Raw genomic sequence first — 71545 nt, 5'->3', positions numbered from 1 at the left:
AGGCCGCTATCTTTCATGGCATTAGGATTAGGAATTCAGACTTCTATATGCAAATGAGCTCTGTATGACTTGCAGTTGTTGGTCTATGACAACTGTCGTTTCATTCAATCATACATTATATAGATAATCATGCTTCACTGTGTGATAACAGTGTGACATAGGAAAAACTCAGAAGTTCCTTTATATTCACAAGACGTTGATTGAAAACATGTTAATGTTCACTGGAACTGATAATTCTAGCTTTCCTTTTTCATTCTACTCCAGTCCAGAACACATGATGTGGTTGCCCTAAAGCCAAATAAGGCAGATGTCGGATCTGCTTCGCTTGGTCAAGGTGTACTTTATCGCTTAAAGGTACACTTATGTCATCTAATGCTTCTGGGAACTTAGCTGATGCCTGGTGCCACATCTTCACGATGGCGAGACAAGGACAAGGCTGAAACTTAGCCCTCCACTGTAACTTAGCTTGCCGATCACCTCTTCGTGATCATATTGCTGCTGTAACTGCTTTAGAAGTGTATACCTTCTATAAACATCAGCTTGGGCCGCTTTGGGGCAAAGCAAAGTAATATAATATAAAATCAGGTGGGGATCGTCTCCCCCCCTTTGACAGTAAAAAGAGTCTGAGTTATGAGGAGCCTTTCTGAACTTGTTGCAGTGAAGAAAATTTTCATGAATTAATGTGGTGAAGAAAAACTACAGAGGTGAAGTTTAGCAAAGGTGAACTCATCTTTTAATTAATTAATTTATTCAATGCCTTGTCGTATTAGCAAAACATTGAACTTTCGGTATGTCAAAACATCCTTTGAAAAAATTGCCCTGGGTACAATTTTACTGCATGGTTATGCTTCTTATTTTTATACTAACTGACCTGCAACTTTGTGCATGCTACCTTCGAGACATAGGCCAAGTCATAATTATTCAGGTATAAAATTATTACTTCACTACTCTCGATAAAACCGTATTAGTATCTCTCATCATATCCACATGATAGGGAGAAAATGAGCATGTGATTTTTGTTCTAACAAGGTCTATCCTCCCTTGATTTTCAGTCCTACAGAAGCATATTGGCGCCGACACAGGAAATTTTTTTGTGTCATTATGAAACTGCATGTATGGCAAGGGGGCAAGAGTAGAGAGGGCAGATGGTTAATGCGAGAAATAACTTTATTATGCTTTATGCAAAAGTGTTCCTCGGATTGTATACATGTTCAAAATACAATTGTGTAAAAGTTGAACTATGGATAAAATTATTGTTTGATTGTTTTCATGTGCATCCCAAGATAAAACCATAGCGTTAGCATAGGCATTATACTAGTTGGTGTTAAAACCACTAACATCGACGAGGGAGGCCAGTACAGTTACTAAGACGGTAATCAAGGCACATCAGTTTTATAGGGATAAAACTCCTTTCTCATATCATAAAACTCTTTCATTTAATAACTTTGTCAAGTCAGCAATTTTGCTTATATGGCACTTTATTTAATGTATATGACACTCTTATGAAATAAGCATTGAGACTAGCCTAAGACCAAGGCTAACGTGGCATATAAGATTGTTGGTCCGTGGAAAACGTTAACATACACGAAGAAAAATATATATGATCAGAGGCCACGCTCTCTCCAACGCAAGGTAACATGTCTGTTGGTACTAGTACACCACAGAGGTACTATGCAGGCGGTTCGTAACCCCTTAGTATAGGTGGATTGACGAACCGCTAGTGGCTATTCCACAGGCGGGTATTCAGAACCGCCCGTGGAAATGCATTTCTACAGGCGGTTCCGTTATGCCAACCGTCTGTAGAAATCTTTTTCTAAAAATCGGTTTTTAAAAATAAGAAAAAAAATTTCAATATCAAGGAAGGCACACTGGCTAATTATCCGCCCCCGTCGAAGTCGCAAGTCACATATTTTTTCGCGTAAAATCGCGTGCTAGCCCGCCCCCGTCGAAGTCGCAAGTCACGTATTTTTTCGCGTAAAATCACGTGCTTTTAAAAATAAGAAAAAGAAGATTTTAATATCAAGGAAGGCACACTGGCTAATCGCCCGCCCCCGTCGAAGTCGCAAGTCACGTATTTTTTCGCGTAAAATCGCGTGCTAGCCCGCCCCCGTCGAAGTCGCAAGTCACGTATTTTTTCGCGTAAAATCACGTGCTACGCGGCCGATGGGATTCGATCCTGAGACCTTGCCCTCGTGCGTAGCCTCCTCTACCACTCCACCTATCACTCGCTTGTGTCTATATTAGAGTTTAGTCCCCACATACTATCCTAAACCAAGCATAAATTGATTATTTGAGGCCCTAAACAGATTCAAATGGAAAAGTCGTCAACTACAAAGTTTTACAACTTTTTAAGATCTACAACTTTTATATTGGTAGTTCCTTCATCCGAGGTCATTTACAAAATTGGAATTTCAAATTTGAGAAATTCAAACATAGTTTTCGATGACAAGATGATTTCAAATAAAAAAATTATCAACTACAAAGTTTCATAACTTTTCAAAATCTACAACTTTCATTTTAACGGTTTTTTCAAATGAGGTCATTTGAAAAGCTCAAAAAATTCAATTTCAAATTATTTCTATAGACGGATTTCTTAAGAAACTGCCTGTAGAAATGTGATTTCTACAGGCGGTTTCTTAAGAGAACCGCCTGTAGAAATACATGATTTCTACAGGCGGTTTTGTTAGGAAAACCGTGTGTAAAAATTGATTTTCACGGGCGGTTTTTTAGTCGGATAAGCCAATTTCTTTCCACAGGCGTTCTTTAATTAAAACCGTCTGTAAAAATTGTTGACACCGTTTTTGGACACGTATCTTTGGAATATGCACCTGGAGTTAATAGGGTGTAGATCGGCAGGAGGGGCAATGGTGATTAGTCTACAGGGAAGTTGCCGATGAAGGTTGGTGCCGATGGGAAAGCAACCGAATATGACCAAGTCCAGAAGAGGTGGTATGTTCGTGCCGATGGTTGCCGATGGCTGTAACAAGCGGTCTGCCGATGCTTATGAAGAAAGATGCAGGGGTTGCCGATTGGCTCATAACAGTGTACCGATCGGTTGTGGAGGATAGTTTAATGTTTTCCTTAGTTATTAGAGTTCGTCTTGTATACAGATTCCGTTTAATTTGGAATTCGAGTCCTGGTCGTGTCTGGTTGTAACTCTTTGGATAGGGTATAAATGTAGACCCTAGGGCAATGTAATGAATCATCTATCAATCAATCAAACACAAGTTTTTACACATATTCCAACATCTACTTTTTGATGACTTCATCATATTTTCCTTTTACCACGAGTTCTTAGGAATTCGTCGAGTCAAACTTGGCGTGTTCTCAAGTTCCGCGTGAGCACCTCTTGGCCGTGACATCCGGGCGCATCGCTGTTGTCGGGACCAAAGTGTTCGAGTTACCACCTTTGTCGATTGCAAGGTCAAATCAGCTGGCACGCCTTAACGTTTGAATCGGGTATTAGCCCTTTGTGTTTGCAGATCAGCTTTTGCATCAACACATCTTTTGGCACGCCCAGTGGGACCTAGATTCAAAGATCAAGATCAACATGTCGAACACCGATTTCGACTTGGAGAACGTCATCCCCGTGACGGAAGCCAATCTCAGAGATGAGCAGAAGCAAGCTATGGCAAAAGCCATGGAGGACTACAAGCAGCTATGCTTGAAATCCTTCAGTATCAACAGGAGTGGTGAGGTGATCCAAAAGGAAGCATTGCCGATGCCTCGACAAATTACTTTTGAGGCCAATCCTGGTAAACTTCAAGACATGGTTGACAGTGCTATTAACCGTGCCTTGATCAATCAATCTGGTGTGCTGTCCAACATGGTTTTCAATGCTGTGGCTAGAACTTTCAAAGAAGGACAAGTACCACCATCTTATGTGGGTCCTGCCTATCATCAGCCAGGGTCATCATTGGTTACGGCTCCATCGGCTACAACAGCCGTTGCGGGTACTGAAGCTACTTCTCCTCCAAGCACATTAGGGATCACTAATGCGCAGTCTACACCAATGACGACTAATCCATCAACATCAGACGGGCAAATCAAACTTGCTACAGATCTATTGGCGTCGGCAATGTCAGGGTCTGTTCCTCCCAACTGGTGGGGTTATGGTATGCCCCCAGAATTGATGGCAAAAAGTCCTGGAACATCTCAAGTGGCTGACGTGACAGGCAAGGCTCCTATGGCATCGGCACCTCCAAATCTGCCGATGAATCAGAATCCCCAGTATTCTACAACTACTACTGCAGGACCTCACACTGGGAATTCTCAAGCTCCAACGTTCTAGATGCCTAATGCATCGGCAGATCCAATGCCGATGCAGCAGAGGTTTATGACACAGCCAAGGTATGTCAACTCAATGATGATGCCCAATTACCAGTCATCAGCGGGGCCTACACTGATGAATGTTAATAATGGATGGACAGGGCAGTTTGTATTTCCACAGATGCCTCAGCAGAATCATCAAGCTGTAGGGTTTCAACAAGGATCAGTCCAACCTGGATTTCAGAATCAAGGGTTGATCAACTAGCCGATGAATCTTGGTCAGCAAATTGGTGGTCAGATGGTTAATCCAATGTTCCATGGAGATCGTGCGCCTCAAAGGCACGTGGAAGCTTATCAGCAGGTGCTAGATCCACAACCACCTCATCAGCAAGATACCAATGCTTATTGGGCCGATAAGATAGCTGAAGTAATGAGAGACCAATTTGGGATAAAACCCAAAGTCAACACTTACTCTTATTGTGGGGGTATAAACCCCTATACCCTTACGGCTAGACTTGGGCCAGGAGGCTTGGCCCATTACGAGACAAGCTCAAGGTTTGATCCGATAGCTCGGAGTTTCGTGCAAGGAAACAAGACGTGGAGATCAAACAGGATTCTAGTCGGTTAGAATAGGAATTGATATCGAACTATCTATGGCAATTGTAACCGACTAGGATTAGTTTCCAGATCTGTAACCCTGCCCTCCGGACTATATAAGGAGAGGCAAGGGACCCCCCTAGGATATACGATTCTCTCAACACAAATCAATACAATCAGACGCAGGACGTAGGTATTACGCCAACTCGGCGGCCGAACCTGGATAAAAAGCTTGTCTGTGTCTTGCGTCACCATCGAGTTCGTAGTTTGCGCACCGTCTACCGATAAACTACTACCGTGGGTATACCCCAGGGTAGACTGCCGACTAGCTTTCGTCGACAGTGGCGCGCCAGGTAGGGGGTGTGCGTGCAACTTCTCCGGCGAACAAGATGGTTACGATCCCAGCTTCCGCGACCGTGCTTGAAGGCCTCACGTTCACCGTCGGCCAGATCACGTGGACGACGTGCAGCGGCGGCCTCACGACCACGGTTTCGAAAGAAACTCAGATCCGATCTGAGATCACGCCGTCTCCGACCACTCGCGTGGCGACACCGAGCGCCCGACCACCGTTCCCGCTCTACAAGGGAAAGAAGATTGACTGCTCGGACCTCCTCCAAGCGCTTGATCGCGCTGACTCCAAGCTACTTGAAGCCTCCCAACTAGTAGACGGAGTCCTGCGTCAGCCTGATCAAGCTGCCCCAACGGATTTTTTCAAATCCCGCCGGCCAACTCGTGTCGTTACACACGAACGGCTGGGAACGTCTCTGACGATAACTGTTGACGGTCCTTAAGTATCAAATTTAATTATCAAATAAACAAAGAAAAGGATCCAAATGAAATCAACATCTAGACTTAGGGTTTTATCTGACAGAATTCCACGAGTTTTGGTGTTTGTCTATTTCTGCAAGGGGTTATCAGGAAATAAGGAAGAAAGGCCCACATGTCGGGATTACATAGAGATATCAACGCACCGCACGATTTTACATCATCTAGAAGACTCCAGAAGCCAAGAGACCGAAGCGGAGGCGAAACTGGGCCAGGCCCAGGGCGCCCGCCCTGGTAGCCTGGGCGCCCGCCCCCCTGTTGGAGCCAAATCAGGACTCTTTCGCTCGGGATGTTCCACCGACCTATTGGATCAAGAAAAACATAGTACCACCTCGCCTATCGACCCAAAAACGCATAGAAGGGGAGGACTATATAAGCAAGGCCCCCCTGGCCCTGGAGAAGACAAGAAATTATCATAGAGACTGAGGGGTGCCCTCGAAGGAAAACCTCTTCTCTAAATAATATTTCTTTTTAGGCTTAGCAACCAATGTAAAGTAGAAATAGATCTTCTAGTTTCTACTAGATTGAGAGAGATAGAGTGGAGGTGTGGATCGGAGGAAGGCCGGCCTGTCGGTGTCTACTCCGAGTTGTACCTGCGGGATCAAGTCTCCTAACCCGAGGCTTGCTTCTAAGATTCTTCAGTAATTCGACTTCTAATACTAGTAAGTTCTTGTTTTATTGTTCTTTGGTTTATGAGTTTACTTTAATCCTCTTCCGGTTGAGTATTAGAGTAATCACTTGTTAGCGTAAACGTGGTGTTTAGGCTAGGGTACTCATAGATATCCCCTGACTAGCTGGACCGTGGTAGTAGCGAGGAACGTGACATTTCCGAGTTACCTTTGCAGATCACATCTCGTTAGCAGGACGGGTAGGTTTATAGGTGCGGGTCGAACATCCTTTGTGTTGTCTAGATTCCGTGAGCCTCCCCAATAGAACAGTAGATCATCCTTACCAAGGTTAGAACGAGACTACGGTTGCAGTCTTCTCTATACATCACTCACATCGAGAGACATTCTTTGTAGCCTAAAGGGATAGTAGCAATAGTTTTGGTTAGTCAGATGCACCCTTTCTCCCAGTGGTAAAAATATAAATACGATACTCTGGAAAACCTCCCGGGTGAAATGCTCACCGATATCCGTGCTCTTGCGGATCATTTTCTAATTGCGTTACCAAATATCAACAAGCATTTCTGGCGCCGTTGCCGGGGAGAAAGACGGTTTGCTGAGATAACTTTGAATCTTGCTATTATCTTGTATTATACTTTTATACTTTTATTCTTTTATCTTTTTATTTTTATCTTTATGGATAACTCAAATTCCATACCTATTATTAAATTCTTTGCACCTTCGGAGACCAGCCATAGACCATGGGAGTCAACACGTTCTGCCCCTAATTATGATCTGTGTCCGGAGTTGATTGCAATAGGTCAAAACCAACCCTTTTCTATAGCTGAGGTCCTATCTTTTAATCAAAAAGATAATGCACTTTTAGCTACACCTAGGGAATATGTTAATCTTCCTATAAATTCTGGTTTAGACCTAGCCCTACAAGACCATGTTTTTCCTAGATATTTTCACATTGGTCTTAATCATATAACCTTTGGTAGAGTCTTTCTTTCTTTATCTATTAGTAAAGGAAGGTATGTCTTCATACGTGGACATCCTTCTTATACTAGTCTTCATAGAAAAATCTTAGAGATAGAGAAGGAATCATCTCCCAAATGAGGAAAGGAAGTTTCAATAGCCAATTTCCAAATATTTCAATCCCATGATTCGGCTATCCATCCCATCCTTGAGCTTAATAAATTCTACTATGCTCTTGAACCTCCCGATAATCCTATGAATCTCTCTAGACATCCCATGCATAAGAGGCATCAAGACCACAAGGAGGATCGAGAAGAGCAACATCAATGGCTAAAGGGCATTAAAAATCCATGTGCTATCACCATTGAATGGATAGATAAAACAAACTTGAGAGACAATCCTAGAGGAATTTTAAGCATTCATGAAGAATCATCCTTGGAGTTTGAGAATGAGAGAAACAACAGTGAGCATGGAAGTTATTTCATAAATACCTCACCAAGTCCATGCTCATATGCAACATCTCCCCAATCAATTGGTCTCTCCATCCTTACCACATTTGAGATCTCCAACCCCCTCTTCCTTTCTATTTATAAAAACTTTAAAAGGGCGGTTGTCGATGCATATGTCTATAATAAATATTGCAGATCTCGTTGAGTTGATTGATGGTTTCCCAAGGACAAGCTTAGTGTCCTAAAACAAGCACCTATCAGATCGTGACATGAACTTCTAATTATTTACAACATTGCCTTGTGTATTGAGCATATTGAGATAATTGTAGAAATATTCCTTCGGGTATTCTTGCCACTAACCTTTCTAGGATTGGAGCAAGAAGATCCGAGGAATGACAAGCACAAGGTATGTCCAACCAATCATCATGCAACATTGAATTAAATTCATCCAAACTTGAATTTTGCAAAATTCAAGCTTGGGGGAGTACTTCACATAAAAATATCATTTGCCATGTTGCTTTGTTGGTTGTCCTTACCTTTGAGACATGCTCAATTTGTTAAATACTAATTACACTACTTCACCTCCACTTGAGTAGATCGCTATAAATGCTCTCATGCTACCTTTATTTGCTTTAGTATATGTCTAGGTTTGGAGTAGTTTCATTTATCTCTTAAATCAAGCATGGTGCTTAGTTTAGGAATGATGATCTTACTTCCAAAGGATTTTTTAAATTAAGCATGGTGCTTAGGTTAAAATGCCCTCCTAAATCAAATTAGACATGGTGTCTAGGTTGATTTTTGAGCCGATAGTATGCTATAGTAGATATGGGATATTTTGTTGGACTAACCCCTGCAGGAAAACTTTCAATATCAACCTGGGAAGTTCTGAGATACAAACTCATTGGAGATAAAGGAGACACATGAAGTTTAACAATTTGCACAAGAAGGACATAGCTCATTCATCATAAAGAGATGATTTATGGAGGGTGCCACAAACACGATGCACAACCGCTAAGAAAGGAAAGCTTCCACAAGGTGATACTGTACCATCACTCTTCAAGTAAGGTAACATCTTAAAGTACTCGATTATCACTTTTATAAGCTTCTCCTTGGTTCTAGCATTCACATAAATAAAGAGGCAAAACATGTATGATTTATAACTCCAAATTAACCAACTCAATTAATTTAGCATGTTTAGTCCTTTAATCTTTGTTCTTAGTACTACCTTCGTGATCCCACGCTCCTAATCATATAAGCTAAAATATTGCACATTCAATCTTTGGAAGATATAAACAAAACATAAATATAGATATATTATCTTTCCATTAGGTTGAGCCATCTGATCTAACAAATGTTTTAAATGCTACACTCATAATCTATCAACTTTGTCTTGCTCACTATGCTTAAGGTTAGAGAAGAACAAATACACTTTTGGTTCTGTTGGTGTTTTCCACCAACAGAGCCCATGCACTTGATCTCTGCCTTGTCTCTATGAGCAGGACACATTTTGAGAAACGTGAAGGCGTTTTACAACTCCCAGACCCCATCAAGTGAAGAACCAGGATCTACGAGCACAAACACAATGGAGATCAGACACTTAGTTTCCCAAAGGAAATATTGAAGAACCTCTGTGTCCGAGTTGGTACCTTGTACGCTTCAGCAAATTTCGTGGTGCTAGAGACTGGTACTGAGGAGAGGGCACCCATCATCTTAGGGAGGCCATTCCTAAACACCAGAGCTGTCATCTACGCTAATGCTGCCAAGATTAGTCTCTACATCAAGGGGAAGAAGGAGACTTTCCTTCAAGAACAAGACTACACAAGCTTCAGAGCAAACCCGACATGAACCAAGGAAGAGGACCAACAGGAGGAACAAGAACAAGCAAATGTGGACTGAGTCAGCTCAGATGGTCACTGCAGCTCAAGGAGGTCAAGATCGTCGACGCAAGTCACCTTTCTTGATCAAGAAGGACGACCCTGGTGTTCCAAGAATCGAATGCACAATCAATAGATACTCTTTTCAGAAGACACTCTACGACACCAGATCTGACGACAACATAATGGCCGCAGTCACTTATCAGCTCCTGCATGGAACCATGCCCCTACAACCAACATATATTCAGCTCCAGATGATTTCCAAGTCATTGACATGGGAGAAGACGAGTATGATCCATCCACCATCCTTGGAAGACCGTTCCTCAGCACTATCAAAGCCATTATCTATATTGGAACCGGAGAAGTCCACATGCACTTCCCCTCTGAGAAGGTACACCACTACTTTAATGATTCTAACTATATAGTTGAAGATTCTAAGCTGGACAGGACAAGAAGAAGACAACACAACTGCAACCAGAGGAGGCAAATCATCAAGGACGGATGGGTAGACTACGAAGGGGAAGTGATAAGGACTGAAGACATACAACTTGAACAGAACTGCCCTGAGGAGACCGTAACACCGAGTCAGGTATGAAAAATGAAGATAACTATAAATGAAGAGGAGGCGCTGCCGGAAGTACCGACTACGCCACCCAACGAACCTCAGGATGATTAAGAAAATAGAGAGTCCCGTTCGGAGGACTTAAAAACACCGAACGCCTTGCCAAGAGGTAAACTTGGTAGTTATCCTTTCCCTTTCAATTATTTCAAATAGTTTACTTAGTTAATCATGTTCGTATTATCCTAAAAAGAAAATAAAAATGTGAAAAACAGTAAGCCCCATGTGAGTACACGAGTGGCATAAAACCCATAAGTACATTCACTGTGGTGGCATAAAAATAAAATAAATATTTTTCTACTTTATGAAAACAAAAATATAAAAACAGGGAGTAATGATTATTAAGGAGTCTCAAGATAATAAAGGCTAGATATTTATGCTAACACTTAATCAGTTCCACAAGCTTTGTTGTCTATTTGAGCTCCATAGAATTTAAGAATCACGAAGACTAGCAGACGGAGGACATTCTAATTGCTGTCACAATGTTGCTGACTTTCAAATACACCTCTGCCACCTGCTAGCTACATCAAGAGAAATTACGTCAAAATTCAGCTTGGGGGAGAGCACCCCCATTTACCTCGATAAGTATTTCTATCTATCTTCATACTTATATTATACACATAACTATGAAAAACCAAATAAAGATTTTATGCTTATATATATTTTGCTTAGTGTGTTTAATAAATAAATAAAGTGGCTATGCTAATCTGTATTTAACTCAAGCATGGATATGATGAATAGTTGCTCTGCCTAATTTGCACATTTTAAGTTCTCTCTCAAGTTTAGACATAACTGTTATAATTTAAGGCTTGCTCTAGACCTAAACTTGTGGGATGAAAACTTGATCTGAAGTCTAAGTTGTTAACGGATACGATATGGGAAGGTTGAGCTGCTGTTTATCTGTTCCTAGAGATGCTAGAATTCTGGAGAATTTTATCTTTGAAAATCTTTAAAATGTTGCATGATGAGTTCCTGTATGATGAGAGTTTAAATTCCTACCACAGCCATATATACATAGACCTTGAGCCACACATTTATTATTTACTGCTTATGAACATTGAGTGTGGTCAAGCTGTGTAGACCCTTAGGAGCTTGTCATGTGGTTAAATCAAGATTTCACTTGCACGTCCACTCATATATGCTACTTCCACTCCGGAAGTACCATCCACATATATCCACTCATTTCCATCTCCAGAATCACCTAAAAATATTCTACTCCTAATCCGGGAGAGAATAACCAAAAATATTTCTGTTTCCCTTTGTGAAATAAATGCTCAAGTTATCTTGTTACTACCACTTGCTATATTATCTCAAGAGATGAATGCTCTAAAAAAAAGAGAGAAAAAGAAAATAAAAGAAACGAGGAAATAAAAAGGGGCAAGTGCCCGGAACCTCGAAAAAAAAAGAAAAAGTGAGACGAGAGGTAAAAATGGACAAGTGTCCGATAGTAGAATTAGGGGTACAAGATACCCACCTGAGAGGAAAGAAAAAGAAGAGCATCTCATTCTCCTCATAAAGTTTCAAAAGCAAGGAAGGTATGTATCCCCTCAAAGAGCAAAGTAGAATTAGACTTCCACCACCATTGTTTTCACCATTGTTATCACCATCATCACCATACACCATTCATTCGCCACACATACACATCTTGATTTGGCTTATTGATTTGTTTCTTTGGATCCATGGTTTGACTATGCAATAAATGTCTTGTAAGTATGTATATTTTATCTCCCACCTATGAGCTCCAGATATTAAAGCCTTATTAGAGTAGGGTGAGAGAGTAGGCAATGTCACTATGCCTCATACCACAAATACCACATATATTGAGAGAAGGCATATACCATCACTGCCTTGGTAAGGATCCAAAAATACCACAAAAGAGAGACCTGAGAGAATCATACAAGGAATCTCTGAGTTTTATTTGAAAATCTGCAAAAACCCCAGAGCTATAGCTGATCAAGAATAAGAGACATGGCACTTGACTAGACTGTTCTATCTTTTAACCTCTCAAGACAGAGGTGACAGTTACAAGTCCCATGGTGAAAGGTAAAGTAAGTAAGTTTTAAGTCTTGACAGTTTACTCTAACCCAGAGATGAGATCTTATTTAAAAGCTTGCGTACCGTCAAATTTTTAAAGATATTGCAACTACTTCTAATCCATTGCTGAGTCTATCCTTGCTCAGGGACGAGCAAGAGGTAAGCTTGGGGGAGCTTGTTGACGGTCCTTAAGTATCAAATTTAATTATCAAATAAACAAAGAAAAGGATCCAAATGAAATCAACATCTAGACTTAGGGTTTTATCTGACAGAATTCCACGAGTTTTGGTGTTTGTCTATTTCTGCAGGGGGTTATCAGGAAATAAGGAAGAAAGGCCCACATGTCGGGATTACATAGAGATATCAACGCACCGCACGATTTTACATCATCTAGAAGACTCCAGAAGCCAAGAGACCGAAGCGGAGGCGAAACTGGGCCAGGCCCAGGGCGCCCGCCCTGGTAGCCTGGGCGCCCGCCCCCCTGTTGGAGCCAAATCAGGACTCTTTCGCTCGGGATGTTCCACCGACCTATTGGATCAAGGAAAACATAGTACCACCTCGCCTATCGACCCAAAAACGCATAGAAGGACCGTTTCGCTAGGGTACTCATAGATATCCCCTGACTAGCTGGACCGTGGTAGTAGCGAGGAACGTGACATTTCCGAGTTACCTTTGCAGATCACATCTCGTTAGCAGGACGGGTAGGTTTATAGGTGCGGGTCGAACATCCTTTGTTTTGTCTAGATTCTGTGAGCCTCCCCAATAGAACAGTAGATCATCCTTACTAAGGTTAGAACGAGACTACGGTTGCAGTCTTCTCTATACATCACTCACATCGAGAGACATTCTTTGTAGCCTAAAGGGATAGTAGCAATAGTTTTGGTTAGTCAGATGCACCCTTTCTCCCAGTGGTAAAAATATAAATACGATACTCTGGAAAACCTCCCGGGTGAAATGCTCACCGATATCCGTGCGCTTGCGGATCATTTTCTAATTGCGTTACCAAATATCAACAATAACCTCAACCCCCTCAGGACGATCCGTCAAGCTCAAGAAGGGAGATCATCCTTGCGGCCTGAACAACTCGGCCTCTCTTTACTCACGGCACATCCAATCCGTTTTCAGCAAGGCGGGTTGGCCGCCGAAAAGGAACGGTCGTCACTACGTCAACATGGTGACAATCCGAGAACTACGGGATGGCCAGGCTTCCAGCACCAACTCGAGCACCGGTTCCGTCCCCACCGAAGTTATAAACACCGAAGACGAGGACTACGACCTAGATTTGCCTTCACACCCTCCGGGTTTCCCTCGTTTCCCGGTATTCCCCCCTCGGCGAGGAGATATTGTCTTCAACGTCAGCGCCGATGAACCGGTCGTCGATGGAGAAACGGATGAGCAGAGGCAACTCCGCGAGCAGCGCAATGCCGATCGCGCCCGACGACGTGCAGACGAGCAACAACAAATTCCACCGCATAATCTCAACGACGCTTTTGACATGGTCGGGGACCAGCCAGTCTACAAGACGCCAAGCGCCAACGTGGCTGTCGCCATGGCTAATCTAGATCGGCTCCCTGATACCCCTGGGTGCCAAGGAGTCCGGACCAGCATCCGAGCACACCTGATCGCCGCAATGGGACAGACAGCCACTCTGCTCAAGAGAGTCCAGGACGTCTCTTACACGGAAGCCACCTCCGACCAGACTAATCGTAGCCGGACCTCACCGCCTCCCAGCAGGCGTCGCCGTAGCCGCTCTCCCGACAACCATCGAAAAGATTCACGGCGCGACGATGGTGGTCAGGACACTGACGGTCACCGCGAGCAGAACCGCAGACGCGGTCAAGAAGTAAACCAACACAGGGATCTCCGGCACAACATCCCTCCCAAAGATGCCCGGGACCGCATCAACAGGCGTGCCACAGAGAGAGCAGTCCACGAAAACCTGCGTCGTATCGAGTACGATGCAACACACGGCCCCCCGGGCCTAAGACAATTCTCCTCACACCTCCGCCAGGTCGTGTGGCCCCGCAATTTCAAGCTCGAAAAACTTAAAAAATACGATGGCAAGGAAAATCCAGAGAACTGGATCACTCTCTATGAAATCGCCGTCCGATCAGCAGCGGGAGATGAGCACGTCATGGCCAACTACTTCCCCGTAGTCCTCGATCAAGCTGGTCATCAGTGGCTCCTTGGCTTGCCCGAGGACTCCTTCGACTCTTGGGAAGAGCTACGCCAGGCTTTCATCGACAACTTCATCACCACATGCGAGCAGCCTGGAAACAAGTATGACCTCGAAAGGATAAGGGACAGGAAGAACGAACCTCTGCGCGACTACATCCGACGATTCTCGGATATGCGCCTTAAGATCCCAAAGATTTCCCACAACGAGGCCATCTCTGCCTTCATCAAGGGCCTACGTTTCCATGAAGCGCTGAGGAACAAGCTGTTGCGTAAACGGCCAACAACGGTGGCGGAGCTCCTCGCCACGGCCAAAAATTACGCCGATGCTGACGACGCAGAAAAACTAATCCGAGACGATGCGAGAGGTCCCGACCAGCCTCCCCGGCGAGACGACGGTCGCGGTCGCTACGACAACAGGAACCACCGACACCCCGACAACCGCGATCACAGAGAAGGTTGGGATCGGCGGCGCGACAACCGCGATGATTTCAGAGGAAAGCGCCCCCACGACTACGACCACGAAGTAAATACGGTCAAGCGCCCCAACGGGCGGCGGGACTACCAAGAAGACTACAACAAAACGTTGAAGGGACCGTGCCAACTACATCCAAAGTCTAATCATACCATGGAAGAGTGTCGCGTCCTCAAAAGCATCTATACACGGCGGGCCGCCCAAGACGACTCCGCCAAGAAAAACGGCAAGCGAGACGGGCACGACCACGAAGACGAGGATGAGGACCAAGATAGGGACCCCCGACACCAATACGTCAGCCCCACTGACGTGGTCCACTCCATCTTCGGGGGCAAGGTCTCCATCGAATCTAAGCGTTAAAGAAAGCTATTAAGGAGAGCCTGCCTCAACATAGACAGCACGGACGGACTGATCGCAGACCTAAAATTTCCCCTGTGGTCGCACAGAGAGATCTCATTCAGCAGGAAGGACCAGTGGGCCGCCATCCCAGAGCCAGGTCGTTTCCCTCTGATCCTGGACCCTTGCATCAACAGCATCAGATTCGAGCGCGTGCTCGTGGACGGAGGAAGCTCCATCGACATCCTCTTCCGCAACAGCCTGCCCGCTCTCAAGATATCTCCGGCACAACTAAAATCTTACGATGCCCAATTCTTGGGGGTTTTGCCAGGTCAGAGTTCAGTGCCTCTCGGACAGATAACATTGCCTGTCCAATTTGGCACACCCGACCACTTTCGGATGGAGTTCATCAACTTCGTGGTCGCGGACTTCAACGGGACCTACCACGCTATACTGGGCCGACCATCTCTGACAAAGTTCATGGCAGTCCCGCACTACTCATACCTGGTCCTTAAGATGCCTACGGAGAAGGGTGTCCTAACCGTCAGAGGCAATGTCTACACCGCGTATACCTGCAAAGAAGAGAGCTTCAAGATCACCGAAGCAATCGACCTCTCAATCCGCATGGTAGAAACAGCAACCCAAGCCGCGCAGCTACCTCCCGACCAGCTCCGATTGCCCGAACAAGAGACAGCCAGGAAGAATTCAAAATCCAAGGAGTACAAAGAAGTGCAGCTGGTCGACGGCAGCTCCGAGAAGACGGCCCTCATCGGGGCCAATCTGGATCCAAAATAGGAAGACGCGCTCGTCAGGTTTCTAAGGGACAACGTGAGCGTTTTCGCATGGAAACCCGCAGACATGCCCGGCGTCCCATGAAACCTGATCGAGCACTCCTTAAATGTCTCGAAGACCGCAAGACCAATCAAGCAAAAGCTGCGACGGTTCGCTCGTGACAAAAAGGAGGCTATTAGGACAGAAATAACACGGCTTCTAGCAGCCGGATTCATAAAAGAAGTGTATCACCCCGATTGGCTCGCCAATCCGGTTCTTGTACGCAAAAAGAATAATGAATGGAGAATGTGCGTTGATTACACTGATCTCAATAAACACTGTCCTAAAGATCCTTTTGGTCTCCCTCGCATCGACGAGGTGGTCGACTCAACGGCCGGATGCGAACTTCTCTCTTTTCTAGACTGCTACTCTGGTTACCACCAGATTTCACTAAAGGAAGACGATCAGATCAAAACATCTTTCATTACCCCTTTCGGCGCATACTGCTACACGACCATGTCATTCGGACTCAAAAACGCCGGAGCCACTTATCAACGGGCCATCCAGCAGTGCCTCCACGACGAGATTCGTGATGACCTCGTCGAGGCCTATGTAGACGACGTGGTCGTAAAAACAAGGGACGCGAGCACCCTAATCGACAACTTAGACCGAACTTTCAAGGCGCTTAATAGGTACAAGTGGAAGCTCAACCCCAAAAAGTGCATCTTCGGTGTTCCTTCCGGTCTACTGCTCGGCAACGTTGTCAGTTACGACGGCATACGACCAAACCCTTCAAAAGTAAAAGCAGTACTCGACATGCGACCACCCAAGAACGTCAAGGATATTCAGAAGCTTACCGGATGTATGGCCGCCCTCAGTCGCTTCATCTCAAGGCTAGGAGAAAAAGGCCTCCCTTTCTTCAAACTCTTGAAAGCGTCGGAAAAATTCTCTTGGAGAGAGGAAGCCGACGCCGCGTTCACTCAGCTTAAGGCTTTCCTCACTTCACCACCTGTCCTCACAGCACCTCAGCCCAATGAAGACCTACTCCTTTACATTGCTGCAACCGACAGGGTTGTTTCCACAGCAATAGTGGTCGAGCATGATGAACCAGGTCATGCCTATAAGGTCCAGAGACCCGTTTACTTCATAAGTGAAGTCTTAAACGAGTCCAAGGCCAGGTACCCACAAATACAGAAGCTCATATACGCCATTCTAATAACATCAAGAAAGCTGAAGCACTACTTCGACAGCCATCGAGTTTTGGTAACCACCAGTTTCCCTCTCGGAGACATTCTGCGCAACAAAGACGCCAACGGCAGAATCGTGAAATGGGCGATGGAATTATGCCCATTTTTCCTGGAGTTCCAGAGCCGCACCACAGTCAAGTCTCAGGCCCTGGTCGATTTCATTGCTGAATGGACGGATCTCAACGAGCCCCCCGTTCTCGATGTCTCCGACCACTGGTCATTGTTCTTTGACGGGTCCTTGAACATCAACGGTGCCGGCACTGGGATACTGTTCGTGTCACCTAACAAGGACAAACTGCGTTACGTCCTTAGGATCCTTTTTCCAGCGTCAAACAATGTCGCCGAATACGAAGCATGCCTGCACGGCATAAGGCTAGCCGTTGAGCTGGGAGTCAAATGCCTCTATGTCTATGGAAACTCCGCTTTGGTTATCAACCAGCTCAACAAGGAGTGGGACGCAACCCACGAGAAGATGGATCTCTACTGCAAAGAAATTCGCAAATGGGAAACTAACTTCTACGGCATAGAGTACATCCATGTGGTCCGGGATAAGAACCAAGCAGCAGATGCGTTGTCGAAGTTAGGGTCATCTCGGGCCCAGATCCCGCGGGGTATTTTCGTCCAGGACATCCACGAGCCAAGCGTAGGCTCCACCCTGGTCGACAAGCAACTCACCGAGGCAATGCTCATAGACGATGCCACTCCGACAACCGGTGGTCGTGATTGGCGTACACCATTCATCAAGTATATATCGGACGGGACAGGCTTTCAGGACAAAACAGAGAACGAGCGCCTCATTCGACGGTCAAAGAACTACATCCTGGTCGACGGTAAACTCATGCGAAAAAACGCAAGCTCTGAAGTATTGCTCAAGTGCATATCCCAGGATGATGGTACCAAGCTCCTAGAAGACATACATACTGGATCCTGCGGCAATCACGCCGCATCCAGAACGTTGGTCGGAAAAGCCTTCCGGGCAAGTTTTTATTGGCCAACCGCGGTCAACGACGCAGAAAAACTGGTTCGACACTGCGAGGGATGTCAGTTTTTTGCTAAGAGGACCCACGTACCTGCTCACGAAATTCAAACCATCCCGTCGTCCTGGCCCTTCGCTTGCTGGGGGCTTGACATGATCGGGCCATTTAAACCAGTTCCCGGCAACTTCAAGTTTGTTTTCGTGTTAATCGACAAGTTCTCCAAGTGGATCGAATACATGCCTCTGGTTAAAGCAACCTCCGAGAAGGCTGTGGAGTTCCTCAATCAAATCATACACAGATTCGGCATCCCGAACAGCATAATCACCGACCTGGGTACTCAGTTTACTGGCACCACATTTTGGGACTTCTGCGATGACAGGGGCATAGTCATAAAATACGTGTCAGTGGCTCATCCACGGGCCAATGGTCAAGTCGAACGTGCAAACGGAATGATCATTGACGCCCTAAAGAAAAGGCTGTACACCGAGAACGACAGAGCACCCGGTCGATGGATGAAAGAGTTGCCGGCAGTGGTCTGGGGCCTCCGAACTCAGACCAGTCGAAACACAGGAGTGTCTCCCTACTTCATGGTTTACGGCTCCGAGGCAGTCCTGCCGTCTGACATAACCTTCGGATCTCCTAGGATTGAACACTTCGATCAGGCGACAGCCGACAACGCCAGAGAACTCGAAATCAACTGCATGGAGGAAAATCGTTTGCATTCCTGTCTCCGAACAGCAAAGTATCTCGCGGCAGTCAAGCGATACCACAACAGGCACGTCAAGGACCGTTCCTTCGTGGTCGGTGATCTGGTACTTAGGTGGAGAACAAGCCAAGAGGGAATGCACAAGCTATCCACTCCCTGGGAAGGACCCTTCGTGGTCGCCGAAGTCACACGACCCACGTCCTACAGATTGGCATACCCAGACGGAACACGTGTGCCTAACTCTTGGCACATAGACAGACTGCGACGATTTTATCCATAAGTTCTAATAACTTTCGTTTGTAAATATCTTATAATTATCAATGATAAAGTTTTCTATTTTTTGCCTATATTTTGTTGCACGCAGAACTCGGCAAACCTTCTGCAATGGAATCTCTTAGCGACTACAAAGTCAAATACAGTGATACGTCACTCAGATAATTATACAGCGCTCAAAATAACAGTCATGATAAAGGCAAACTTTACTACAAACTTTACATACAAAGTTTACAATAAATACCCTGACGGGCAGACGCTAGTCTACTCCTATAGACTATCCTATCGGCCTAGCTGCTCGGGCTGATCACCCGCCTGGCCCTGCTGCCCGAACGAAGGGGTCGGGGCCACCGGCGCCTGGCTGGTCGAGACCGCAGGCGTCGACCACCCATCTCCTGCAATGGACGTGCCCGACAGCTCCCTGGCCGACCTGTCTGAGCCCGTCTGGTCTGGGGGAGTGGCCGTTCCGCACAGATTGATGTCGCCGATCACCATCGACGACAAGTCAGCAGACCACCCCGAAGCTCGTCCGCCTCCTGCGGGCCGACCTCCTTGGGGTACCCCTTCTCTAGCCTGGACAAGTCGACCAGGGGGTAGTGGGCGCGCACCATGCTAAGGACATGCGCGCCAGCGAACTCCCCAGCGTCCTTCACAAATTGCTGGAGCCAGTCCCACGCCCGTTGCGCCTTCTCCACCAGAGTCAACTTCGGCGCGCGGGGCTGGCTCTCCGGGAGCTCGGGACTGATCAGATCCAGGACCGGGGATACTCCCTTCCAGATCTTACAACAATTGACCTTCCAGGAGTCCCGGTCCTTGACCAGCTCATCCAGGTGCTTCTTGGCGTTCACCTTGAGCACTGCAAATCAAGCAGGACGTTATCTTCGACATATCAAAAAACAAAGGGGGCGACAAGCGGCAGATAACGAGGCGGTGCGTATTACCAGATAACTCCCGGTCCTTACGACCCAACTCCTCTCCTGCTCGGCGCCCGGACTCCAGCGCACCAGCGAGCTCTTGGCTGAGCTGCTCCTTCTCGTGTCGGAGGCGCGTCACCTCCTCCTCCAGGTCTAAGTGAATCATAACCTGGTCAGCAAAGCGAACTACACAGCTACACGAAGGTGCTCGGAGCGCGTGACTAACCTTCTTGCTGACGGTACTGGTTGGCCCAGCGACGGGTAAGCTCAAGACGATGCTCCTCTTGGGCATTCATCTCGGCCACTTTCTCCCCAACCTCTGATCGCAGCCGGTCCACCTCCGCGGCCAGGGCCTTGTTCTCGGCCACAACGCCTTCTATCTGGTCGAAGCACCATTTCCGGTACTTCGCCGTTTTCATCGCGCCCTACAAAACGAACATATGACAACCAAGCAAGACAACGCACAGAATGTACAACAGTGCAAAGAACCGCTTACCTTGACTTCGTCGACGAGGCGTTTGGCCGCGCGCTCCACCCTGGTGGCCTCCTCGGTCTCGGTGAGCTCCTCATGCCCGATGAAGTGATCCCCGTGTTGGCGCCACACATACACGTGTTGGCGGCCATCGCGGGGACGACCTTCAATCTCCTCCACCTCGTCGTCGGAGGCCTCCTGGGTTTCCTCCTCACCCGTCGCATTGCCCCCGGTAGCATTCGAAGGCATTACTGGCCCCCGGGCCAGACCCGGGGAGCCTGCAGTCGAAGCGGCCCCTGCTCGGGGCGGCGTGGGGACTTCTCTCTCCTCGGCGGGAGGAGGGGTCGGGGCTCTCCCCTCCCCTTCTGTGGCGTTCGCTGGGGGAGGTGCCCCTGTAGCCTCCTCAGCCCTGGTCGGGCTGCTCGCCGTGGTCGGTGCCGCGGCTGGGGGCTCCTCGGTGCTCACAGGCACGGCTGCAGCCGCAGGCTGCTCCGTGGTCTGCGGCGCCGCATCCTCAGCTGCACAGACAGGCTCACCCGTCCCCTGGCCGGCGGCATGGCCGGGGTTGACATCCGACGCCGCGCTAAAAGAACAAAAGTGCCATCAAAAAAAAATATAGCCAAAATACGTAAGTCGAACACTTACAGGTCTGAGCGACGGTGGGTCGCAGTGAACCTCCTCCTCGTCCGGCCAGTCGGCACCTGTGCTCCCGACTCTGCAACACGAGGCGCAGGAGGGTCGCCGGCCACACGATCAGCAGTGGTCGGCACGCTGTCCGGATGGCCATGAGGCCTCCGGACCAATGATGGCACGGCCTCCTCCTCCTCGTCGTCGTCGTCGATCCGAACGAACCGACGGCGCTTTGGCGCTCGGCTGCTCTCTACCGGCAGCGATGGTGCCGGCGACGGATCCGCGGGCATTGGCCTTTTCCCCGTCACTCTATCCTGGGTGGTCGGGACAGGGCAGGCCTGGTCTTCCTCACTGCTAGTGTAATGAGTACACCGAGCAGCGTCTTCCTCTGGCGGGTATTCTCCCGCAGGATTCTCCATCCCCGGTGCCAGTGATACATACACTGTACACCGGTCGACATCACCAATCTGCAAAAGTAACAAAGATGAGCCAGCTGCAGACGATATACGAATGCCAAAACAAAATAATCTGTAACATACCTTTGGTGCTGGTCGCCCCAACTTGAAGGCTTGCACCCGATCACTAGCACGGACGAAGCCGCCGTCCGCGAAGTTGAACACCTCATTCAATAGCTACTGTACCTCCTCCTTCTCCAAGACTTCAGGCCGCATCCTGGTCGGGTCCAGGCTCCCGGCATACTCATACGCCGAGTGAACCCTTTTCTGGCAGGGCATCACCCGACGACAAATGAAGTTGCCGACCACGCCAAGCCCGTCCAGGTGCGACCAGTCGATCAGCTTCATGAGGTCCGCCACTTGACCATCAAACTCTGGGCGGTCGGTCCAGCTTACCCTCTTCTCAGGGATGTATCCCACGTCACAGAACGTGGAGCTGCCCGGTTCCTCTCTGATGTAGAACCACTTCCTGTACCATTCGGTCAGGGAGGTGTTCCATGGACAGTGCAGGTAGCGGTTCTTCATTCCGTCGTGAAGGTTGAGGTATACTCCACCTGCAACCTTGGAGCCTCCAACTGCCCCCTTCTTCCTTAAGCAGAAAAGATAACGAAAGAGATCGAAGTGCGGCTCTATGCCAACATAGGCCTCGCACAGATGGATAAAAGTGGAGATGAGAAGAATTGAGTTCGGGTGCAGATTGCAAATCCCGATCTCATAATACAAAAGAAGACCTTGAAGAAAAGGATGAACAGGAATCCCAAAGCCCCTCTTAACGAAATCTTCGAACACGACGATCTCACCGGCACGGGGATCGAGGAAGCTCTCTCCTTCCAGCGCTCTCCAGCCGCCGAGCTCCGAGCCGTGCAGAAGCCCCATGTCGACGAGGTCACCGAGGGACTTGGCGGTGCTGCGGGACTTTTTCCACTCCTTGGCCATCAGCTCGGCCCGCTTCTTGGAGTCGCTTTTCGCCATTGGAGGTGAGGAAGTGGATTTGAGTTAGCAAGATGCAGGTGATTGAAGAAGGGGAGAGTCGAAGGTTTGAAGGCAATGGAAGGGTAAGCAGCACAGGTGGAACTGTCGAGCTCTTATAACCCGCAACTTCACCCCTCCCACTTCCCGCATTCTCGGGAAGCGGGCAGGCCATACGGCGGGCGTGACGCTTCGGTTATCAATGATTATCGACAATTAATGCGGCGGAGTTTTCGTACAAATTGATGGTTTCCTTTTTCTCAAACCGCGCAAAGGGCGGCTGCACAGTTGCCAGGCGCAACTTTTCATGCATCCATCTGACATCCCGTCAGAAAGTCTCGTCACATCAACTCTTAATGTGGAAAAATTTTCAAACAAGCAGACAAAACTGGTAGAGAGTCAACAATCCGGGGACTGCACCGACCACCGACCACTTGGTGCTCGGGGACTGGTCGCCCAGTCTATCTGCCCGGAACCTCAAAGACTGTACTGACCACTGAGCACTTGGTGTTCGGGGACTGGTCGCCCAGTCTATCATCTCCGACCCGGGGACTGCAACGACCACCGACCACTTGCTGCTCGGGGACTGGTCGCCTAATCTATCAGTTCGGAACTTCAAAACATCACGCCAACCACTGAGCGTTCGATGCTCGGGGACTGTCGTCTAGTATAGCGTCTCGGAATTCTGAAGAGCGCACTTGATGCTCGGGGACTGGTCGCTCAGTCTATTAACTCGGATGTGAAGGACTGCACCGACCACCAAGCACTATACGCTCGGGGACTGGTCGACTAGCCTACCAATTTGAGAATTCGGGGACTATACCGACCACCGAGCGTTATATGCTCGGGGAGTGGTCGATTAGTCTATTCAATTACAGACGGACTGGTAAATTCAATTTTTTAGACCTTGCTACAAGGCTCATACTTTGCCTTCCAGCAAGCTCGGGGACTACATCGGTACGATGCATCTGGCGATGCATCTCAATTTCAGAATTTCTTTGAGGACTGTTCTTTTGACCCTGGCACCACGTGCCTACGTCACCTACTACCAGGCTCAGGGACTAAGTGGGCACACTTCACCTGGCGGTGAATATGCTTGCTTTTTTGAAGTCTATACTTTTAGCAAAAGTAAAGTGGGCACACTTCACCGGGAAAGAAATCTTTTTTAATTTAAGAGCACCATGCATTCTTCGAACAACCTGCTTCTTCGATGTCAATATTGATCAACTGTCTTTTGAGTTGGTCAAAATACTGTTGCAACTGTTTGGGCGATTTTCCAGCTTATTGAAGACGTCAAGCCTCACTGATCGAAGAAGCTCAAGACGGCGTGTTACATCACAGTACATGGTGCTCGGGGACTAGCTGTGGGGGTATAAACCCCTGTACCCTTACGGCTAGACTTGGGCCAGGAGGCTTGGCCCATTACGAGACAAGCTCAAGGTTTGATCCGACAGCTCGGAGTTTCACACAAGGAAACAAGACGTGGAGATCAAACAGGATTCTAGTCGGTTAGAATAGGAATTGATATCGAACTATCTATGGCAATTGTAACCGACTAGGATTAGTTTCCAGATCTGTAACCCTGCCCTCCGGACTATATAAGGAGAGGCAAGGGACCCCCCTAGGATATACGATTCTCTCAACACAAATCAATACAACCAGACGCAGGACGTAGGTATTACGCCAACTCGGCGGCCGAACCTGGATAAAAAGCTTGTCTGTGTCTTGCGTCACCATCGAGTTCGTAGTTTGCGCACCGTCTACCGATAAACTACTACCGTGGGTATACCCCAGGGTAGACTGCCGACTAGCTTTCGTCGACACTTATCGGACACCGTATCCTCCTGCATACGACCTAATTCCACTTTCAAATCGGTACAAGGTACCAGATTTCACCAAGTTTTCTGGGCAGGATGATACATCAACCATGGAGCATGTTAACAAATTCATCATCCAGTGTGGAGAAGCTGCTAATAGGGATGAGTTAAGGGTTCGTTTGTTCTCATCATCTTTATCTGGATCGGCTTTTACTTGGTTTATTTCATTACCTCCTAATTCGGTGATCACTTGGGCCGATCTAGAGAAACAATTTCATAAATACTTCTTTTCTGGAGTTCATGAGAAGAAGATTACTGATTTAGTCAGGCTGAAGCAACGCAATGATGAATCAGTTGAGAGTTTTGTGCAAAGGTTGCGAGAGGTCAAAAATAAGTGCTATAGTCTGGTTCTGGATGATCGGCAACTAGCCGATTTGGCTTTCCAGCGATTGTTGCCACATATCAGAGACAAGTATGCTTCTCAAGAGTTCGAGAGTATGAGTCATTTGGTGCAGAGGATTTCTAACCAAGATATTAAACCTTTTGAACCCAAGAGAGCATGGAATAAAAAGGTGTCATTTGTCTATGAGGCAGCAAGCTCAGATTCTGATGAAGAACCAGTCATCGGCTTGGCAGAGTGGGTGAGAAACAAGAAGCCGATGTCTTGCCCTTTTGGGCATAAAGAGCAGAGAAGTTTGCATTTGACATTACCAAGGCTGTTAGGATATTTGATTTTCCACTTCAGGAAGGGAAAATTAAGTTGTCTCCTAATCATGTGATTCCATCGGCTGAAGAATTAAAGAAGATGAAGTATTGCAAGTGGCACAATGCAACATCCCACAGCACAAATGAGTGCAAAGTTTTCAAGCAACAGCTGCAATCGGCCATAGAATCTGGGAGAATTAAGTTTGATAATTCCAAAGCTCAGAAGCCGATGAAGATTGACCAGCATCCTTTTCCAACAAATATGTTGGATGCTAAGGGAAAACCAAGGTTTTAACGTCAGAGGCAGCTGAAAGAAGTGCATCGGTGGATCCTCAACATCAGATTACTATCGATGACGCTAAAGGCAAGGGTCTGGTTCAGGAAGGAACCAGCTCAGGAAGGCCTCCCCGATCTGGTATTGTGATAACTCATAGAAGGCATCAAGAGACTTGGCAGCAACATGAAGATCGGTATCGGCGCCAACAGGAGGATCATCGTTGGGAAGAAGAAAGACATCGACAGGAGTGGAATCGGCATAAGGATCATTGGAACTGCCCATTCTTTATCCATTGTTGGGAACAAAACATCAAATTGCCTACTATTAGAGACTGCACTGAGTGCAATGGTTACGATCGGTATGATAGACCTAATCGGCAGTATCAAAATGATGATCGGCGATTTAATGGGCCGATTAGGGGGAGAGCTTCGGTTCATGATCGGCTGGGGGGCAGGCTCAGTGTGCATGATATACTTGGTGACCGTGTTGGGTACTTTCCTAGGAACCAAGAGGAACTCGAGGAGATGGCAGATGCACGAGTTCTCGATGAGTTCATATTTTGCAGAGATGCTAATACTTACCGAGTGGAGTCAAGGGAAGTTCGTCGTCAATCGGTAAGGCAGCCGCAACTTCCTCCATGGTGTCCAGAGGGGCTGACTAGGACATAGAAAAGAAGGCTGCAGCACGAAAGACGAGAAGACTTGAGCAAAGGAGAGAATTCTGGCAAACCTAGGATCAGCAGCAGCCGGATCATAAAGGAAAAGGGCCATCGGCAGATGTTAACATGGTATTTATGTTGCCGATCGAGTTCCTTGCGCCATCCAGTGATGATGAGGAAGTGGATTTTTCCGACCAGATAGCTCAGTTGGCTCTGGATCCGATGACGGCTATCTTTGAAAAGCCTGCCGATAATGAAAGACAGCATCTTAAGGCCCTATTCGTCAATGGTAGGGTTGATTCGGCAGCCGATGACCAAGATACTTGTTGATGGTGGGGCTGCTATCAATATTATGCCATATACAGTCTATCGGAAGCTTGGAAAAGGAGATCAAGATTTGACCAAGACCGATATGATGATGAAGGATTTTGAAGGGAATGTGTCTCCGGTTAAGGGGGCAATATGCGTCGTGTTGACCATCGCCAACAAAACTTTGCCAACAACTTTCTTCGTTATCAGTGGAAAGGGTGCTTATAATCTGCTATTGGGAAGAGATTGGATCCATGCCAATTGTTGCATCCCGTCCACAATGCACAAATGTTTGGTTTAGTGGGTAGGTGATAAGATTGAAATTGTCCCAGGAGATTCTTCATATGTCATTGCATCGGCAGAAGCAGATACTTATGAGAGGACCAGGTGCATCTCGGGAGAAATTTAGGAGAATGATTTCCTCAAGGTTGCCGATTATGAAATTCCACCGATCCAAGCAGTCATTTATGACGAGGAGTTTTAATGGATAGGTTCGTCGATGATGGAAAATTAGGCCAGGGGTTTACAACGGCCGATGATTTAGTAGAAGTAGATATAGGTAATGGTGATAAGCCAAGGCCTACTTTTATTAGAGCTAAGTTAGATTCTGAGTGTAAGCAACCATTAACCAATCTATTAAAGGAATATAAAGATTGCTTTGCTTGGGATTATATCGAGATGCCTGGTTTAGACCGGTCTATCGTTGAACATCGGTTGCCTATCAAATCTAGATTTCGGCCACATCAACAGCCAGCCCGCCGATGTAATCCTAATATTCTTCCTGATATTAAGGCCAAAATAACTAAACTTATTGAAGCTAAATTTATTCGGCAGTGTCGGTATGCCGAGTGGATTTCCAATGTTGTTCCAGTTTACAAGAAGAATGAGAAGCTTCGAGTCTGCATTGATTTCAGAAATCTTAACAAGGCTACACTAATGGATGGTTATCCAATGCCAGTTGCCGATTTGCTAGTTGACGCTGCGGCTGGACATCGCATTATCAGTTTTATGGATGGCAATGCAGGATATAATCAGATATTCATGGCTGAAGAAGATATCCCGAAGACCGCATTTAGGTGTCCTGGTCATGTTAGGTTGTTTGAATGTATAGTCATGACCTTTGGCCTAAAAAATGCTGGTGCTACTTATCAGAGGGCTATGAATTTTATCTTTCATGAGTTCATTGACAAGGTGGTAGAAATCTACATTGATGATGTGGTGGTTAAGTCTGGGGATTTCACAAAGCATCTTGCCGATCTGCGAAAAGTGTTGGAATGCACAAAGAAACATGGTTTAAAGATGAATCCTAACAAGTGTGCATTTGGTGTATCGGCAGGGCAATTTCTTGGTTTCATGGTGCATCAGAGAGGAATTGAAATTAGTAGAAGATCTATCGATGCCATCAACAAAATAGTTGCTCCTACCAACAAAATTGAGCTCCAATCTCTAATCGGCAAAATAAATTTTATCAGGCGATTTATTTCCAATTTGTCTGGTAAAATTCGTGCTTTCAGTCCTTTACTTAAATTGAAAGCCGATCAAGAGTTTGTGTGGGGAAAAGAGCAACAATCAGCTTTGGATGAAATCAAGAATTATCTAACGAGTCCTCCGGTACTGATTCCACCTCAGCAAGGAAGGCCCTTCAGATTGTACTTGTCTACCGATGGAGTGGTCATCGGTTCGGCTCGGATTCAAGAATTTGAAGGGAAGGAGCGTGTGATTTATTATTTAAGTAGAAGGCTGATTGATGCTGAGACCAGGTATTCGGCAATTGAAAATTATGTTTATGCTTATACTTTTCATTCATTAAGTTGAGACACTATTTGCTATCGGCTGAATGCACTGTTATATGCAAAGATGATGTAATCCGGTACATGCTATCTATGCCGATTATGAGTGGAAGGATCGGTAAATGGATTTTGGCGCTGTCGGAATTCGATCTACGATACGAATCGGCTAAGGCGGTTAAAGGGCAGATCATGGCCGATTTCGTTACTCAACATTGTGGTGTAGTGGATTGGAAATTGTTCCTTGGACACTCTTCTTTGATGGGTCTACGTGTGACCGGGGGACAGGAATCGGCATCGTACTAATTTCCCCTCAGGGAAAGAAGTATGAGTTCTCTTTAACGATTGTCGCCACGTTAACGAATAATCAAGCTGAATATCAAGCCTTGATCAAAGGGTTGGAATTGTTAAAAGAGGTGCGTGCTGATGCTGTTGAAATCTTCGAAGATTCTATGCTGGTTATAAATCAGTTGGCTGGAAATTATGAATGCCGAAGCGAGGTCCTGATAACCTATTATGAAAAGAGTATGCAACTATTAAAGGAATTCAAGGATTTCCGATTAGACCATGTTCCTCGGTTACATAATGAGGAGGCTAATCGGTTGGCTCAGCATGCCTCGGGATATCAACCCATATTGAATGCGTTATCGGCAATCAGTGCCGATGATTGGAGAAAGGAGATCATTGATTATTTAAAAGATCTGTCTAAAAAGGTTGATAGGCGTATCAGGTTTCAAGCCACCAAGTACGTGCTCCTTGGAGATGAACTATATTATCGAACAATAGATGGAGTTCTTCTCAAGTGCTTAGGTGATGATGAAGCTAGGAGTTTGATGGGTGAAATCCATGAGGGAGTATGTGGAGCGCATCAGTCGGCTTTTAAGATGAAATGGATGATTAGTAGAAACGAGTATTATTGGCCGACCATACTCGAGGATTGCTTTAAGTATTTCAAAGGATGTCAAGGATGTCAGAAGTTTGGTAATATTCAAAGGGCGCATGCATCGGCCATGAACCCCATTATTAAACCTTGGTCGTTCCGGGGATGGGCTATTGATCTAATTGGCTAGATTTACCCACCATCGAGCAAAGGGCATAAGTTCATCTTAGTTGCCACTGATTATTTCACTAAGTGGGTTGAAGCTATTCCTTTGAAGAAAGTTACATCGGCTAATATGATTGATTTTGTGAAAGAGCATATTGTGTACCGATTTGGTATTCTTCAAACAATCACTACCGATCAGGGTACTATGTTTACATCGGGAGAGTTTGATGAATTTGCAATCGGTATGGGAATTAAAGTGTTAAATTCTTCTCCTTATTATGCTCAAGCCAATGGGCAGGCCGAGGCGTCTAACAAAGAAATTATTAAACTTATCAAATGAAAGATTGATGAAAATCCTAGGAGGTGGCATACATTGTTGAATGAAGCTTTATGGTCATATCGGATGGCTTGTCATGGGTCGACCAAAGTTTCACCTTATCAGTTGGTGTATGGGCACGATGCAGTACTACCATGGGAAATTAAGACTGGGTCTAGGCGACTATCTTTCCAAAATCAGTTGGCTGCCGATGACTATGCTACTTTGATGAAAGATGAGTTAGATGATTTAGCATGGCATCGGCTTAAAGCTTTGATAAGTATAGAAGAAAATAAAAAGAGAGTTGCTAAGTGGTACGATAAAAAAGTAAAAGCTAAGGAGTTTGTCGATGGAGATTTGGTCTGGAAATTGATCATGCCGATTGGGACTAAAAGTTCAAAATTTGGGAAGTGGTCTCCTAATTGGGAAGGTCCTTATCGGATAAATCGGTCTGCTCCCGGTAATGCTTATATTTTGGAAACTCTCAAAGGAGTTGCATTTCCCAGAGCATTGAATGAAAAATATTTAAAAAAGTATTACCCAAGCATATGGGTCGATGCATAAAAGTTTAGGTGCCGATAACACTCCTAACGGCTGGATTAAATTGTATCTGGGACTGAGTATGATGTTTTAAAAGGATGCCGATAACAATCCTATCGGCTAGACCAAAATAGTCAGCAGTTTCTAAAGGCAGAACAAAACATGCCGCCGATGAAGAGTTCATGCATTTAGCAAGGCTTGGATGGCCAATATGGCGCGCAGATGGATTTGATCGGCTTCTTCTATCTCCCTGATGTCTTCATCGGCAGAACCCTCCACTGGCTTCAGCTTCTTCTTCATCTGCAGTGCCTTGCGGGCTTGGATGTTTTACTCTTGTTCGAGAGTCTTGATCATTTTGGGCAACTAATTTTCTTCTTACTGAGCTTGGGAAAGAGCCTCTTCTACTTGCTTAAGCTCTGCCAATAGGGTTTCCCTTTTTGCCAATAGATTGGAAATCTTCTGCCTCAGCGTATCTCCAGAGGATTTTAGGGTGCCGATGCTCTTATGCTTCTCATCGGCAAGATATTTCACTTTCATTACCTCCTCCGAAAGTTGGGTGTGGGTGGCTCTATCGGCAAGACGTTGGGTAGCCTTTTGGTACTGAAGCTGGCGGCTCTCCAAATGCGCAGCCTGGAAGAGGACCTCTTCGGCATCGGCAGGGATTTGGCCCCTGAGGGCTTTGAACAAAGCTTTAGCTAGATCAGAATCATCAACTAATTAAGCAGTGTCCTGATGAAGCAAGGCCAGCAGATCTTCCAGTTTAGCTCTGATTTCTGCAGATGAAATCCCTACTGCTTGAGAAGAGCTTGCTTCCTCGCCTTCATCATCAGAAATTTCGATGGCGAAGGAAAACAGCTGTCGGGAGAGTCCTGTTCCTGAAAAGAATATAAAATAAGTTATTTGATGATCAAGTACTAGTGATGATAAAAATAGAATTCAGGTGACTTACTTGTTTCAGGGCAATTTCTTGCCTCTGGCTAGCTAAGGCCGATGGTACCACAGGTTGATCGGCCGGAGTTGTCGATGGAACAATGTCAGCTAAAAGAAAATGATCGTTATAAGTTGAAAAATAGATACATCGGCAATAATTTTATGGACAGTACTTTACCTTGAGGAGGTGCAGTGCTTGTCTAAATTGAGGAGACCACCGATGATATGATTGAACTTACTGGATCAGCAATCTGCTCAAGTACATCAGCTGATGTCCCTGCTGGCTGAGCTGCTTCCTGTGGCTGAGGTGGAGATGGTGCTTGCTGAGTCTGGAGTTCTGGTGAAGAAGGGGATGATTCCACATGAATCGGCGACAATGGAGGAGGAGAAGAAGGTGGTGCTGTCTTCTGGCATTTTGGTTGTGTCTTGGTACTCTTGGGGGCTTTTCTCTTAGCTTGACTGGACTGGGGGGCATCGGCACTTGTCTTGGCACGTCTGGTCTTTGCCGATTTGCCACTTTGCTGGTACAACAAAAGTTTCATAAGTACAAGTGTAACAGAGTATTGATGAAATTTTGGTTGAAACAATAAAAGTTACCGATGAAGTTCCCATAGCGGCCGATGTATCCTGAAAAGGTGGAGTGAGTATAGAATGGAATCGGCATGAATTAAGGAAATCAAAAGATTCACCTTGAAAGCTTGTGCCAAGGTGGCAGCGGCGACCGATGGAGATGTCTTTGCTCGTTTGGTGGTTATATTCTTAAAACGCACATTCCGGTGCATCAGAGTTGCCAGGGTTGGTGCGTTGTTGCCGATGAGGGAGATCGGACCTGATGGAAGGAGTTCGATCGGCATTCTGCTCCTGCTGACTGTCGGTGGTGTATCGTCGACCTGTTTAAAGAGAGGAAAATGAGTTACTGATAGAAATAAAAGTAATAAAAGGATTGGAGCATCGGTTGAAGACTTACAGTATTCTCGGGGATTTTATACTTGGGGTCGATCATGCCGTGGTATGTGAGGGCCGATCCGCAGAACAGGTGCTCTTTCCATTCCTCCCACCATTGTTTGTATGCTTGAGTGATGAAGAGAGCTGGGATCCAAGCCAATAAATCAATATCTGACGTATCGGCATTCGGTGGGAGTTGAGCTATCTTGATCCACTCAAGACCGCTGGTTATGATTTCTCTTGGCTTTACGACATCGGCGTAGCAGAGTGCAATCGGCAGTTGTCCAAAGGCCAGTTGATGAGCCAGTACTGATGGGTTGTAGAACTCGTATGTGAGATTGGAAGCTTTCCACTGCCAAAAAAGTTCAGTGGTATAGCTTTCGGAGTAATAATTGCCATCATCAGATCATGATCTTTGTTGAGAGCATCATCAAAGGGGTGGAAAGTGGGGAATCTGGTTTCCGGATCTTCATAAGGCATCCATGCCTGCTGGTCTTTGGCCAGACCTTCATAGAGAGTCTGCTGACCTGGTCCTCATTACCACCGGTGCCAGATAAAACTATGGCAGCTTCACCATAGTTCAGAGGGGAACGAGTTGCCGATTCTTCCTCATCCAACTCATGATCTTCGGCTTTGTCTCTGGGAAAGCGCTGTGCAAAAAGGTTGAATCCAAGGCACTTATGCATATGGACACTGAGCCACATATTGATGAACCACCAAGGTCCCCCTAAGTTGCCGATGGGTTGGCCTAGGAGGAGTTTCTTAGCTACCTGGTGAAGGAGGTGATAGACAGAGTCGAGCAGGTATCGGCCAAGTGGAAATCGGCCACCATTGGCCAGTCTCTCTGCTGTCGATAGATAGACAGAGGTTGGTCCTGCCGATCGGCCACAGAACACAAACTTATCCAGCCACATGTTCAGGAAAATAGCGTGTTCTCTTTCCCCAACAGATCCTGTTTTTCAGTACTTCTAAATGTACCTAGACCAACCGCCGATACTGTGAGTCTCTACCTTAGAGCTAGGCTTATTATCAAATAAATGACTATTATCGGCAGTTGATATGTCTAAGTCGGTAAGCATAAGTACATCGGCAAGAGTAGGTGAAGCAGGGCCATGGCCAAATACAAAAGCATTAAGTGTGTCTGACTAAAAGTATGAGGCAACTATCACCAGCGACTCATTCCTCTCCATATCGGCAATAGATAGCTTGATACACTAGTCCAATTTCCGCTCACCCCATTGGACTTCATTTGAATTGCTGATTCTCAGGAACCAGTCTTTCCATCCTTTGGTAGGGCTGGGCTAGGAACGGAAAGCATCTCTCCACAGATCTAAGGAGAAGTTCTCAGCTCTAAAGGGGATCCTATTTGTCTCTACGTTTATCAGATCGGTAGGATCTGGGTTTCCCAATGGACCAAGGCACTGGAAGTGAGGTTGATCGGTAGGAATAAAGATTTTATCGGCCAACTCCTAAAAGAATGACAGGATGGAAGAGGAGTACCAGAGAAGGAAGTATTTATAGGACAAGGAGGGCAGGGGCAAATCTGACTTATCTCTTTGCCGCATCCGAGGAATTCGATGGTGTTCAGGTGGATATGGTAACTGTTCGCACGATAATCAAGGGATTGCACAGGTGATTTGACAGCAAGCGGTCATAATTTTGAAGATATCTTACTGTGTAAGATCGCCTGGTCGGTCCATCAGCAATCTTCTCTACCGGTAATATTGCCGATGAGCGCATTGTGAGGAGGTTTGGTTCGAGAAGTTGAGAAATTTGAGAAACCTGCAGGAGAAACGGGCCGAAGCTGTTTAGATTTGGTGATTAATTACCAAATTGAGGGAAGTAATTGCGGAAAGGTGTCATTAATAAGGAGAATTTCGGAGCATTAATGATTTATACTCCGAAATTGGGGGGCATGTGTTGACACCGTTTTTGGACACGTATCTTTGGAATATGCACCTGGAGTTAATAGGGTGTAGATCGGCAGGAGAGACAATGGTGATTAGTCTACAGGGAAGTTGCCGATGAAGGTTGGTGCCGATGGGAAAGCAACCGAATATGACCAAGTCCAAAAGAGGTGGTATGTTCGTGCCGATGACTAGTGCCGATGGTTGCCGATGGCTGTAACAAGCGGTCTGCCGATGCTTATGAAGAAAGATGCAGGGGTTGCCGATTGGCTCATAACAGTGTATCGATCGGTTGTGGAGGATAGTTTAATGTTTTTCTTAGTTATTAGAGTTCGTCTTGTATACGGATTCCGTTTAATTTGGAATTCAAGTCCTGGTCGTGTCTGGTTGTAACTCCTTGGATAGGGTATAAATGTAGACCCTAGGACAATGTAATGAATCATCTATCAATCAATCAAACACAAGTTTTTACACATATTCCAGCATCTACTTTTTGACGACTTCGTCATATTTTCCTTTTACCACGAGTTCTTAGGAATTCGTCGAGTCAAACTCGGCGTGTTCTCAAGTTCCGCGTGAGCACCTCTTGGCCGTGACATCCGGGCGCATCGCTGTTGTCGGGACCAAAGTGTTCGAGTTACCACCTTTGTCGATTGCAAGGTCAAATCGGCTGGCATGCCTTAACGTTTGAATCGGGTATTAGCCCTTTGTGTTTGCAGATCAGCTTTTGCATCAACAAAAATTATGTTGCACCGCTGGCTTTGAGCACTTTTGTACTAGTGCTACTCCCACTGCTCCCGTCATCTCTTTAGTTACTTTTGATCATGGTCCCTAGAAAGCATGTCACAGAGCCTCACTTTTTTCTTCCAACGCGTGATTGCATGGTACTCCTTCCATCTCAAATAAGTTATTCTAAAAATCATAAAAAGTCAAAGCATCTTAAATTTGACCAAAATTTATATGGTAAAATAATAACATTTATGATATCAACTAAGTATCATTAGATTTTTCATTAATTACATTTTCATACTATATCTATTTGATGTCACAAAACTTTGTAATTTTTTCTATAATTTTAGTCAAACTTGAGATTCTTTGACCTGTCCAAAATTTTAGAGTAACTTACAATTTAGGATGGAGAGAGAGTAGTTTATGACTTTGTACTTGGATGCTCTATATAGACGTGGGGGCTAGAGAACCTAGCCTCGGTGTCGCAGCATAGTCTAGGGCGTGTTTGGTTGCCCGCATCCATCCCATCCAGGCTGTTGCGAGCTGCGCCTGATTGGTTTCCTGGGCGAGGTAGCCAGTAAGGTTGGAGCGGTGCAATGGTAGCCATCGCCACTACAGGAAAACTGGACTTTGCCGACTGCTAGAATCCTTTGCCACCTGCCAAAGGTAGGGCAGTCGGCAAACATACACTTTGTCGACCGCCCCTAAAAGCAGTCGGCAAAGGATTCTTTGTCGACTGCCCTATTGTCCTGAGCTATCGGCCACTCTAAGCAGTCGGCAAAGACAGTCTTTGCCGACTGCCTGGCAGGTGGCAAAGAAAAGCTGGTGGCAAAAGATGGCTGGTCAAAACGGCGCCCATCGCCGTCCCCTTTACCATCTTTCAGGCCGTCAGGCAGTCGACAAAGATGAAATTTTTTATTTTTAAAATTTGAATTTAGGTTTTGGACATTTGACGTCGTCACTTGCTCCAAACTTCCTCAAACTTTTTTCATAGCCTCCACATGCAATAAGAGTGAACCTTAAAAACTTTCGCGATTTTGTGACCCTTTTTGCTATATTTCGTTAATTAATTTATGTTAATTGTATTTTCCATCGTAGAATCCTACTTTGAACAGCAGGTGCATCAAATAATGAAACTTAGCCATTCAAAAAATGATATTCATGTTGGAGAGTCTATTTTAAGATCATGTCGAGAAAAATCACCTAAAATTTTGACGTCCTTGTCCACGGAACATGACCATCCAGGTGTGGTATAAGTGCTTTTTAATTATATAAAATTCAAACGAAGTTGGAAAATTACGAAACTTGTTGAGATGTCATATTATCACATATGGACCCATGGTAAAAATTTTAAAAAGTTTGGAGAAAGTTGCGACGTCACATGTGGTAAAACCCACACACCTCCACATGTGATCACATATGAACACATGCGGAGATGTGTGGGTTTTACCACATGTGACGTCGCAACTTTCTCCAAACTTTTTAAAATTTTTACCATGGGTCCATATGTGATAATATGACATCTCAACAAGTTTCGTAATTTTCCAACTTCGTTTGAATTTTATATAATTAAAAAGCACTTATACCACACCTCTATGGTCATGTTCCGTGGACAAGGACTTCAAAATTCTGGGTGAGTTTCTGGACACGGCTTCAAAATAAACTCTCTAACATGAATATCATTTTTCTAATGCCTAAGAGGATCACACGCCTCCCTTCCGCCCCGCTCGCGGTAGCCCACCGTCCGGTGATTCGACCCGAGGGTCCAAAGTAAGTAACCATTCATGTTTTCACAACTTATTCATATGACATGTTGAAAATTGAACTTTGGACTAACAGTTGTTCTTAATGACTCGTGCAGCAACTGGAAGCTTGTGAACGGGGGCAGTTCACGCCATATTAATGGCATGCTGGGCCACCTGGTTAAGAAGCACTACCCTAGCCTTATCACCATAGACGGGATCCAAAAGCCACCCAATAAGTGGCCGGAGTTCTACAAAGTCAAGGACGCAGATGAGGTCCCCCTTGCCGATGTGATCAAGAGGGAGTTCTGGGTGAGTCTTCATCGCACGGCTTTGTTAATGTGTGTCAAGGGCGTCAGGCCGTTGGATAGCTGGCCCTCGGCTACGTAACTCGTAGCCTCGGTCCGTCGTCTTCTGCAGCAAGGATAACATGGTCGTAGGCTTAGTTGAAGGGTAGGGGGGAAGATTAGATTGATAATTCTTTCTTAACCTCCATGCGGTAGCAGGTACAGAATATATGGCCTTTGGCCCAACCGAAAGGAGCAACAAGCTCCACTAATTTAGGAACTAATAATAGAAATATATCTTATTTATTTATCACCTAAGATACTCTCAGGCCCCAACCGAGGGGGACTCTCAAGCCCCAACCGAGGGGGCGCCCTTCGCGTCCTGGCCCGCGCGCTCCACGCGTTCTTGGTCACGGCGCACGTCACGCGTCCTCTAGCGCCTGGCGTAGGTGCGCCCGACCATGACATCTCTCCCCCGTCGAGGAGCAGCTCATCCTCGATCTGGAATGTAGGAAACTTGGCACGGAACAGCTCCAGGTCTTCTCAAGTGGCGGACGCTGTGGACTCCCCTTTCCAGTGGACGAGGATCTGGCGCTCGCCGCAAGCGAGGCGAGAGCGTACCACCCGCTCAGGTTCTGGTGCAACAGCCCCATGGTGCTAGAACGGCAGGGGCGGGGGAGTGTCTGGCGGGGTCCCCTAGAACTTCTTGAGCAGGCCAACATGAAAGACATCATGGATGCGGGCGTGGGGTGGCAAGTCGAGGCGGACGGTGACGTCGTTGATGAGCTCGGTGATGCGGTAGGGGCCGAAGAAGCGTAGCTTGAGCTTGCCGGTGGTAGCCTGGGGAAGGGAAGACGTCGCCCGCTGCCTGAGCCAAAGGAGCACCCAGTCGCCCACCTGGTACTAGACGTGATGATGGGCCTTGTCGTAGTGTAGCTTCTAAGTGGCTTGAGCCTGCTGTAGCCGATAGTGAACATCAGCTAGGAACTCATCTCATTCCTCCATGCTTTGGGCGACGGTGGCCACTCTGGTTTCGCCGGGTTCATATGAACGGAGAGATGGCAGGTCCCTGCCGTAGACCACGTGGAATGGCGTGTCGCACAGTGACGTCTGGTAGGCGGTGTTGAAGACGAACTCCGCCTAGGGCAGCCAACACAGCCACTACCGCAGTTTGTCCCCAGTGAGGCACCACAGGTACATGATGATGACACGGTTAGCCGCCTCGAACTGGCCGTCGGACTGAGGATGGAATGTTGTCGTCATGTGGAGCTTTGTCCCCAACAGGCGCATGAGTTCATGCCAGAAGTTGGACATGAAGACGGGGTCCTGATCTGACACCATCGACTGAGGAACGCCATGTAGTCGGACGATGTCGGTGAAGAACACCTGGCGACAGTCTCGATGGAGTACGGATGCGCCAGTGGAACGAAATGGTAATATTTGCTGAATCTGTCCACCTTGGTGAGGATCACGGACTTCCCATGGACGCGGGGCAGCGCCTCCACGAAGTCGAGCGCCACATCTGTCTACATGCCCAGAGGCACCGGTAGGGGCAGCAGGAGTCCCGCTGGATGTAAATGCTCCGACTTGTACCGCTGACAAACCCCGCACGTGCGAACAAGGTCCTACACCACCTGTTTCATATTAGGAAAATGGAAGTCAGATCGCAGGAGGTGCAGTGTGCGCTGGACGCCTTCGTGCCCCTCCTCGTGGACGGCCAGCATGATCTCGTAGAGCAGAGGCGATGTCGGTGGTATGTACAGGTGTTGACGGTCCTTAATGCTCATATTTAACCATCAATTAATCATGGAAAAGGATCCAAATGCAACCAACACCCAGACTTAGGGTTTTATCTGACAGAATTCCATGAGTTTTGGTGTTTGTCTATTTCTGTAGGGGGTTATCAGGAAATACGGAAGAAAGGCCCACACGTCGGGATTACATAGAGATATTAACGTGCCGCGCAATTTTCTATCATCTAGAAGACTCTAGAAGCCACGGGAACGAACGGGAGGCCGAGCGGGCCCGGAGGCAGGGCGCCCGCCCTACCCCCCTGGGCGCCCGCCCTGCTCTGCTGGCCAATCAGCACGAGTCTCGGGGATTATGCCCCACCGACTCTAAGGATCGAGGAAAATCACACGATGAAGGTCGGTTTGATCGGATGATGGAGAATAACGTGGAAATTCCTTGGGAGCTACTCTTCCTAGATTTCTTGGGGGCTACTCTTCCTAGATTTCTTGGGGGCTACTCTTCCTGGACTATATAAGCAGACCCCCACCAGCCCCTGGAGGCATACCTCTTCTACAGAATCAAAGCTAGGGTTTCAATTCTTCATCCAAGTAGAGAGGATACCTCTAGTTCATCTAGATCTAGTTCTAGTTCATCTAGTTCTAGTTCTAGTTCCTCTAATTCTAGTTCTAGTTAGTTCTAGTTGTAATCTAGAAAATAGGGAGAGAGAAGAGGAGAGCGGAGGAGGAGCCGGATCTGTCGGATCTTCCTCAACATTATACTTTTGCAGCATCTAGTTCGTTCTTCATCGTTCTCCAGGTTCTTCAATTCATAATTCCTGAGTTCTTTAATTACATTTATTTACATTCAAGTTATTTATTGGATTCCCGCTTGCATCAAGTGCTCTAGTCTTTATAACGCTAGAGTAGTAATTAATAGATTAGACGTGGTGTTTAGTCTTGCAATTACCTGGAATTGCACCCAATCCTGCGGATTGTTGTGGTAGCCCTAGGGTAGTGACAGCCCTAACGGTCGACGTATTCCACCACGTTCGGATCGGTGTTTGTAGGACCGTAGTCAGACCTTCCTAGCCCCCTTCTCATCTCTTTCCGTGGTTAGTGCTCTGATGTCCCGATATAGATAATCTTGAAGTAATTCTTGATTCTTAGATCAACTAGAGAACTCTCATGAAACTTCCTCTCTTCCCACCAAAAATTATTATATAGTTATCCTTGGGCGATCTTGGATCTTAATTAGTACACTCACGTTCCCTGTGGAAAATCGATACTCTGGAATACTCCCGGGTGAAAGCTACATCGGTATCCGTGCGCTTGCGGATTTTTCTGTTTGCGTTTAAAATACCCAACAAGCTTTCTGGCGCCGTTGCCGGGGAACGGTAGCTGTGCTAGTTTCGAACCAAGTCGTCCGTGTATCCTTTTTCTTTTCCTTTTATACCACACTCACCTTATCATTTTCACCATACCACATGGATTTCACTCTAAGCATTAATGAGCATGGAATTTATTTCATAGCCACTTCATTTACTCCATGCTCATATGCAACATCTTCACAATCCATTGGTCTCTTCAACATCACCACATTCGAGATCTCCAACCTCCTCTTCCTTTCTATTTATAAAAACTTTAAAAGGGCGGTTGTCGATGCATATGTCTATAATAAATTTTGCAGATCTCGTTGAGTTGATCTTGATATAGGTCAGCGTTGGAGGGGAAACCACTTCACTGACATAAATTGATGGTTTCCCAAGGACAAGCTTAGTGTCCTAAAACAAGCATTGATCAGATCATAACATGAGCTTTTAATTATTTGCAATATTACCTTTTGTGTTGAGCATATAAGGATAATTGTAAAACTATTCCTTCGGATATTCTTGTCACTAACCTTTCCAGGATTGGAGCAAGAAGATTGGATGAATGACAAACACAAGGTATGTCCAACCAATCATCATACAACATTGAATTAAATTCATCCAAACTTGAATTTTACAAAATTCAAGCTTGGGGGAGTACTTTACATAAAAACATTCTTTGCCATGTTGATATGTTGGTTGTCTGTACCTTTGAGACATGCTCAATTTGTTAAATACTAATCACACTACTTCATCTCCACTTGAGTAGATCTCTATAAATGCTCTCATGCTACCTTTATTTGCTTTAGTATATGTTTAGGTTTGGAGTAGTTTCATTTATCTCTTAATTAAGCATGGTGCTTAGTTTAGGAATGATGATCTTACTTCCGAAGGGTTTTTAAATCAAGCATGATGCTTAGGTTAAAATGCCCTCCTAAATCAAATTAGACATGGTGTCTAGGTTGATTTTTGAGCCGATAGTATGCTATAGTAGATATTGGATATTTTGTTGGACTAACCCCTGTAGGAAAACTTTCAATATCGACCTGGGAAGTCCCGAGATAAACTCACATTAGAGACAAAGAGAGAGACGCATGAAGTTTAACAATTTACACAAGGAAGGCATAGCTCACAAGAGATGATCCATGGAGGGTGCCACAAACACGATGCACAACCACTAAGAAAGGAAAGCTTCCACAAGGTGATACTGCACCATCACTCTTTCAAGTAAGGTAACATCTCAAGGTACTTGACTATCACTTTTATAAGCTTCTCCTTATTTCTGGCGTTCACATAAATAAAAGAGACAAACATGTATGATTTACAACTCTAGATTAACCAACCCAATCGATTCAACATGTTTAGTCCTTCCACCTTTGTGATCCCACACTCCTAACCATATGAGCTAAAAAGTTGCACACTCAATCTTTGGAAGATATATATAAAAAAACAACATAAATATAGATAGATTATCTTTCCATTAGGTTGAGCGATTTGATCTGACAAATGTTTTAAATGTTATACTCATGATCTTATTATCCATCAACTTTGTCTCGCTCACTATGCTAAAGGTTAGAGAAGAACAAATACACTTTTGGTTCTGTTGGTGTTTTCCACCAACAGGGCCCATGCACTTGATCTCTGCCTTGTCTATGAGCAGGTACACTTCGAGCAAAATATGAAGGACTTTTACAACTCCCAGACTCCACCAAGTGAAGAACCTAGATCTACGAGCACATACACAATGGAGATACTGGACACTCAAGCAATCACTGCCCTGAGATGCTTGAGGACATAACTACTGGAGTAACCCCATTGTGGAAGTAATTACTGACCTTCTGCCGGTCAAGAGAGACAACACAGGACGCCCCATCATCCCGATCTCCATCGGCATGGTGGACTTCCCAGAAGCACTCTGCGACTTTGGCTCCAGCGTCAACATTATGCTCAGGAGAATATTGAAGAAACTCTACGTCCGAGTTGGTACCTTATACGCTCCAGCAGACTTCGTGGTGATAGAGACTGGTACTGATGAGAGGGCGCCCATCATCATAGGGAGGCCATTTCTGAACACCTCGGGAGCTGTCATCTACGCTAGTGCTGCCAAGATCAGTTTCTACATAAAGGGAAGGAAGGAGACGTTTTCCTTCAAGAAACAAGACTACACAAATCTCAAAGCAATCCCGACATGAACTAAGGAAGAGGACCAACAGGAGGAACAAGAATAAGCAAATGTGTACCGAGTCAGCTAAGATGGTCACTGCAGCTCAAGGAGGTCAAGATCGTCAACTCAAGTCACCTTTCTTGATCAAGAAGGACGACCCTGGTGTTCCAAGCATCAAGTGCACAATCAACGGATATTCTTTTTAGAAGACACTCTACGACACCGGATCTAACGTCAACATAATGGCCGCAGTCACTTAGCACCTCCTACATGGAACCATATCCCTACAACCAACATACATTCAGCTCTAGATGATTTTAAGGTTATTGACATGGGAGAAGACAAACTCTAAGCAGGTCAGGACAAGAAGAAGACGACACAAGCGCAACCTGAGGAGGAAAATCATCAAGGATGGATGGGCGGACTACGTAGGAGACGTGCACCGAGTCAGGCGTGGAGAAAGAAGATAGTTATACATGAAGAGCAGGCGCCGCCGGAACCACCGACTACGCCATCCAGCGAATCCCAGGACGACTGAGAATATGGAGAGTCCCGTTCGGAGGATTTAAAAACACCGAACGCCTTGCCAAGAGGTAAACTTGGTAGTTATCTTTTTCCCTTTCAATTATTTAAAATAGTTTGCTTAGTTAATCAGGTTCATATCATCTTGAAAAGAAAATAAAAATGTTAAAAATAGTAAGCCCCATGTGAGTATGCTCATGGCATAAAACCCATAAGTACATTCACTGTGGTGGCATAAAAATAAAATAAATATATTCCCGTCCTATAAAAACGAAAATATAAAAATAGATTTATGATCCTACTAAAGAGAGTAACATTTATTGAGGAGGCTCAACATGATAAAGGCTAGATATTTATGCTAACACTTAACTAGTTCCACAAAGCTTTGATGTCTATTTGAGCTCCACAGAATTCAAGGATCAAAGAAGACTAGCAGACGGAGGACATCCTAATCACTGTCAGAGTGCTGCCGACATTCAAATACACCTCCGCCACCTGCTAGCTACATCAAAAGGAATTATGTCAAAATCCAGCTTGGGCGAGGCACCCCCACGTGTATCTAGATAAGTATTACTTTTCTTCCTTTGGTTTTATTTTCTAGTATTCGGAAATAAATAAATAAATAAAAATACATAACCATGAAACCAAACAAAGTTTTTCTTTTGAGTAATATACAATAGTTTTGTGTAATCCTAAGTTTTAAATAAAAATAAAAAAAAAGTTTGATTCAAGTCTAGGTAATTGACAAACATGATATGAGAAGGTCTGAGCTACTATTTAACTTGTTCCAAGTTTTGCTAGAGTTCTGGAGATTTTATCTTTTGAAAATCTAAAAATTCATAAAAAATATATGAGATCATAATACCTAGAGTCTTATAAGATATAAATATTAAAACTATGGGCACTTGCTTTGTTCAAGCCATTGTTAATTCTTGTAGTTTTGGTTGAGAGAATTATCATGCTCCCAAGATCAAGATCTTTTTGTTTTAAAAATATAAAAGATTCACTCTTCCGAAGTATTATTGTGTTAGAGGCATGGGACTATGCAAAAATTTGATTCAAAAAAAAAAGTGAGACGAGAGGTAAAAATGGACAAGTGTCCGAAGTAGAATTAGGGGTACAAAGATACCCACCTGAGTGAAAAAAAATGGACATGTGTCCGACAGTAGAATTAGGGGTACTTGCTGCCCACTTGAAAAAAAAAAGAGAGACTGAAAAAAAAAGAGATAGCCCATGGTCCCTCTAATAAGCAATATGCCAGTAAGAGATGACAAACTTTTCAAAAAGGTCAAAGGTCTTGATCTAGGAGTATGACATTCCTCTCCCTTACTCCGAGCGTTGACATAGCAAAATACAAAGTAAGTATGCTAAAACTTTTAAAGCTCTACTTATATATATCTTTCGAGAAGAAGGCAAATGCCTCGGTTTTATTTTGCAGACTTATAAAAAAAACTCCAGAACAAAGGTAAGACAGAAGAACTTGAGACATAGTGCTTGACTTGATCATTCTGTTTTTCAATCACTTAAGACCTTAGTGATAACTTAAAAACACTGTAGTAAGAGGCATAGAAGTAACCCCTGTTTTCTTGTTGATTTTAGCTTTGCTCAGGGACGAGCAAAGGTTAAGCTTGGGGGAGCTTGTTGACGGTCCTTAATGCTCATATTTAACCATCAATTAATCATGGAAAAGGATCCAAATGCAACCAACACCCAGACTTAGGGTTTTATCTGACAGAATTCCATGAGTTTTGGTGTTTGTCTATTTCTGCAGGGGGTTATCAGGAAATACGGAAGAAAGGCCCACACGTCGGGATTACATAGAGATATTAACGTGCCGCGCAATTTTCTATCATCTAGAAGACTCCAGAAGCCACGGGAACGAACGGGAGGCCGAGCGGGCCCGGAGGCAGGGCGCCCGCCCTACCCCCCTGGGCGCCCGCCCTGCTCTGCTGGCCAATCAGCACGAGTCTCGGGGATTATGCCCCACCGACTCTAAGGATCGAGGAAAATCACACGATGAAGGTCGGTTTGATCGGATGATGGAGAATAACGTGGAAATTCCTTGGGAGCTACTCTTCCTAGATTTCTTGGGGGCTACTCTTCCTAGATTTCTTGGGGGCTACTCTTCCTGGACTATATAAGCAGACCCCCACCAGCCCCTGGAGGCATACCTCTTCTACAGAATCAAAGCTAGGGTTTCAATTCTTCATCCAAGTAGAGAGGATACCTCTAGTTCATCTAGATCTAGTTCTAGTTCATCTAGTTCTAGTTCTAGTTCCTCTAGTTCTAGTTCTAGTTAGTTCTAGTTGTAATCTAGAAAATAGGGAGAGAGAAGAGGAGAGCGGAGGAGGAGCCGGATCTGTCGGATCTTCCTCAACATTATACTTTTGCAGCATCTAGTTCGTTCTTCATCGTTCTCCAGGTTCTTCAATTCATAATTCCTGAGTTCTTTAATTACATTTATTTACATTCAAGTTACTTATTGGATTCCCGCTTGCATCAAGTGCTCTAGTCTTTATAACGCTAGAGTAGTAATTAATAGATTAGACGTGGTGTTTAGTCTTGCAATTACTTGGAATTGCACCCAATCCTGCGGATTGTTGTGGTAGCCCTAGGGTAGTGACAGCCCTAACGGTCGACGTATTCCACCATGTTCGGATCGGTGTTTGTAGGACCGTAGTCAGACCTTCCTAGCCCCCTTCTCATCTCTTTCCGTGGTTAGTGCTCTGATGTCCCGATATAGATAATCTTGAAGTAATTCTTGATTCTTAGATCAACTAGAGAACTCTCAGGAAACTTCCTCTCTTCCCACCAAAAATAATTATATAGTTATCCTTGGGCGATCTTGGATCTTAATTAGTACACTCACGTTCCCTGTGGAAAATCGATACTCTGGAATACTCCCGGGTGAAAGCTACATCGGTATCCGTGCGCTTGCGGATTTTTCTGTTTGCGTTTAAAATACCCAACAACAGGCGCCCAGCAAACTGGACAATGTCGTCCACTGTGGCCCATGGCAGTCCACGAGAGCCGGTGGCGATGTCATCACGTAGAGCCACAAGAGCAGGGTCGGTGGCTTGTGCTTGACGGAGTCGGTCGAGGAAGTCGAAACACGGGGCCGAGAGGGTGAGCAGCGCCCCGTTAGCCGTGTCGCAGCGGGACAGTGCGTCCGCGATGGCGTTCGCTGCGCCCGGCTTGTACTCCACCTGAAAATCAAAGCCCAATAGCTTCCCCACCTAATGATGTTGTGGGATGGTGGCCAAGCGCTGATCGAGCAAATACTTCGGGCTATAGTGGTCAGTTTCGACGGTGAAGCGAGGACCCCATAAGTATGGCCTCCAGTGACGTACCACCTGGACCAAGCCAATAAGTTCGTGCTCATATGCAGCGAGAGCGTGGTGACGAGGGGCTACTAGGCGGCTAAAGAACGCCACTGGGTGCCCCTCCTGTACGAGCACTGCCCCGAAGCCGTGGGACGAAGCGTCGCACTCCACCACAAACACCTTGGTGATGTCTGGCATGGCGAGGATAGGCGTCGTGGTGACTGCGGTCTTGAGAGCCTCGAAAGCCGCCGCAGCCTGCTCGCCCCAAGAGAAGCCGTCCTTCTTGAGGAGAGCGGTAAGAGGTGCCGTGACGGAGCTGTAGTTGTGGATGAATTTGCGGTAGTAGCCCGCCAGCCCAAGAAAACCGCATACAGCATGCGCCGAACGAGGAACCGGCCACTCACGAACAGCTTGGACCTTGGCCGGGTCCATGGCGACGCCTGCCTCTGATATGACGTGGCCGAGGTAGGAGACGGAGTTGACGGCGAAAGCGCACTTGGCGCTTGATGAAGAGGCGATGGCGATGCAGTTCGGTGAGGACGACGCGAAGGTGCCGAAGATGCTCAGCCCAGGACTTGCTGTAGATTAGTATGTCATCAAAGAAAACAATAACAAAGCGGCGAAGGTATGGCCAAAGCACATCATTCATCAGAGCCTGGAACATGGCCGGGGTGTTACAGAGACCAAACAACATGACCAAGAACTCGTAGAGTCTGTCATGAGTGCGGAACGCCGTCTTATGGATATCTGCCGGCCTCATGTGAACCTAGTGGTACCCTGAACGCAGGTCCAGTTTGGTGAAGAAGCGGGCACCGTGGAGCTCGTCGACCACCGGTATAGGATAGGCATCCTTCACCGTGAGGGCATTCAAGGCGCGGTAGTCGATGCAGAACCTCCATGTCGCATCTGGCTTCTTGACGAGGAGCACGAGGGAGGAGAACACGGAGTCACTGCGGCGGACGATGCCCTGCTCGATCATTGCCGCACACTGCCTCTCTAGTTCGACTTTGTGCGCCACAGGGTACCGGTACGAACGCACTACCACTGGCGTGACGTCGGGCTTGAGGATGATGTGGTGGTCCCGAGCGTGCACAGGTGGAAGCCCCCGTGGTTCGGCGAAGACGTTGTCGAAGGAGCTCAACAACCCGTCGAGGAGCGAGTCGTCTGTCATGGCGGTGTGGAGGCTTGGAGCAGACGGTGGAGCCACGCCGTGCCAGCGGATCATGCGGTCGTCCTACTGGAAGGCCATGGCCTATGCCGCGAGGTCCCAGACGATGGGCCCTATGTGGCCATCCAGTGAGTGCCCAGAACCACGTCATATCTGGCCAAGGGCATCACGAAGAGGTCGACGAAGTACTCCGAGCCGTCGATGAGCACAGGGGCCTGGCGGATCACGCCGGGGCACGAGACACGCTCACCGTTCGCCACGGTCGCCATCATATGGGGGCACGGCTCGATGGGCAGCCCGATGCGCCGCGCAGCCTCCTCCCCGATGAAGCTATGGGTGGAGCCCATGTCGACGAGGGCGACAAAGGAGCTGGCGGCCAGGAGCACCTTGAGTTGTATCGTGTGGCCTAGGGGCACCCCAGCCACGGCATGCAAGGAGAAGACTGGGGTCTCAGTCTCCGGCGTCTCGTCATCCCCAGCCTCGTCGGTGCCCGCGAGGTCGACGCCGCCGATGAAGAATATCCGCTTACAGACGCGGTTATGGCCACGCATGTAGCGCTCGTTGCAGTTGAAGCAGAGGCCGAGGCGGCAGCGTTCCTCCTGCTCCTACTTGGATAGGCGCTTGGCGGCCGGCCGATCAGCGATGGCTGCACCAAGGGCGTCCGCCTTGGTAGCCGGAGGTGTAGGGAGGGCCAGGCGTGGTGGCGGCGCAGGTAGCAGACCGCGTACTAGAGCCTCGGCTGGGGCGGCCACGTATTGCTCCCACAGCTCGAGCTGCCGGGCTAAACTCATGGCCGCCGCGAGGGACTACGGGTTGTGGACTTAGATGTCCAAGCTGAGCGGTGGAAGAAGGCCGCCCGTGAACAGCTGGACACACTGGGCTTCGTCTAGGTGACCGGCGCGCGGGAGCAGCGCCTGGTAGTCCGCCACCGACCTAGTGCGGCGACAATCAGCGAGCTCGAAGAGTGGAGCGGACCGGATGGGTGGTCCAAAACGCAGATTGAGGAGTCCGTGAAACAGCGCCACGACGGCGTGCCCTCGTCCGTCTGCACCTACATATACCAGAGTTGCGCCTCATCGTCAAGGTTATAGGAAGCCATCCACATTTTTTCCTCCTCCATGATTCTCTGTTGATGGAAATATGATTCACACCGATTGATGAAGATGAGGGGGTCCTTCGTACCATCATACTTCGGGAAATCCATCTTCTGGAACTTTGGTGGCCGATCATTGTGATGTTCGTCGGCCGGCGCCTTGGATCCTAAAGACCACGTACGTTCCGACGTGAGAGAGGCAATGGCCTTGGCGTTGGCCTCCACCGTGGCTTGCAGCGCCTTGACGGCTTCAGTGAGAGCCTGGAGCTGATCAACATCACCCATGGCGGAAGGCGAAGAGGTCGTCGAGGAAGCGGAGGTGGGGTTTAGGGCTTCGGTGGGGGATGGTGGGGGGCTGGTTGTGGCTGGGGTTGAGGTGGAAGAGGACGAAGAGGATCACCTGGATCTAGATACCAGGTTGTCAAGGGTGTTAGGCCCTCGGCTACGTAACTCGTAGCCTCGGTCCGTCGTCTTCTCTGGCAAGGATAACCTGGCCGCAGGCTTAGTTGAAGGGTAGGGGGGAAGATTAGATTGATAATTCTTTCTTAACCTCCATGCGGTAGTAGGTACAGAATATATAGCCTTTGGACCAACCGAAAGGAGCAACAAGCTCCACTAATTTAGGAACTAATAATAGAAATATATCTAATTTATTTATCACCTAAGATACTCTCAGCCCCAACCGAGGGGGACTCTCAGGCCCCAACCGAGGGGGCGCCCTTTGCGTCCTAGCCCGCGCGCTCCGCGCGTTTCTGGTCACGACGCACGTCACACGTCCTTTGGCGCCTGGCGTAGGTGCGCCCGACCATGACAATGTGAATGCATTTGTTGGATGTAGTTGAAATAATGAAATGATACATGATATCTGTATGCAGGAGTGGTACACGTGCGAGCCAGGGCACGAGATCGAGGGGGCACAAGTGCAGGACAAGGTCTGCATGGAGAGACTGAAGGACATGTACTACGAGGCGCACCTCTAGGTCCTTATCAACTACCACGCCGAGGTGTTTGGCCAGTCGCTGTCGAAGTCGCAAGCCAGGGCGATGATCCTCTTGCTCGAAACTGACCTCCCCAGGGAGATCTACATCCAGGTAAGTAGGAAACATTAATTTTGATTCTATTCTAATTCATCTTGTTACTCACCCAAATGCACGTTGTTCTACAGTATCCTACTGATTGGTGCAAAATGCACATGGACTGCTGGGAGGCGATTGTGGACTCATGGACAACGCCTAAGGCGTACGTGAAGCGCAGTGAGAAATCCGGACATGCCAAGGGATGGACAGGGCCGGCACACCACCAAGAGAGCCGCCCCCTCGGAGCGTACATAGACACATGGGTATCCTTCACACTGATTTGTTTATTTATTTATTTATTTATTTATTCTCATTACGTGTAATCGTTCTTGTGTTTTCCTTGTAGACCCAGTCGCATGGTGGCCAGGTGATCAACGAGTTCACGGGCTATGTCCTGTCTCACCAGGGCAAAGCGATAGATCTGGACAACGTCTATGACCCGGCGAAGGGGGCCGACGCATTCACGAACCTGAACGCCTACGAGAAGGTCGTCTAGTACACCGAGGCAGTTCACAAGCGCCATAGTGAGGCATACGATCCGGCCACCGAGCCCCTTGACACGGATGTCCTGATGAGGACGGGAGGAGGGAAGCAGCACAGCTGGTACTTTCTTGCACACGACACAATCGACCCTGCCACCATTCCCACCCTTCGTGAGGTTCGTCGATCGGACATCACGACCTCCTCGGACGTCCCCATACAACCTCGGCAGCCAAGCTCTACGTAGATGATGGTGGCGGTTCAGGTAACTATTCGTTGTTCATTGGTTTTACATATGTAGCTTTCCTTATGCGTTGTTTAAACATCACTGGTGTAATATTGTAGTCTCAGCTGGCCGAGTTGCGGGCCCAACAGGCGGCCTAAGAGGAGGCCCATCGGCAGCAGCTGGTGGCCCAGCAAGAGGCCCATCGGCGGCAGTTGGAGGCTATCCAGAAGCACTCGATGCATCAGATGAAAGAGTTTGCCAGCTTCTTTTAGGGCCTAGAGATCCCTGGTTTCAGATGTCCTCCGTTGCCTCTCGTGATCTTCGCTCCACACCTTGTTCTCGCTCCACCCCTGTTCCTAGCCCTTTAGGGACTCCGGTGAGTTTCTAGCAGTCTGTCTTATGTTTTCGCTTGTACGGCCATCCCGCAGGTACTAATGGGATCACTTCTCCTCTGTGCAGCCACTATCGGCGGGTTCAAACCCGACTCCACATGGCCTTTCTCCAGGCCAGGTGGGACCAGGTGGCGTTCCTCCTAGGCCTACGCAGGAGGGGGCCTTCGGGTGTGCTAGCGACCCTCCGCCTACCCAGCAGATCAGATCTGGGTGGGTGTACAGCAACGTGCCGCAGGTTGGACCGTCCTCGTGGCCTTTGTGGCCAGCTAGGAGCTCTTCACACCACAGTGGCGACGGGTCGCAGGACGCGTGACTGGCTATGTGGTTCTTCTACTTTGCAGGACGTTTGATGTTGGTTTTGCATACCATGTTGGATGTTTCATGTTGGATGCTCGATTAGTACGATTTGTTGGATGATGGACTTGTTGGACTCCTTTGTTATGGTTTTATGTGTGCTATATATGTGGATTTGTGTGATATATATGTAGATCTATGTGATATATGTGAATTCCAGTTATATAATCATATTTGTGATTTGATTGTTGTGATGCAAAACAGAAAAAACATACCAAAATTTTACTTATTCTAGCTTTGCCACCTGCCACGTGGAAAACAGGTAGCAAAGCTGGAATCTTATGAACCATGACAGCTTTGCCACCTGCCAATAAAGACAGTCGGCAAAGAATTTCCGTTCTGAAAAAAAAATTAAAACAGCCTTTGCCATCTGCTCATCAAGACAGTCGACAAAGAAATTTAGTTATAAAAAAATTAAAAAAAGCCTTTGCCGACTACCGCGTGGCAGTAGGCAAACGGAATGCGCTCCGTCATCTCACAACGACGTACATCTTCTTTGCCGACTGTCATGTTGATAGGTGACGACGTACATCTCCTTTGTCGACTGTCATGTTGATAGGTGGCAAAGGCTTTGCCGACTGCTTTCCACTTGGCTGGCAGCAAAGGTTTTTTGCCGATGAATTCTTTGCGACGTGTTCTTTGCTGACCGCCACATGTAAAACAGTCGGTAAAGCCTTTGCCACCTGTTTTAGGGCGGGCATTCCAGAAGTGATAGGGCCTGACTTTACTCATACGCAGATTTTCTTCGTTTCTGTCTAGCCAGGCTAGGACAGTGCGAGAGGGACGGACTCTTGGATCAGATGAGAGAGCAGCATGCAGGACGAGGACCTCCGTCAAGCCAACCAATCACCTTCTCTTGTAGACCTGGCTGAAAGGGCACGACGACCAATCAAGCAGCTCTGGCACCCATGGAGCCTGCCCACAGCGGGCCTGTCCGTGGCATGTGAGCCAGGCTCTGTCCATCCGCAAACCAAACGCTGGATAAAAAGAACAATGACGATGGATAAAGAGACCAACACAATAATACTAGTAGGATATTGTGAGGATAGATCTCAAACACAACAACAATAATAAGCTGATAGCTCACTTAAAGTTATAATAGTCTTGAGAGCCCCCGTTTCCTTCTCCAATCGTACAATGGTATAAACTAGTTGTAAATTTATTAAGGAAACCATCATTATAATTTGTATAATTTTTAAGAATATTTTATAATGGTATTATGCTTTTTTTAAGAATATAATGTTATTATGCTTAAGGCCCTATTTGACATTAGCAATAGCTTTATGAGTTATTGCGAGCTATTTTTTTATGCTGAACACTCTTTTTTAAAATAACTTTATAGATGAAGCTCCTTTTAGTTTGGGTCGTTGAAATTTGGCAGACGTTGATTTATTGTAAGAGAAAAATATAGTTGTTGTGAAAAGTATGCTGAATATAGGGTGAAAGAGAGATGAATTAAAAAAAATAGCTTTTTACATATCTTTTTATCATTTCTCTCTTAATTATGAATGAAGTAGTTAACGAAGCTATTTTGTCAAATGATTTTTATAAAATAGTTTATTTTTACGGAAAAAACTGCTCGTAAATAGCAAAACTCGGCCGTGCCAAACGGGCTAAACCGAAAAAGCCACACATCACAATCTCACGGAATAGACGTGACCCACCCCATAACGGACTGACTTGCAGGTTGACGCAGCTCTCAAGTCTCAAGTACAGTAGACGCCAAGTCGGTCACATTCACACTCACACCCCCACAGCACAACTTTCCGATCCCATCCCTCTCCAGCCTCCGCCCTCCGCTCGCCGCGCTTCCGCTTCCTCCGCCACCACCGCCGGGATGGCTGCGCGCTGCCCCTACTTCGCCGTGGAGGAGTCCTCCCGCGGCATCCGCTCGGGGGAGTCCCCGGCCGCGGCGCTCCGCCGGATCCTCGCGACGCCCGGTGCGCACCAGGCGCCCTGCTGCTACGACGCGCTCGGCGCGCGCCTCGTCGAGCGTGCGGGGTTCCAGATTGGGTTCATGGGCGGTGCGTGCGCTTCCGTTATATGCGTTCTTGTCTGTTTCTGTGTGATGTCGATCGTCGTTCCCTCGTTTTCTCGATGAGGTTTTACTCTGCTTGTTTGAGAGTGCCGAGATACTAATCGTTAGGCTTCACGTTGTATAGTTCCAATCGGAGCAGATTTACTGAATCCCAATTCATATCGTGTGCTTTTCTACCGATGAAAGTCACACAAAGTGTAGGGAGGAACTATCCTTAAATCTGTTGCTAAAACCAAGCAAACTCACAACTTCTTCACGATGTTTTAAAATTGAATTGAACTGCATGCGTCATTGGAAGTAAAATTTCAACTTCAAGAGGAAGGTTATGATATTGACAATCATCCTGTCTTGGGCTACATATGTTCTGTGGTTATTTTTCTGACTACGTGCTGCTATGGTGTTTGAATGTTTCCGTTTGGAAAGGTAAAATGGTTTGATTAGAACTGTGGAATGTAGTTCAGCTGGCCAGCATTTCTTCATGCAAATTTAGTCTATGACAGGCGCTATTATGGAAATTGTTCTGTTGTTGCTTATAGGGCTTAGAAATAACCGCATTCAAGATTTTGCTTGCCGTGCTTGTCCAAAAGAAACCTTCTGGAGATATTCAAGTTATCTCATACAATGGAGTCTTCTTATCTTTTCAGGTTTCTGTGTTTCTGCCGCTCGACTTGGCTTGCCTGATGTCGGCCTCATTTCCTATGGAGAAATGATAGACCAAGGGTGTCTCATCAATGAAGCTGTTTCAATCCCAGTGATTGGTGATGGAGACAATGGTTATGGAAACTCTATGAATATCAAGAGAACCATAAAAGGGTATATCAATGCTGGTTTTGCTGGAATTATGCTTGAGGATCAGGTGTGTTGTCCAAGTCATTGCAATTCATCCTTGCACAGATTACCAGCTCCACTTGTCTTGATGATTACTGTTCATAGTTCCGACAAATAAGACACATTACACTACAAGCGAATTCTTCTTACAGTTAACCTTATGGTTTCTTGGTTAATTGGAATTAGTTGCCTTGTCTGCTTCTTCAACTAAAGACAGTTTCCTGAGTATCGTGCATACGTCCTGCAACCATGTTTCCATAAGTAATATGAATACCCCCTGCTGAAGACCAATTGGTGGCTAGGATTAGGATGCCCCTTGAGGATATTATATGAAGGGTATATAACTAGCAGGTGCCATTCTTCAACTTGGAGAAAGTGTATTATCATATTAGTCACTGGACCCATTTTGTATATTATAGATTGCAGACCAATAAAGATTGCCTATATGCCATGAAGATATGTTTTCTGTAGTGGCTAACGGAGTAACAGGGGAAAAAAGATTTGGCATTTAATACCCATAACTGGTGTTACCAACAACACTAGTAAGTATTTTTTTATAAGATTTTTTTTTTTGCCCTTTCTGGTGCTCATTCGAACTCCTTTGAACTCATTTTAATACCTATTTCATATGTATATATTTCAAAATCTACTTTTTCTCACAAATGATAAACACTAGAAGGATATTCCGCGTGTTGTGCGGGGATCACAGATGATTTATAAATAAATTTTAGTGGATGGTGTGGTATGCTGATGTGGACAAATAAATGCATGTTAGTGGATAACGCTGCTTGTTGACATGAATAGCTTGTATGAATAGATTTATGTCATAATTGCATGCACTAGTGGGCTGCTGATGTGGTAGCTTTCATGGAGAGACATTTTTTTTTTTCTTTTCTGGAAGCTGTTTTTCTTTCCTTGCTGCGCTTGTGGCTACACAGGAATGGCCGGCTTAGGTTCAGTCATTGATAAACTAGTCTTTATTTATTTTATTTTATCTATAAAGAAGGCATGCATGTTACTGTTGGAAGATGTTGGTGGCCAACAGCCTCGTCTCGATCCAGTACATGGTACAGTGATTGACATTGCTCTGTCATTATCCTATTTTAAATGTAAGCTCCCTTCAAATTTAGTCTCACTGGATCCCTTTCTAATGTTGCATTAGCCTAATTGAAAAAATGCAACTGCTATGCATATGCACAAACGTTCAATCTCTTGATCAGATTATCTTTGTTGTATTCTAAAAAATGTTGCAATTGAAGTTTTGCATTGGACTTGGTGTAATAAAAATCTAAGAGAATTAAAGCAGATATCATATGGTTGCAACACAATCATTATCTATTTTGACTCTATAACTAACTTAAATAGCTCGGGTGGTCTTTGCCATATTTATCTGACACTATTTGAAATAATGTGTTTTTGGATATTTACTCCCTGCTATTGCCCAACAAAAAAAGTAATGCAGTTAACTTGTTTTATTCTATGTTCTCAGGATGCAATAATATGATACTTGCCTATTTCTTTTTATATCTGCTTACTTAGGTTATATGTAAATATGGAAAGAAGTCTTTCAGTTTCATATTAATCTTTTTGTTTATCCTGAAAAAAAAAACGACTTTCCACATTTTTAAGGTGGCACCTAAAGCATGTGGACATACTGAAGGAAGGAAAGTTATATCAAGGGAGGAAGCTATCATGCACATAAAAGCTGCTGTAGATGCTAGGAAGGAGAGTGGCTCTGACATTGTTATTGTAGCAAGGTCAGATGCTCGCCAAGCAATTTCTCTTGATGAAGCATTATGGAGGGTGAAAGCATTTGCTGATGCTGGAGCAGATGTTCTGTTTATTGATGCCCTTGCTTCAGTAGAAGAGATGAAAGCATTTTGTGCTGTTGCACCAGAAGTTCCAAAGATGGTTAGTTGTATTCTATGTTTTTGTTGCTTTCTAATTACACATGAATTGTTATATCCAAGTGTTATGGTAGTTTCTGCATTCGTCCAGATTGTAGTTCAGTATAACAGTCCTCATTTCCTGGTCATGTTGGTCATACCTTTAAATCCTTTTTCCAATGAATTTGACTAGGGTATCAAAAGGACACACGTACATAAAAAATATAATTCTCTAAATTAGAATTGATTACACTTTTCTTGTGGAAATTGTCTTACAGTTTCCTAGTGAAAATTTGTTTTTACCAGTCACCAATGGATGCACTTGGAAAAAAAAATGTGGACCAGTTAACTAATGTTATATGCATGGTTATATCCACTTTTGCTGGTTCAGTTTTGGTATTTCCTTGCTAGATTCTAGATACTTTTTGTATTCCTTGGAAACTATGCTAGGGTCAACGTACAGTATAGTGTCTCCCTAGCATAGTGATGAAATATGGGATAGTAGTGATGAAATGGGGTGGTGTGATTATGAACCAGTTTTCTTACACGATTACCATTTTCTCATATTCCCCTAGGTTATCTATAATGTCACCATTTGGACTCAGCTTTAGTGCATATGATTATGAACCGGTTTGCTTACACAATTACCATTTTCTCATATTCCCCAAGTCTGAATTGGAAAGCATGCCAGTACAAATTAGATTTACTGCTCATATTTTGTTACCAATGGCAACGACTAGTCCATTTGCCTTTTTTAACATTTGCTTCAAGTTGTCCCCTTCTATAGCAGTGACATGACACATGAGTACATTCACACTCTGTTCAGGCAAACATGTTAGAAGGTGGTGGTAAAACTCCCATATTGAGCCCTGCTGAACTTGCAGAAATTGGTTTCAGGCTTGCAGTCTATCCTTTATCCTTAGTTGGGGTATCAATGCGTGCCATGCAGGTTTGTTTTCTTACTTATGTGAAGCCTGTGGCATTATTAGTTTCTTTTTTTATCTATATTGATCAAAGCTGAGGTAATGAGTGTCAAACTGCTGATAGAGATCACATGTATATTTATTCGTTGGAGCACAAGCTCAAGGTAGTCCTAGTTCTTGTTGATCCTTTTGCTGCCTCCAGTTAGTTATTCCATACTGAACTACACTTCCTTGGTAGATCTGAATTCTGATTTCTTGTACTTTTGGCTGACTACACATCCTCTGTACCTGTGTATCCTTTATCGGTGGATTGCATTATGGATTGAAGGTTATTTATTATGGTATGATTACATAGCAGATTAAAAAAATGTCCAACTAGCCCACTAACTGTAAATTGTCTTTATGTGTGCTGGAGACTCTAGTGCAGTTCTATCCCCCTAAATGAAATATAAGGCATACTTTGAACTGCTCGTGAAATGTAGTTTGCTGACCAGATAAATAATTGGTGTCTTCCAATTTTCCAGATCCCACAGAAGCTCCCCTTACAGCAATTTCCCCCTTAATCACCTATGACCAAAACACTTAGAGCACAAATCCCCTTCATTGTATTTATGTTCAATGTCAATGAGAAAATAAGCATGAGTGGAGAACCAAGGATAACAGTGGGGTTGGTGTTCCTGCTTACCTTACTCATAGCCTTCCAATCCGTATATCTTGATTGGACATGCCAACTTGGTTGTGTCTTGACAATACTTTCACATAGTATAATTTGCTAGATTTGTGAACATCTGAGTTATGTCTAGTGAGTAATGAATCATGTTGACATCCTAAGCTATCTCATTTGTGATGTGGTGCGAGCACCTACCTTGATACTAGCATTCTCATCTACGGTAGGCATGGTGAATCCTTTGTATCACTCGGATAAAGGGGACTTAGTAGATGGCCTGGTCCTTCAGCAAGATGTCCCAGATCAACACCGATAGAAACTCTCCTCTTCTCGTTCCATCAGCAGCAACTCGGCCTACCAAACTTTGTTCTTGGGGACTAAGTTTGCCCCATGGAAAAGAATTTGGAAAAGCTGGGCTCCTCTCAAATGCAAATTTTTCATTTGGTTTAACCATCGATAACCGTTGTTGGACGGTTGACTGTCCTGCCAAACAAGAGATGCCTCATCCGTCGGCCTGCCCCTTATGGGTGTGTTTGGTTGGGTGGCCAGCCCAGCCCCAGCCCTGGCTCCCTGGGGCCAATTTTGGTCTGTTTGGTGGCTTTTAAGGGCTCTGGGGCCTAGTGTGGGCTGGCCATCCGTACCCCTTTAGCATGGCTCTAGGAGAACAACCAAATCGGTCGTTCAATCCTAGCCAAGCTCGAGCCAGCCCATGAGCTCGTTCCCCTCACCTCCTCCATCATTCTCCTCACCTCTGCTCCTTCCCACCGCGGTCCACGTGAGCTCCGAGGAGGTCCGCCCGTGCTCCTGCCCACCAGCGGCGGTCCTCTGCTCGTCCTCCGTCACGGCAGTTCTAGCAGTGGCCTGCACCCTGTCTTCTCGGGCCACGGTTCCTTCGTCATCCCCGCCCACTGAATACCTCCGTCATCCCGTTCGACCTCGCCACCTGCCATCGGAGCCCCTTCGACCTCCCTGCGCGCCGGATCTCACGACCCCTGTCGAGGATGTCTCATCGAGGCTGCATGTGCACCATCTCCGGCCAAGTTCTAGCCTCGTCAGGATGGAGGTGTGGTCCAAGCTCCAGCTCGTCGCGACCTCCATCTCCGCCTAGCTCACCCAGCTCGCCAGATCCTCTCGTCTTTGACTCTGCAGTGAGTGCGACCTTTCCATCCTCCATGGCGTCCACTGGCAGCGAGTGATGGGAGGAGAACGGGAGCATGCGCGCACAGACATGGATGGAACCTGCTCACGTTCTTTGGCACAGGCAGGGGATGTCTTCGCCAGGGAGCTCCTGCCACGGCGCCGCAGCAGAGGGAGGATGGCGTGGTCAGTCATGAAGAGGTCGTGGGAGGCCTTGAGGCTCAGCTCTAGCTCCACCAGTAAGCTGAGGAACCACGACGACGAGGCTGGCATCTCCACCTTGCACTAGACGTCCACCGCGGCCCAAGTGTTTGATGAAATGTTGAAGAGGGGGTGAGCTCACCAGAATAGAGAAGAGGTAATTGTATGCAGTGTAAATCATACAACCAAACACACCTAGTTGTTGGCCAGGCTTAGATGGTACATGCAACCAAACAAGTCCGTCTTGGCTTGCTAGGGGCAGGCTTGGGCTAGCCTGGCTTAGTTTTGCTAGTCAGGCTTGTACATGAAACGAACCAAACACACCCTGTGACCAGGTAGAAGAAACTATTCAGCATACCCTCATCTCCTGCTTGTTTACCTGGCAGGCCTGGAAATGTTTTTTTAGAAGCTTAACCTGTCTGCAGTAGCGTCACATATATCTAGAACCAGTTTCTCTCGGTGGTGGGGCTGTGCTGTTAGAGGTCTCCCTAAGGAGATGCACAAGGGCCTTAACTCTCTAATCATTCTTGTCACCTGGGAGATTTGGGAACATAGGAACACCATTGTCTTTGAAGGAGCCAGGTTAGACACTCCGTCTCACAGTGGCTCATGAAATCAGCTTATGGTGTTTTTGCGTCAGGACGGGCCGGGGTGGGTGGTGTCTTGTCGATCTCCATGAGCTCCACCTGACGGGCGAGGCTCATCGCGGCGGCGACCGTGTCGGGATTATGGATGCGCACCGCGTGACTCAGGGGCGGGAGGAGACCGCCGATGAAGAGTTGGACCCGCTGGGACTCATCCAGGCGCCCGGCACGGGGAAGGAGGGCCTGGAAGCGGTTTGCGTACTCCTCGACAGTCCCGGTGCGGCGGCACTCCGAGAGCTCAAACATGGGGGCGGCGCGGAGGGGCGGCCCGAAGCGTTCGTTGAGGAGGTCTTTGAACCTACCCCAGGATGGTGCGCCATCGTCTTCTTCAAGCTGGTTGTACCACAGCTGAGCAACGTCGTCCAGATGGTAAGATGCCATTCGAACGCGCTCTTCCCCCATGGTACGATGGTGGCGGAAGTACGACTCGCATTTGTTGATGAAGAGCATGGGGTCGACCGTGCCATCAAAGCGGGGAAAGTCCCACTTCTTGTGCTTGAAGAAGGGGTCGGGATTCCGCGGCCCTTCCTGGCGGCGATCGTCGTGGTTGTCCGAGGACGACGAGGACTTGTCCTTCAGGGCCGCCATGTCGGACTTCAGGGAGTTCACCTCGGAGCTGAGGGACTTCAGTGCGTTGAGCACGTCGGCAAGGGTGGGTTCGGCCATGGACGCTGTGGAGCTGAGTGTTGAAGGCGGCGGCGGCTGGTGGGAGGCTGCTGAGGATGAGTGATCGGAACGCGTGGGCGAGGATCGGCGAGACCGTGATACCAGGTTGTCAAGGGCCTCAAACCCCTGACTGGCCGGACCTCGGCTACGTAGCTCGTAGCCGCCGTCCGTCACGCCGGCGAGGTTATACCCCTCAGCCGTCGGCTTGTAGAAAGAGATGGGAAGATTAGGGATAACTTTCTGCCTAATCTCAATTTGTCCCTGCGTACAGTATATAAGGCCCGTGGCCTAACAGATGGAGAGAGCTCTCCTTAATTGTAGGACTAATCTTAACAAGGAAATAACTAACTAGCTTTCCTCCTAATCCTGTCAGCCACTCGCCTGCCCTTCCTGGGCCCTGGCCGCGCGCTCGGCGTCCCGGCGCACGTCGCGGGCTCTCCTGCGCCGGGCATAAGTGCGCCCGCACATGACAGTTTTGGTGGTGCCTTTGCTCTATGAGCTCCTCATTAGGTCTCAGGGTCCTGACCCTTGAGGTTGGTTAGAGGTGGGCTGGTTGTGCTGTGTTTGTGTCCCTTAGCTTCTCGTGTGTGCGGTGTGCTTGAGAGGGCCTTTCATTAGCCTCTCCCTTTTCTGTATGCAGTTTGTACTTATTTCCTTCTCTCCTGTATTGTTTGAGAAAAAAAATATTATTATTTTGTCAGTTTTAAGTTCTAATGCAATCATTTATGTTATTTTAGTTTTTCCTCTTCCTCAACTCACGATCTTGTATCATTCATTTCATCCTTCACCTCGCATACATAATCATTCAACAATGTATTACGTATTGTTCCTAGTTTCTGAAGATCCTGTTGGTGCTAACAAACCACAACTACTATTGACTAGGCTTATCATTTTCAATAGATGTTTCATTCTGATGGTGTCAAAAGCATTACGTATTGTTCATAACACAAGAATCTCTGACATGCAGGATGCTCTAGTTGCGATAAAAGACGGCGGTGTACCTCCACCTAGCATCTTGCCATCTTTTCAGGAGATCAAGGATACATTGGGTTTCAACCGCTATTATAAAGAAGAGAAACAATACCAAGTGGTGAGTTAGGACGCTTTTGTTCTTACTCTCTTTTTTTCAGCATCTGTCTACTGGGCACTCAGGAAGCACCATGGCTTCTTCCCTGCGTCCCCCCTGGCTGCTGCCCACTGTCCTACCTTACCTGCAAAGCAGCCTCCTCTCTGCTCCCTCCTGCTAACCACTGTCATCTTCTCCCTGACTCCCCGAAACAACCTGGCCCACAACTGGTCCTCCACGACACTAGGCAGTGATCCCTCTGCTACCCCACCGTGCTCAACAGTGGAATCCATCGCCATCATCAGGCCAGCCTATCGCCGGCTCACCGCAGGCTTCTCTTTAGCTTTGCAAAGGACCCTTCAACGCTGAATCCTAACCACACAGACATTGCCAGAGTTTGGATGGGCAAGGCTGAGAATATACCAAAACACAAAATTGGACGGTGGCGAAATCGGGTGCCAGATGCCAGTGTAGGCAAGGAGACTTGTACAAGCATTAGTTTTTCCGTATGTTTAGGGCCTGTTTAGATTGGGAACGAAAATTTTTTGGGTGTCACATCGGATGTGTCGGGAGGGTGTCGGGAGGGGTTTTTAGAAACTAATAAAAAAACAAATTACATAGCTCGTCAGGAAACTGCAAGACAAATTTATTAAGCATAATTAATCTGTCATTAGCATATGTGGGTTACTGTAGCACTTAAGGCTAATCATGGAATAACTAGGCTTAAAAGATTCGTCTCGCGATTCTTAACTAAACTGTGTAATTAGTTTATTTTTTTATCTACATTTAATGTTCTATGCATGTGTCCAAAGATTCGATGGGATGGATGAAAAAATTTTGAGTAGGGAACTAAACAGGGCCTTAACATGAAGTTTCCTAAATCACATGTTTATGTTTACCTTTGGTAGGACAAGTGAAGGAAGCAACTGACGTCTGATCTTGTGGATTCAGCCGGATCGTTTCCATGGCTTAATTGCCAGCGGACATGATGCAGAACCAGTCGTATTTATGTTGAGTTGTAAACTTGTATCGAAAGCTGTGTAGCGCAGTATCCTGTAGAACACATATATATGGTTTTCTCTGCTTCCGTTCCTGCTCTGCTGTGGTTTCAGTAATCCCGAACTTGTGGTTCCAGTCTAATAATAAAACAGGCCAGCTTGATGGGGCTTTCGTTATGCCAGAGCACTCTTTACCCCGTCACTGTACTAGGGGCAATTTCTCCGGAAATCACCATTGTTATAAATACCAATGTCCATATCTGGTTAATGGAAACCGGCGTGGTCTGTATATACAACGGGTAATTGGTGAAACCATTTCCTTGGCACGCGCTTCCAATTTTCCACTATTCCCTCTGTTCTAATTTGTAAGATGTTCTTGCTTTTCTAGATAGATAGTTATAAAGATGTTATATCTAGGTGGGTAATAAAAATTATGTAAAAAAGATAGGATGAAATTTGGAGTATTTTTTAAGCCTCCAACAGGTTACAAATTAATATTCCTATAATAACATCAAATTCATATATATATATATATATATATATATATATATATATATATATATATATATATATATATATTAGGTGAGTTTAGTTGGATTTAGACCAAATTCATGGGTTATATAGGCTAAAATGACAAGGGTGACTAGTTATTTTGGTGGGTATTTTTTACCCGCGGGTAGAAGAGTATGAATAGTATACACCCACACACGTACCTGCGATCCCGATGGATATAGAATTTTGTCCAATAACGTATCCACGAGTAGAAAATTTATCTCATACCCGTCTTTTTTATCAAATAAAACCCGTCGGGTACTCGGGTTTTGAGTACCCGTTGCCATCTTGACCAACAACACACTCAAAAGAGAATCTATCCTACAAATTAGTTTCTAGAAGAGAGCATACTCATATTTGATTCTGCAAATGAGTTTAATTATTTGGGTTGTACATCTAAGATAACCCAAAATAGATCTCCTGTATAGTAATCTGTTGGAAGCCAATTTTGGACCTCTGCCACCCGTCTTTGGTTTAGATGCCCATATAGGTTGCTTGTTGGAGACAGTCAAAGATATCTTTTAGCCAGATTTTAGGGGAGTAATTACGTTGAAAAGGCAGGCAGTGGCAGCATGAAAGTTTGAAGACACATCGATAATTTAGGAACACTTATACTGCTGTTCATACTGTTTGTTTATAAAATAGCAAAACGCATCTAATATGAAATACTAAAATACATCTTTAACATACATAGTAGCTATATACGCCCGCTGCACTACATAACGTAACTGAACCCAACAAATTGTTTTGTAGCAGATTATTTGAGAAGCATCAGTTTGGGCTTGAATGGCACATAGAAGTCTTCCCATTTCCTTTTGGAATTCACCAGAAGTCCAGCCTGCATTCCCTACAATCAGGGGAACTTTGACATCACAAGGGGCCAACTAGAAATCAGGCAATCTACATAACGGTTCCATTTGTTGATTTGGTACTTACAAATATGGCGAAAATGCATTGTAGGACTCCTTATGTTAAAAGATGGAATGGACTAGGGAACATGCAGGACATGCAACTGCAATTCATAAGAAGTATTTCATCCTGTTATCTCTTCTCATGGCACGATACACAGCTTGGACCTGAAAAGCAGCAGGGAGAACTTCAATAAAAGGGGAACCTTTATGTCTATACAAAATGAAATGAACAGAAAAAACAAACTCAGAAAACAGGCATCTTTTTCCTGGTAAAGACATTTGAATAAAGGGGAAACTTCATATCACCTGCTCACTAGAAACAACACGAATTGGCCCAATGTTTACAGAAACATATTTTCCTCTTGAAGATAATTTCTGAGATACCCGGCCCTGTGCAAACCATTTCAAGATACATCGGAGAAACAAATCAACGGAATGATTGTAAAATGAGACTGAAAGAATAGAGGGGAATGGTTTTCTCTATTGCTGCAGGCTGTACTTATACAGCCATGAGTGTACATGCAAGGAAAGAATTAAAATCCTATAATGTCCTCTAATCTTACCTAATCAATACAAAGCTAGAAATGTACATGCAGATAAGATCTGCTATTAGGGCCAGCAGTGACCGATATAGGGGAGCCAGTAATGGCCATTATATTGCCTTTCTAACATACAGTAGACAACTACAACTACAATCTAACATTGGAACATGTCTCCTGGCACAACTTTTTCCTCCATGTCTTCACATGGGGAAGCAAAGTTTTCACAGAAGTATTAGTCTAACCCATCTATAAGAAGCATAACAACAAATAACTAAAGTGAAAATGATAAGTGCACAGTCAGAGCGAACTTATTAATGATATCATCAATGACTAGTATGTAGGAACATTGTCTCTACGCAAAGCAATAGAAGTCTAACTACATCTTCCTGTTGATAACTACCAAGATTTAGAAATAAATTCTAAGAACTGTAAAAAACTAACCTTGGGAATGGATTCTTGAAGAACAGATTCAACAGCAACTACCATTGACTGGACAAAATCATCACCTCCAGTGCCAATTGCCGTAAATCCTCTATCTGTGGGGTAGGAATTTACCTGTGAAGCAAAACAGCATAGCTAGTAAGCAATGACTAAAAAAATATAGAATTACAATTTTTAGGGTTCATTTCACTCTAACTTTTAATTCAAAAAGGATACAGCAGAGATGCACTTCGTTGCACAGAAATTGATTAAAGTTTATCATGCAAGTACTAATCGTGATAAAAACATGCTGAAAATGAAAGCCAGCATGATCTGTTCACAATCACTACTGTGTTTCCTGAAAAAGTTGAAGACCATCAATGGTGTAAAATACTGTATTCGGAACATACAAAGCATACCACAAATGAGTGTCACAAAGTTAAAAGTCATGTGATCTTATGACCTACCATTTCATGAAAACAAAACACAAGATAAATCCTACCTTGATGTTACGGAGCTACTGCTTCCAGAAGGAATATTGGCACAAACAAAAGCATTTCAAATATATAAAGGGTTCTCATTGCATTTCTCAAAATTTAGGAGTCAACTGCTCCTTAGAGCCATTGTAGGTCCATATTTATGTAAGTTGCAATGCAGATGGACAAAGTTCTACAACGAGCCACACCTTCTGATCCAGAACAAGCCATTCATCACTTGCATCATCCGTCACAGTACCACCCATGACCATATTTGTTGTGAGTGCAACCCTTCCTTTAGACCTTGCGATCTCTGTTTTCAGAAAAATAAAAGCCAGTATGAAGTAGAGCATGGAATAAACCCTAGCAGAAGTTTTGGCTCAGTGGAAACATGAATCCTTCCTACATAAACACAAATTTCACGAATTTGGCAAAGTAGGCACTAACCAAAAAATAGTCCTGCAAGCAGATATGTAACTTTACATCCTTAGGTCCTGTTTGTTTTATTCTGATTCTGCAATGTGGATTGTAGCTTTTACTATCTCCAAGCTAAAACAAACAAGCAGCTCACCCTGGACTGTAACAATCGACAGGCCAGATTGTTACAATCCAACAATCTGCTCCCCTAGCCTCTAGATTGTTACAATTTGCAAGCTGCTTTTCACAATTTACAAGCTGAAACATGCAGGGCCTTGCATTGATAAATACTCCAATTCATCTATGCTATCGTCTAGTGAGCAGTTATATGCTACAGCTTATCCTGATTACCCTATTACAGAATAATATGCAAAGCAAACAACCCATGCGAAACTAAAGTACTGTAGCCGAAACTGTCTTTTGGCTAAATCACACCAGGCCACGGAAGCATCGTACTTTTTACACTAATTCCATAAAAAAACAACGGTCAATATTACCTATCCGAAGGTAACCACGAATCCAACCATCGCAATAAACCAGTGATTCGGTTATCCCAATGTCTAAAACTATTATTCCTTACCAAATATTCGAGCAAGAACCGATCGAAGCGACTAGCTGAAGCGGCGAACAAGCAAGATGGAATAACTCGTACTAATAAATAGTGGGGTAGCGGGTGATGACGACTCACTGGATATGGCCTCGAGCACAGCTTCTTGCGGCGGCTGCCCGGGGTCCCCGCCGCCGCCGCCGGAGCAGCAGCGGAGATGCGGACGGCGGCCGCCACGGGGCGCCCTCCCAACAGGCGGCACCGCGGCCGGGAGGCGGTGGAGCGGTTCGGGGAGGAGCAGGGAGCGGAGGGCCAGTGCGCGGCACGCCATCGCCGCCGCCTCCGTCGTCGTTGTCTTCTTCCGGTCGCCGCGGCCACGAGAGAATTCGTGAGATTTTTCTGGGTTCGCGTCTTCCGTGGAGGGCCGACGAGCCGTTAATTTTCCTTTTCTTTTTCCTATCATTATTTCCGGCGTCGTTTTTCTCCTCCTCCGTGGCTTTAGTGGGCCAGAGGGCCCTAGAGAAAGCCCACTCAGCCCACAATGGCTCCTGGCTTGCATCTGGAATTGATATGACCTTCTCGAGTTCCGGTATCTCTATTTCAAACAATCATAAACCTTTGAATCTCTATTGGTTTAGCACTCCGGCGGCACCTCCTAGATCCTGAGTTCGAATACTAGGAGAGCGAATTTTAGGCATGGTTAAAAAATCCCCTCATCTGTCCTCATACCAAAGCACTGGGGTCTAGCCCAATTCTCACTTGGGCGACGGAAAGGCCACCATTATGGATGGGGGTGGGGTTCGGGGGTTTTCTCGCCGGATGAGAAGGCACTTTCTTCTTAATTTCAAAGCTGCGGCGGCAGTCTTAACCACCCCGGTCGAGTTATTTCTATATCTATCTGGATTTAATGACGCCATACTTTTAGTGATAGTCTATTGACAACAAGGCGTCTATGTCGACTTCATGAATCTCAAAATCTACCATCTCAGTCCTTTGAATGTGTCATAGAGATATGGTTTGCATACGTATGTTTAAAAGGTTGAATGCGTGTGTATTGTGGTGTCTACGGTGTAATTCTAAAAAATATGGGTATCGTCATATCACCCCACTCCACGTGTCCCCGCCTCCCTCACTCAATTTCACCCCGTGCCTCCCTCCTGGGCAAACTCCTACCAAGCTCATTTCAAGACAGACTCGACTCCAAGACAAATTCGACTTGATCGATGATGGTAACCTCCAATCCGATGGATTGTGCCCATATAGAGGCCACGGAGACAGGACCGTAGTGTTTTGTTGAGGAGGTGCGCCACCAAGAGGAAGGCAGGGAAGGAGACGACGTCTGCTCTGATGCCCCATTTGCGCCATAAGAAGGAAGGAGACAGTCATGGTGGCAGCGTCTGACTGCGCTCGGCTTCGCTAGGCCTCCTACACTAGGAGCTCGCCCACGCTAGATGCCACTGCCACCCGAGTCTTACACCCCTCCTCACCCCTACTCCCTTTGTCTGAGTAAATCGAGAAGAGGAGGATGTGCAGAACACGCCAAACACCAACACCGCATATCGTCATGCTGGTGGTGGTGAGTAGGTCCAGGGTCACCGAAGCTCAGGCCAGGTGAGGTGTGGAGCCGCCAAGGATGTGGAGGTGCAGGGTCGCTAGATCTTGAGGCATATGTAGGAGCAGAGCCATCGGTCGTGGCGAGCTAGCAGCGGCGTAGAGTGGGTTGTGCTAGGAGGCAGCATGGAGTGGGTTGTGCTAGGAGGCAGCGACACATGCCGCATGGATTGCATGTGGAGGAGGTGAGCAAAACGCATTAGATGGAGCCGTGGAAATGAAATAATTAGAAGAAATAAAGAAAAATAGGAAAAAAAGAAAATAAAAAGAAAATAGAGGTATTATGAATATTTCATATATTTTACCTACCAAGAGAAACTGTTTTAGCAAACATTTTCTAACAAGTAAAACTTCCATCCAAGAAGCTACTCTACGAAAAGAGCTACAACCGGAGGTGTTTTAGGTGGAGTTGTACCAAACGGTCCTAAATGAGGTACCTATTTCTGTACCGCTCCACTATTTCTGAAATTTTGATGAAGCTAGCGTCCAATGTTACTAACTGCACCTACAAATTAGGTGTTTTTTTAATAATAAATGGGCTTCATATTTTCAATGTAATTAGATTAATTTGTAGATTTTTATCATGTTCATTTGAACTGCAAGCCATGCGTGTTGTTGTACAAGTACATAAATGTGTTACCCCAGGTATATCTATTGCTACTTTGTTGTTCGATGCTAGACAACTCAAGACTTCTTTCCTTCTAAGTAATTGATGGCATAAATGAAACAAGATCAAAGGAGCTGATAGAAAAAGGAAGGAACGATTCTAAAATCACATATATAGATATAGGCAAGCTGCAGAAATACTACAGAAGACATGTACAAAGGCAAAAGTGGTATCTTAACTTTTGGGTAGGCACAATAGAAGTGGCAGCACCCTGAACCTGGCCTTTTGAAGATTAATATAGATGGACATTTTAGTGTAAATAACCAAAGTGAGTCACAACATGCTTTATGATAGAACCAAACATTAGAGACAGAAATCCATATGTACTCTTTCCATCCTAATATATTGCAATCGAAGGACCGAGCGAGCAAACCAATGTTGAGGCAAAATGATGTTGATGCCCCTATAGTTGAAATATGTTGGTGGAACAATGGATAATGGTTTGAACTTCGTACAGGGGTATTCGACGTAGGATGAGACCTAGAAGACCAAACTAGTGGATGAGAGGCATGTCCTTGCAAGAGGTAAGTTCGCATGCGGTATTTACTACCTATGGGTCCCATGACTAGTATCTATGCTCCTATTCGTGCATTTTTTCTAGGAAAAATTGAACTCTCCAATTGCAATATTTTTTGGACAGAGAAAATACTCCATATTGTTTTAGAGAAGGATGTTGTACAATTGGAAAGGGCGTTGCTAATCCATGAACTAAAGGAGGCGATGACTTGAAAGTTTTACAGTGGGATGAGTGGTTGTCCCAAGAGGTGGTAATAATCTTGTAGCTATGTCATGAGTTGGTAGCTCTAGGAGTTCTTTCCATGATGATTTTACATTTGTAATGGCCGAAGCTAAACTGTATTTTGTATATTGTGTCGAGTGACCTTGCTGGCCTGTTATGAACTCTACTCATTTTCACTTCACAGAACACAATGATATAGGTTCATGATATGTGAATTGGAATAGCGTTCAGGAAGAGTTTACAATAATGAAGGTAGATTACATTAGTCAGCGAGCATCTACTCCACTACCACCAGTTCGATCTAGACGAAGCTAGCCTATTTTCCTCTTCTTACTCCTTGTCTCTCCCCTACTCTTAACTCCTCTCCATGGCAACTCGATCATGCCACCCAATCATGCATGCCTGATGTACTTGGGGTTGGGCTTTTGGCTTCGCTATCCTCAGCCCATGTTTGACAACTTCTTCTTCTTCTTCACCATTGCTTCCCACCAATTGATGCTCAACATCTTCATTTGGATAAGCACCATCTGGGCCCTGACATCCCCCCTTGAGAAACGGCTTGTCCCTAAGTCGACGCTCCAAGAAACTGAAGCTTGAGTTCATCCTCTAGCTCCTAAGTAGCCATCGACATCAGCCAATATGACCACTAAATCAAAACTACAGAGACTAATCGATATCCATGTGGTTTGAGTCATTGTTGTAAGATCTTGATAGGGAATCTAAAAGCATCAGTAGTAGTGGAATAGGGAAGTTTAGTGGAAACTTGGAAACTTGGTGGAACAACCTTCTTAAGTTGGGAGACATGAAAAACTAGATGCATAGTTGTAGTGTGAGGCAGCACCAGCTTGTAGGCCACCCTACCCACTTTAGCAATGATCTGGTAAGGCCCAAAATATCATAATGATAGCTTGTGGCAAGCTCTTGTGGCAACAAAGGTCTGTATACGATTGGAGCTTGAGATACACAAAATCACCCAACTCAAAGTTCTTCAGTTCTGATTTTGTTTGCCTGGTGTTTCTGTCTCTATTGTGCTCTGACTAACTGCTATTGCAACAGTTGTACCATGACACTTCTTTCTTTGAGCCACACCTTGAGATTAGGAACAACACAAGATTATATAACATCAATGACTAGGTGTTGTGGCTTCTAACCATAAAGAACTTCAAAAGGAGTAGTATTCAGTGAAGTATGAAAACAGGTGTTATACCAGAATTCTGCCAATGTAAGCCACTGCTTCCAATGACTTGGATAGGCATGAACAAAAAACCTTACATAGCTTTTTAGGCACTGATTAACCCTCTTAGTCTGGCCATCATTTTGAGGATGGTAAGCAGTACTCATCTTGAGTTGTGTTTTGGTCATTTTGAACAACTCTTGCCATACAGAGCTAGTAAAGATTCTATCCCTATCCGAGATAATTGCTTTAGGCAACCCATGTAACTTGGAAACATTGTCCATAAAGGCTAAAGCAACTTGGAATGCAATGAAAGGGCGTTTCATAGAGATAAAATGGGCATACTTTCAGAATTTATCAACCACTACTAGAATGCAATTGACATTGTTTGAAGTAGGAGCCCTCAACAAAATCTAAGCTCACCACTTGCCAAGCATAACTAGGAACTAGTAAGGGTTGGAGAAGACTTGGATATTTCACCCTCTTAGGCTTTGGTTGTTGACAAATTATGCATTGAGCCACAAACTGCTTGATCATATTTTTCATTCCAAGCTAGACAAAGAGCTCTTTGATTCTTTTTTAGATTGTTGGAAGACCAAAATGCCCCTAATAGGGCTAGAGTGGAGACATTGTAAAATTTCCAGTTGAATAGTGGTATTGTGGCCCACCCACACTCTACCCTTATACTTCATTACTCCATCATGCAAAGGGAAATGACCTGAGGAACTCTAAACAACTAGACTATAAATAGCTAGATCTATTACAAGCTTAGCAGTATACTCATTGGAAGTGTACTCATCAACCAACTCCTTGAGCCAAACTGCTTAAAGAGAGGAAATTGCTACAACTTCCTAATGAGGACCTAGTGGCACCCTAGAGAGTGCATCTACAGCCTTGTTTTCTATGCCTTGCTTATAACATATTTTAAAGTTGAGCCCCATCAATTTCACCAGAGCCTTATGTTGCCAAGTTGTGATCATCCTCTGCTCATCAAGAAAGACTAAACTCTTTCGATCTATTTTCAAGATGAACTCGCTATATGCTGAAGGTATTGCCTCCAATGGTCAATAGCCAAAAGAATGGCTCACTAATACAATTTTTTTGGGAGGCATTTTGGTGGTTAGGTCAATGGCCCGCCTCAGTTAATCGAGGCCGGACCACCGGCCTAGTAGTTGCCTCGGTTAAGCTGGTGGGTAAAGGAAAGGATTGACCATAGGAACATCACTCAAACAGTAGCTAACATTGGTAAGTTTGTTACAGACCAATATTGTCATTGTTGAGTGAACTTTCTTCTATGCCAAGAGCGAGCTAGGGATGGTGGAGAAGTACGTGAATCTACGCAACTAGAGAAGCGACACTCTAGACATGAATGACTACAAGTTGCTAGACATCTTCGAGTAGGTGCCATAGGGTTATCATGTAAACATGTGATGTGATTTTGTGAACAATGTCAACATTAATGTAATATGAACTTAGTGTGTGTGACATGCATGGTGGAATAACAAGGACAACGACACATGAATGGTTGTAATATATATGTTTTTTATCATTCATACGTGTGTTTTCTGCTTTGTATGTATTTTAACCTGACAAAATTTGGTTTCAAATTTAAATTCAAATTATAAAATGAAAAGAAATAATCTTTTTTAATCTGGAAATACTTAACAGAGGCAGACATGGTATAAAAACCACCTTTGCTAAAGGTTTAATGGAGATGGTTTCATTAAGCCAACCTCCTCGATTAAACTCATAACAGAGGTGGGCAAGTTAGGGCAACCACCTCCATTAATTAGAATTAACCGAGGTGATTGGGTTACAACACCTGCCTCTGTTAATGTATTAACCGAGGCTAACACCTCGATTAAGACCATGATTAACTATGATCTTAGCTTTGAG

General features: G+C 45.7%; 3 protein-coding genes and 1 long non-coding RNA gene across 6 annotated transcripts in view; 2 read left to right on the top strand and 2 right to left on the bottom strand.

Annotated features, from left to right (window-relative positions):
- LOC110436633 overlaps positions 1–1238 on the top strand; it is a 1945-nt gene extending 707 nt beyond the window's left edge. The window contains exons 3-4 of the long non-coding RNA XR_002454445.1: positions 265–925; positions 1053–1238. This is a non-coding gene — a long non-coding RNA (uncharacterized LOC110436633). The remainder of the gene's footprint in view (positions 1–264; positions 926–1052) is intronic.
- On the bottom strand, positions 37341–46510 carry LOC110436447. Its single transcript, XM_021463546.1, has 7 exons — positions 46429–46510; positions 45778–46328; positions 45393–45633; positions 38238–38278; positions 38102–38170; positions 37810–38030; positions 37341–37512 (listed from the first exon to the last, which is right to left on the bottom strand). The coding sequence occupies exons 1-7, from the start codon at positions 46508–46510 to the stop codon at positions 37341–37343; spliced, it is 1377 nt and encodes a 458-aa protein (XP_021319221.1).
- LOC8070958 (2,3-dimethylmalate lyase) lies at positions 52256–61775 on the top strand. Its single transcript, XM_002447654.2, has 6 exons — positions 52256–52563; positions 53222–53433; positions 55035–55316; positions 56118–56240; positions 60497–60619; positions 61504–61775. The coding sequence occupies exons 1-6, from the start codon at positions 52377–52379 to the stop codon at positions 61510–61512; spliced, it is 936 nt and encodes a 311-aa protein (XP_002447699.1). The 5' UTR covers positions 52256–52376; the 3' UTR covers positions 61513–61775.
- Positions 62711–65897, bottom strand: LOC8070820. 3 transcript variants are annotated; one of them, XM_002446249.2, is made up of 6 exons: positions 65600–65896; positions 64704–64807; positions 64040–64153; positions 63363–63446; positions 63082–63221; positions 62711–62992 (listed from the first exon to the last, which is right to left on the bottom strand). In XM_002446249.2, exons 1-5 carry the CDS (start codon positions 65787–65789, stop codon positions 63165–63167), a joined length of 549 nt encoding a protein of 182 aa, XP_002446294.1. In that variant the 5' UTR covers positions 65790–65896; the 3' UTR covers positions 62711–62992; positions 63082–63164. The 3 variants fall into 3 exon arrangements, with proteins under 3 accessions (XP_002446294.1, XP_021318038.1, XP_021318039.1); XM_021462363.1 differs by having other exon boundaries at positions 62711–62983; XM_021462364.1 differs by lacking the exon at positions 63363–63446 and having other exon boundaries at positions 65600–65897.

The sequence above is a fragment of the Sorghum bicolor genome, chromosome 6 (genome assembly GCF_000003195.3).
Source record: "Sorghum bicolor cultivar BTx623 chromosome 6, Sorghum_bicolor_NCBIv3, whole genome shotgun sequence".
In the NCBI taxonomy this organism is placed as follows: Eukaryota; Viridiplantae; Streptophyta; class Magnoliopsida; order Poales; family Poaceae; genus Sorghum; species Sorghum bicolor.
Note: the sequence above shows the minus strand (reverse complement) of the source record. Positions and strands in the feature narration are given on the sequence as shown.

Excerpts from the sequence above, each read along its gene's own strand:
- LOC8070820 (XM_002446249.2), bottom strand. The coding sequence starts at position 65,789 with ATGGCGTGCCGCGCACTGGCCCTCCGCTCCCTGCTCCTCCCCGAACCG. Across the intron at positions 64,808-65,599 it reads TGTGCTCGAGGCCATATCCA|AGATCGCAAGGTCTAAAGGA; the intron begins GTGAGTCGTCAT and ends TTCTGAAAACAG. Across the intron at positions 63,222-63,362 it reads GTGTTGTTTCTAGTGAGCAG|GTCCAAGCTGTGTATCGTGC; the intron begins GTGATATGAAGT and ends GCTGCTTTTCAG.
- LOC110436447 (XM_021463546.1), bottom strand. The coding sequence starts at position 46,510 with ATGAGGCCGGCAGATATCCATAAGACGGCGTTCCGCACTCATGACAGA. Across the intron at positions 46,329-46,428 it reads GGTCATGTTGTTTGGTCTCT|CAAGTCCTGGGCTGAGCATC; the intron begins GTAACACCCCGG and ends ACTAATCTACAG. Across the intron at positions 37,513-37,809 it reads CTCACTGGGGACAAACTGCG|GCAGCGGGCGACGTCTTCCC; the intron begins GTAGTGGCTGTG and ends CCTTTGGCTCAG.
- LOC8070958 (XM_002447654.2), top strand. The coding sequence starts at position 52,377 with ATGGCTGCGCGCTGCCCCTACTTCGCCGTGGAGGAGTCCTCCCGCGGC. Across the intron at positions 53,434-55,034 it reads GAATTATGCTTGAGGATCAG|GTGGCACCTAAAGCATGTGG; the intron begins GTGTGTTGTCCA and ends CACATTTTTAAG. Across the intron at positions 56,241-60,496 it reads TATCAATGCGTGCCATGCAG|GATGCTCTAGTTGCGATAAA; the intron begins GTTTGTTTTCTT and ends TCTGACATGCAG.